The sequence below is a fragment of the Ipomoea nil genome, unplaced genomic scaffold (genome assembly GCF_001879475.1).
Source record: "Ipomoea nil cultivar Tokyo-kokei standard unplaced genomic scaffold, Asagao_1.1 scaffold3314, whole genome shotgun sequence".
Classification (NCBI taxonomy): domain Eukaryota; kingdom Viridiplantae; phylum Streptophyta; class Magnoliopsida; order Solanales; family Convolvulaceae; genus Ipomoea; species Ipomoea nil.
The window spans coordinates 1,148,721-1,220,809 of NW_017619742.1; the positions used below are offsets into that span (position 1 = coordinate 1,148,721).

At 39.4% G+C, this 72,089-nt stretch overlaps 3 protein-coding genes across 8 annotated transcripts; 2 read left to right on the top strand and 1 right to left on the bottom strand.

Annotated features, from left to right (window-relative positions):
• Window positions 1-21,508: 21,508 nt before the first annotated feature.
• Window positions 21,509-22,558, bottom strand: LOC109169370. Its single transcript, XM_019318252.1, has one exon. It carries the CDS (start codon window positions 22,556-22,558, stop codon window positions 21,509-21,511), a length of 1,050 nt encoding a protein of 349 aa, XP_019173797.1.
• Window positions 22,559-45,943: 23,385 nt separating this feature from the next.
• Window positions 45,944-51,454, top strand: LOC109169336 (two-component response regulator ORR24-like). Of its 6 annotated transcripts, none has more exons than XM_019318215.1 (9): window positions 47,308-47,601; window positions 47,651-47,717; window positions 47,812-47,956; window positions 48,515-48,667; window positions 48,754-49,131; window positions 49,242-49,318; window positions 49,400-50,295; window positions 50,394-50,510; window positions 51,065-51,454. In XM_019318215.1, exons 2-8 carry the CDS (start codon window positions 47,712-47,714, stop codon window positions 50,467-50,469), a joined length of 1,731 nt encoding a protein of 576 aa, XP_019173760.1. In that variant the 5' UTR covers window positions 47,308-47,601; window positions 47,651-47,711; the 3' UTR covers window positions 50,470-50,510; window positions 51,065-51,454. The 6 variants fall into 6 exon arrangements, with proteins under 6 accessions (XP_019173764.1, XP_019173760.1, XP_019173759.1 ...); XM_019318214.1 differs by having other exon boundaries at window positions 51,068-51,454; XM_019318216.1 differs by having other exon boundaries at window positions 47,310-47,601; window positions 49,400-50,296; window positions 50,401-50,510; window positions 51,068-51,454.
• Window positions 51,455-59,003: 7,549 nt separating this feature from the next.
• On the top strand, window positions 59,004-62,846 carry LOC109169337 (Golgi SNAP receptor complex member 1-1-like). The gene is made up of 5 exons (XM_019318221.1): window positions 59,004-59,237; window positions 61,016-61,246; window positions 61,356-61,523; window positions 62,114-62,227; window positions 62,473-62,846. The coding sequence occupies exons 1-5, from the start codon at window positions 59,196-59,198 to the stop codon at window positions 62,584-62,586; spliced, it is 669 nt and encodes a 222-aa protein (XP_019173766.1). The 5' UTR covers window positions 59,004-59,195; the 3' UTR covers window positions 62,587-62,846.
• Window positions 62,847-72,089: the final 9,243 nt, after the last annotated feature.

Here is a 72,089-nt window from a genome sequence, read left to right on the forward strand (position 1 = left end):
TCGCCCGACAAGTCTCGAATCATCGACCCCCCACGTTTTCAGGAGAAGAAGATCCCGTAATCCTTGAGGAATGGATCCGGACCCTCGACAAAATTCTAGGGCTAGTAGAATGCCCAGAAGAACGTCGCGTGGAGATAGCGTCGTTCTACTTCGGACACGAGGCAGACCTTTGGTGGATCCACGAGGGACCCGCTTACCGACAAGAACCGGGGTTCGACTGGGAAAACCTCAAAACACGACTACGAGAGCGATTCTATCCAACACACGTAAAAGCGTCTATGCACGAAGAGTTCCTCCATTTGAAACAAGGAACGACTACCGTCATGGAATACCATAAACGATTCCTCGAACTAGCACGCTTCGCACCAGAACTAGTCCCCACTGAGGTAACCAAGATAGAGAGGTTCGTATCGGGCCTCAACTTCGAAGCCCGAAAGGCACTAGTGGTAAGCAGACCTCGGACCCTCAACGAGGCTTACTCTAGTGCCGCAAATCTCTATCGAATCCAACTGCTACAACGTGGGGTTCAAGAACAGATACGGAAAAGAAACACCGGAGGTGGAACACCACCCGTAAAAAGGACAAGAAACGACACCAACACAAGACCGAGCAACCTGGCCAACCAAAGGCCACCCCTAGGGAGCAATGAAGCTAACCCAAGAAGCTTCCCTTGCCCAAAATGAAACAAAAGCCATAGAGGCAAAGATTGCATGGGCAATCCCTGGCGATGCTTCAACTGCGGAGAAGAGGGGCACAAGGCCTTCCAGTGCACTCAACGCCAGAGACCGCGCCCTACCACCATGGGTCAACACGGGGGCACCAATCACCAAGGAAACTACGGCGCTCCCGGAAAGATATTCGTCATGAGCCACACCCAGGCCGAACTCAAGAACGAAAACAACCCAGCGGAATAAAACCAAGAAGACGAGTTCTGTCTAGGATAAACTGGCAAATTGCTTGTAACCACCTTCGTAGTGGAACTACTTACTTAGCTTAATTACTTCGGAATTATTATAAATAAAAGACTAGATCAAAATTCAAATCCTGCTCACGGGGGAGGGACTAAATTATACATAAGGAGAAACAAACCAAGCCTCCCACCACTAGAAGACAAAATAAAGAAAAAGACAAGGACCACATCATCAAAAAGACTAGTGTTACCAATGGGAATTGAACCCTTAACCTCCCAATACAAAACCAAGGTCCTAACCACTAGGCTAAGGGTGCTTCTTAAAACCTCAAGGGAACACTCCCTTCTTAAAACTCCTACAATCCCTAAGATCCACAAAATCCCCAAATAAAAAACCCTTATTCTTCTTCTTCTTCCTCACTTCCTCTCCCTCTCTCTCTCCTCCTCTCTCCCACTTACCTCACCGCCCCCCAAACACCGGACCCACAAACCCACCGCCGCCAGCAGCCGAGCCGCCGCCGACCGCCCAGGCGACTCCCCGCCGCACGCCGCCATCACCACCGGAAGGAACCCGCGACACCACCACCGCCTGTCACTCGCCTGAACGCCACCCGCTGCCACGCACTGCCCAGCTCCATCCCAACGTTGCCGCCTCCCCTCGCCAAGGCCGAGCACGCCGCCGCCCTCTCTGCCGTCAGGAGAAACTCGCCGCCGGAAGCCCGCCGGAGTCACACCGGAACCTCGCCGGAAAATTTTCCACCTACCCAAAAATGCCGAAAAAGCCCCTCGGGACCCGTACCCCGGAATGGAGCAACGCCGACTACACCGTAATCGGAGGTAAAGCCCTCGAACCCGGCCAATTTTCTCCGGAATTGGTCGATATGCTTAATCACCAAGGGCTTTTGGATACGTACCTCACCATCAAAGGGGATACGTACCCCGAATTGGTGAAAGAATTCTATCAACATCTGGTAGCCACCAAACGAGGTGATAAACTAGAAATCATCACCAAGGTCCGAGGCAAGGAAATCATGCTCTCCGAAGGCCGCTTGGCCAAACTCTTGAAATTGACCACCACGGGTGTGTCAAACTACGACCGAAAGGGGTGGATTGATACCCAAAATATGGGGTACAAAGACTACCTCGGGTACCTACTCGGAAAAGAGGAAGGGTTCACCTCGGCCACGCGACCAAATAGGAAGTGGCTAACGGCGGAGCAAAAGATATTGGTTATGATTGTAACTGACAGCCTCTTGCCCACAAATAATAAGAGCAAAGACGTGGGGAGTTTAGAGTGCACTTTTGCCTACCTCTTGAAACACAAAATCAAGTTCAACCTACCGGCCCTCATGCTGAAACACATGGAATTTTGCAAGATAAGCAACCGACTTAGCCTGCCCTACGGGATGATCCTAAGTTGGATCATGGAGAAAAAAGGGGTGGATCTAAGCCACACTGAGGTCAAAACTGTAAACGGCATGATCTTTAACGCTTAGAACCTCCGCCGCAATGATATCTACTACACCGAAGGGGGACAGTACATCACCCTCGAAGAGATCTGCCTAAAACCCGAGGAGGAGCGAAGAGAATTGGTCGACCAATTAGACATCTCCAACAAAAAGCTTAAACGAGCAATGCAAGATTGTGGGGGTCTAGAGAGAAATGGGGATCAGGAAGAGGACAGCGAGTCTGACCCACCGGCACCCACACGATCAGGAGGAAACCCAAGGGGACAAAACAAGGACTCGGTCAATGAGCGCATCCTAGCACAGCTCACCCGAAAAAACCAAATCATGGAGGAAGGGTTCTCGTCCTTAATCCACACGACACGCGCTTTAGATCAGAGGGTGGCAGCAATCAAGGCCACCTTGGGTACACGCAGGGCATCCAGCTCCGGGACAGGAAACCAAGGTAGACCCGAACTTTCCTATCACCACAGCACCAGAAATCCAGTCTATCCCAGCAAAGACAGCACGTGGGGCCGCGTTCCTAACCAGGAGGCCAAAATACGGGATGTCCAGGTGTGAAAGAATGGATTAACACACCGGGCTTCGGGGACGAAGCCCCTTGTAAGGGGAGGGGGGGAGTGTAACACCCCGTGTTACGACCCCTAAAACCAATTGTGGGGGTCTAGAGAGAAATGGGGATCAGGAAGAGGACAGCGAGTCTGACCCACCGGCACCCACACGATCAGGAGGAAACCCAAGGGGACAAAACAAGGACTCGGTCAATGAGCGCATCCTAGCACAGCTCACCCGAAAAAACCAAATCATGGAGGAAGGGTTCTCGTCCTTAATCCACACGACACGCGCTTTAGATCAGAGGGTGGCAGCAATCAAGGCCACCTTGGGTACACGCAGGGCATCCAGCTCCGGGACAGGAAACCAAGGTAGACCCGAACTTTCCTATCACCACAGCACCAGAAATCCAGTCTATCCCAGCAAAGACAGCACGTGGGGCCGCGTTCCTAACCAGGAGGCCAAAATACGGGATGTCCAGGTGTGAAAGAATGGATTAACACACCGGGCTTCGGGGACGAAGCCCCTTGTAAGGGGGGGGGGGGGGAGTGTAACACCCCGTGTTACGACCCCTAAAACCAATTAATCATTTAATCAATTACCCAAAGAAAGAATTAAATTACAATAATTAATTAGGAAAAGGCCCACCATAGTCTGTGGGCCCCCACCTCTAAAACCCAGCCCCTAGTCCTAAAAGGAATAGAGTTAGTAAGCCTATAGTGTTTGGACCCTAATTACGACTCTTAGGTATATAAATAGGGGACATAAGAGGCACCTAGAACCCACACCACAATAATCTCTCACCACACAAGGAGTTCCAAGAATTCCCCTAGAACAAATCAAGAAAGAAGAAAGACTTAGAGAAAGACCCTTCATAGCCAAGGAAATTAATTAAGGCTAAGAGGTAAACCATGTCTCAACAAAACCTATTTTCTTAGCTATGATCTCCCCCTTAGGCCTCCCTCTATATTCTTGTGTCTTGATGAATCGTTTATGATATTGATAATGTGATCTTGATAATTGGTGACATGATTTTATGTGTGATCTTGGTAATCTTGATGATGATGAGGATTCTTGATGATTGTGTAATGTTCTTGATGAATCTTGATGTTTCTTGCTATTAAAAGATTAGTTATGTTCTTGATGATTTAAATATGATTAGAGCCCTAGGATGTATCGTGAAACTCATATGGCGTTACTCTTAATGTATTGGGTGGGAATTCGCATGTTTGGGTGTTAATTATGTTTAGGAAGCATGATAGGATACGTGCTGTATGTTTCTTGGTTTTGATCCGTTAATTGTCTACGTGGTGTCATCGATTGCGTTTAAAAGTGTCTAAGCATGGCTTCGGGTTCCACAACGGATCCCGGGGCGTTTATTGTGAAAAGGAGTCAGTGGGGGGTAGGGGACCCGCCACCTACCCGCGGCCGGAATTAGCGTCGTCGGCAGCGGGCAGCCGGCGGGAGACTCTTCACCCACCGGCTACCCGCTGGAAATTTCCCCACCTCGGAATTTCGGCTTCCCCGTTTGATGTTCCCCCAACCCCCGTGGCGTCCTAAAGGACTCCGTCTATCGTGCCTATGTCTAGTTTGATATTTCGGGTACCATTCGTAGGTTGAATAAGTCTTATATATTACATGCTAGATGAATTGGTACCCCGTTGGCCTAGGTGCAAGAAGTATAAACCCCTTAGGATTATTCTTAGTATGTGGATGATCACGCATAGGTTTTGTTATACGATTTCTCCCCCTTCCCAATGTGTCAATGTGGGTTGCATGTGCTTGCTATGTGTTATGTGTGCATGATACCCCAATTTGGTTGCGATCAAATTGGTTATTCCTGAGCTGCGGTTCAGAAGCTGGCTGCGGTCAGATTTACACTCTCGGGCTGCGGTCCACCGTTTGGTTGAGATCAAACGTTTTACATGAGCTGCGGTTCATATTCCTGGTTGCGGTCAGATGACTACTCTTGGGCTGCGGTCCACTGTTTGGTTGCGATCAAACATTATGATGAGCTGCGGTTCATCGGTCGGTTGCGATCAACCCCCTCGTGTTGCGATACGAGGCAGGGTGCTGCGGGGCCGTGTCAGAGCTATATGCGCTGACCCTCATGTATGGGCATGTGATTGGTCCTGTGGCGCCATCAAAGTGTGCTTGTGTGATGAAATACGAATTGATTGATGTTATGGATGTTATGAAGTGAAATCGTGACCATAGGATATATGCTAGTAACTGTATGTGCTTGGTGATAACTGTTGGTTGTGCTTATCCCTACCTATTGAGTCCATTCCCTGTTTTAAAAGCTAGAGTCTCTTAGGATATATCTTCATGCTTCGAAATGGTTTTCCGTATATCCATGTATATATCTATATGTATTATATTTCAACGTATTGGAGTGAGTTACCAGCATCTCTCGCTGAACAGATATATTTGGCTTGCAGGCACGCATGAGTAGACACTGGAGCGCGCTAGAGATCTGGAGCGTAGAGTAGATAGTTTCTCCTTTCGGCCTGCGTGCCATACTTATGTATTGACATTATTAAGGATTTTAGTTAGCAAGCCTGTGCACCTGGGTTCTCTAGCCCAGGTGTGGCATAGCACCCCGTACTCTTATGTTATGTTTTGGGATTTAAATGAAAACTTACCTTTATTATATAAGTTTCAAAAATTTTAAAATTTCAGGGTGTTACAGATGCCGCTGGCGCCACCCGTTATCACTCCAACTTTGGGAAATGCGGCTATCGTATGATATACGACAACCGCATATCCCAAATGCGGCTTTGTGTATATGACAATCGCATTTGGGAAATGCGGCTGTCGGATATTATACGACAGCCGCATTTCCCAAATGCGGTTGTCATGACCGTATATTCGCAAACCAACCGAGTTTGGGAAATGTGGTTTTGACCCCAACCGCGTTTCCCAAACTCATTTTTCATATTCCTGTCCAAAAAAAGAAAAAGGCTTCCCGTTATTGTCCAAAACCATTTGTCCCTTCCCATTTCAGTCAAAAACCCCGTAAAAAATCCCTCCCCAAGCTAGTGGCCGGAATTGGGTTTCGATCTATGTTGTCCCTCGATCAAGTGATCCCGAGCTCATCCTCCGCTTTAGTTCCGGTCGAGCTAACCATCAGAGCTGTTGAATAAGTCACTAAGACATCCAGGCATGCAAAAGAATTAGTGTTGGAAATGCAAACCGAAAAGTGACAAAGAAGAAAATAACCAAAGCATAAACCGTCGTGAGCCACCACCGACCGGTATAATTCTACCGATCATAATAATTAAACAGACCTCCAAAAAATCGTTCAGGGCAGTCATGGTCAAACCAACCGCAGTAGCTGAACAAGATTCCGACCTGAGTTGGCGAGCAACAAGTTCCCGACCTTACCCTTCAATGGTGCTGATCGGCTACACTACTCGTTGTTGACATCTTCATGCATCTCTACTCATCATCGCCACGTAGATATCAAGAATGACCCCGGTCAAGCCGATCGCAACAGATTCCCAAGTCAGAGCCAGATCCGACCATTAGTTTTGCAATCCGTGTAATTACCCGATCAAGTGCTTCCCGAGCAAGTGGTCCAGTGTTCTCTACTTCGAATAAAAATATGAATTTCTGACCTCACCATGTTGCAAGTTATAAACCGGGAACGATACGCTTCCTGACCTCCGTCGAGTGTCATAAATTTACCGTTCCCGAGCACAATCAGAATGCATTCGACCGAAGTCACTCAGAACCATTGCCGATCATTGTAACTTTGCCGATCGCAGTGTCAACATATTTTCGGCCTCTGTTGACGAACTCGAGGTCTCCGATCTCTTCCTTTAGTAAGTGTTGATCGACTACACTACTCATTGCTGAAATCTACATCTGGTTATCTTTCTGGTTGCCCGAGCACAGGTCTTCCCGATCGCCAGTCCCCCATTATTGTTCAAAGTTTCCCAGGCGGTGGAGAGTTTCATTGCATGCGTTAGCAGTTAAGTAGCAACTACAACAAATGTTTTATTATTCGATCTTCCGAGGCTTTTCAATCGGCTGAAATATCGCCGCTTGATCTCACCAAGCTCGACCCCGATCGTATCAACTATAACAACCGCGATCATCTCTCTATGAGTACCCCTTACACTTAAAGCCGTTGATTATTGCCCGGTCTAAACTGTGCGCGGCAGCCTGAGCTGGTTTTCTAGGAGATTTTCCGAGCAACTATCGTGGATTTTTCATGGCTGATGTTCCCGAACAGCCAGTTCTCTGTTAGATCGGTCACCTTCTTGATCGGTCTCCTGACCTTCCAAGTGAGAAATCCAAGTCTATCATGTCGCTTCCCAAACACTCAAGCGCAACTCCTGGTCTTCCCCGAACTACCAACAAAAACTCCCGGCAGTGGTTGACCTTCGCCGCGCATCACGACTACAATCAACCGATCAGGTGATCACTGCCTTTACTCGTCCGGTCAGATCAACATTTGATGTTGCGTTAGTTCCCGAGCCAGTATCCTTGGCTTGCTCTGCTTTGCGCGCATGCCTGACCTGTGACTGTCCATGAAGTCGGTCGGGAAGCAGTTCCATGCTACGAACGATTCTTGCCAAAAACCCAGGTCGGGGAGGTTCAGGACCACCGAGAGTTCGTCGGGGAGGTTCAAGACCACCGAGAGTTCATTAGTTGTTTTGACAGTACAATTCAAGCTGGGTGGTTCGGTTAAACTATGGTCTGGCCTGCTTGGAATCTTGCCGACTTTGCCCGAATCTCCAAAACCGATCACCAACTACAGCAAGCTCCGAAGGACGGATAAACCACTGGAAAAAGATGGGAATCCGATAAAAAGCCAAGGTAATTCAAATAGCAGAATTGGGCAGCTCAACTCGGTTACACAAACTGGTGGTGTTGCTGTCCGTTTTCGATCGAACTGAATGGATCCATGTCTACCGACCGTGATAATTCCAGAAAATTGCCGTGCATGTATGCGATCGCCGATCATAAAGGTTGAGGGCTCGCTGACGGACAATTGCACCGCCGATCATAAAGGCTGCCCCATCGGTCTATCCAGATTTTCCAGAACCGTGTCCCGACCACTAATGTTTGATGTCTACTGTGTAGCGAGGATATAAATGTGTATATATACGCAATGCATGCATGGAGGGGGCCGGAGATACGTATTAAATTTCAGCTTGAGCCGCGGATTCACGGCCAATCAGTTTTCCGTCCTCGAGTGCACGATTTCCCGATTGCGTACCAAATAACACTTTTTTGTTGAAGCAATGGTGGTCGGTGGTGTTGTAGGCAATTTATTCTGCACATGATTATGTGTACGGCGAGAGGCACGACAGACCTTTTCCTAAATTTTTTAGACTTTATAAATTATTTATCAATCTTAGATTGTAAAATGTATAGGCTAGACTATAATTTATAAAAATTATATAGGTCGTAGCTTTGTACTTAGAAAATTGTAACAACATAATTTAATGTAATAAGTCCAGTCGGGTTGATATTTTCACCACCGGCATTTTAAGCCCGGTCAGGTCGGTCACGCCACCACCGGCACTGTTAAGCCCGGGAAAAATCTCGACACCAAGCCCTACTAAGTAGGCAATTATGACCCGAGAGGATAAAAGACTGACTGCAAAGTCGCTTAAACTTGTACCGATCGCAAAGTCGCTTAACTTGTACCGACCGCAAAGTCGCTTAAACTTGTACCGACCGCAAAGTCGCTTAAACTTGTACCGACCGCAAAGTCGCTTAAACTTGTACCGACCGCAAAGTCGCTTAAACTTGTACCGACCGTAAAGTCGCTTAAACTTCTGGCCTTGTTGCCCAAACGACCACAATGTCGCTTAAACTTACGGCCTTGTTGCCCAAATGACCAAAATGCCGCTTAAACTTACGGCTTTGTTGCCCGAACGACCACAATGTCGCTTAAACTTACGCGTTTCTCCTCAGAGACCCCTAATCGACCGATCGTCTTAGCGCTCGGCCTCGGGGGGCTAGACACGCGTTTTCTTTTCAGAAATCAGTGTCGAATCTAGTCCGACCCCTAATCGACCGATCGTCTTAGTGCTCGGCCTCGGGGGGCTAGACACGCGTTTTCTTTTCAGAAATCAGCGTCGAATCTTGTCCAACCCCTAATCGACCGATCGTCTTAGCGCTCGGCCTCGGGGGGCTAGAAACGCGTTTTCTTTTCAGAAATCAGCGTCGAATCTAGTCCGACCCCTAATCGACCGATCGTCTTAGCGCTTGGCCTCAGGGGGGCTAGACACGCGTTTTCTTTTCAGAAATCAGCTTCGAATCTAGCCTGACCCCTAATCGATGGATCGTCTTAGCGCTCGGCCTCGCGGGGCTAGACACGCATTTTCTTTTCAGAAATCAGCGTCAAATCTAGTCCGACCCCTAATCGACCGATCGTCTTAGCGCTCGGCCTCGGGGGGCTAGATACGCGTTTTCTTTTCAGAAATTAGCGTCGAATCTAGTCCGACACCTAATCGACCGATCGTCTTAGCGCTCGGCCGCGAGGGGCTAGACACGCGTTTTCTTTTCAAAAATCAGCGTCGAATCTAGTCCGACCCCTAATCGACCGATCGTCTTAGCGCTAGGCATCGGGGGATTACACACGCGTTTTCTTTTCTGAAATCAGCGTCGAATCTAGTCCGACCCCTAATCGACCGATCATCATGCACCAAATATTCAGCAGATGCTCTGCTTGACCGGGAGTCGGAATTTCGCACCAAACGGCTAGAATGGCCCGACCCTTTCCCCGACCGACTATCGTCGGGCCTGGGCTAGGGGGGCTAGGAATAACACTCAACCAAACCAAGCATCAAAACTTAATCAAACTATCGATAGACGCTCAACCAAACTAAGCGTTGAAACCCAAATGAACTCTTGATACTAAAAGGCGGGCAGATCGGCCCCTCAGGCCCGACTGAACCGCCGCCGTCGTCAAAATAGCCGGACCCCCTACCTCGACAGGCCATCATCGGGCTAGGTGGGCTTGGGGAGCACCCACTCTTGATGTATCGCAAACGATCAATTAAACTGAGTGGTTGAACTTAAGCAAAAACAAAAGCCTAAGTGATCTCAGCGTCGAAACTCATAAAAAAAAACTAAACCAACCGGCCCTCTACGCCCGATTAGGTCGGCATAGCCACCACCAGCGCTCTACGCCCGGTTAGGTAGGCCTAGCCACCACCGAAGCTCGACGCCCGGCGCTCTAAGTCCGGTCTGGTTGGCATAATTGCCACCGTCGGCGCTCTACGCCCGGTTAGGTTGGCATAGCCACCACTGGCGCTTTAAGTCTGGTTCGGTCAGCATCTTTGCCTCTGCCGGCGCTCTACACCCGGTTAGGTTGGCATAGCCACCACCGGCGCTCTACGCTCGGTCGACATCATTGCCACCGCCGGCGCTCTACGCCCGGTTAGGTCGGCAAAGCCACCACCGGCGCTTTAAGACTGGTCGGGTCGGCATCTTTGCCACCGCCGGCGCTCTATGCCCGGTTAGGTTGGCATAGCCACCACCGGCGCTCTACGCCCGGTCAGCATCATTGCCACCGCCGGCGCTCTACGCCGGGTTAGGTCGGCATAGCCACCACCAGCGCTTTAAGTCTGGTCCGGTCGGCATCTTTACCTCCACCGGCGCTATACGCCCGGTTAGGTTAGCATAGCCACCACCGGCGCCCTACGCCCGGTCGGCATCATTGCCACTGCCGGCGCTCTATGCCCGGTTAGGTCGGCATAGCCACCACCGGCGCTTTAAGACCGGTCCGGTCAGCATCATTTCCACCGTCGGCGCTCTATGCCCGGTTAGGTCGACATAGCCACCACCGGCGTTTTAAGTCCGGTCGGGTCGGCATCTTTCCCTCCGCCGGCGCTCTACTCCCGGTTAGGTTGGCATAGCCACCATCGGCTCTCTATGCCCGGTTGGCATCATTGCCACCGCCGGCGCTCTACGCCCGGTTAGGTCGGCATAGCCACCACCGACGCTTTAAATCCAGTCCGGTCGGCATCTTTGCCTCCGCCGGCAGTCTACGCCCGATTAGGTTGGCATAACCACCACCAGCGCTCTATGCCCGGTCGGCATCTTTGCCACCGCCGGCGCTCTACGCCCAGTTAGGTCGGCATAGCCACCACTGGCGATTTAAGTCCGGTCCGGTCGACATCTTTGCCACCGCCGGCGCTCTACGCCCGGTTAGGTTGCCATAGACACCACCGGCGCTCTACGCCCGGTCGGCATAAGTATAGTTTGATGCGTTGGCATCATGAAAATCAGTCGGGTCATTTCTCGATCGCAACATAAGTTGCAAAAAACTTGAGAAACTATCGTATATACTCCCTTAGGCTGATGATTCTCGCAACTAAGGGAGTGGGGGGCTACACTCATGAGGTTGTAGAGCATGCTCCCTCAGCTTGTGGAGCTTCCCGAGCGTACATCGCTGCACGCGTAGATCGACCTTCCTGGTCTGGTAGATCGCTTCACGCGTAAATCGACCTTCTCGATCAAAATGCGTAGATCGACCTCCCTAGTCTCGTTATCGAGTCCCGATCAAAGTAACCTTCCTGGTCTCGTCTCCGTTAGACCTTCGAGTCTTCCAGTGCCTAGCGCTTCCCGATCAAAATAACCTTCCCGGTCTCGCTATCGATAGACCTTCGGGTCTCCTAGTGTTAGATCGTAGAAAGTTCGATCCCTAAATCGCAAGTTAACCCAACCTCCCGATTGCAGCTCGCAATCCGATCGCTAGATCGGTAGAAATCCGGTCTCTTAGGTCGTGCCGTAAATCCAATCCCATGATTGGTAAAGTTAGATCTCCAGGTCACATTTAGCCCGACCTCTCGGTCGTACCCAGCAACCCGGTCGGTAGACCGGCGAAGTAGACCTCCAGTTCGTAGCTAACCCGATCTCCTGATCGTAGCTAGCTTCCCGGCCGCTCGATTTTTAAAGGTTCGACCACTCGAATCGTGTTGCAAAACCGACCCCTAGGTCAGGCGACTCCCTTTTTAGTCCACCAGACTGCGTTTAGCATTGTGCTCTTTTTTTCCTTAGCTGAAATTTTTTCCCACGGCGTTTTTTATTAGCTTAAGGTTTTTAACGAGGCAACTGGCGTAAGTCACGGACCGTAGTCAAGTTTTACAGCCCGAACCCTTCCTCACTAACTCATCGTCAGGGCACGGACTGGGGGGGGGCACCTTGATGGGGAATATACCCGGGTTTAGGCTCCCCGTACGCTCCGTGCTCCTATTTGGGTCGGTCAAATGGTTCGGGTCAGGGTCAACGGGCCAAGGTCAACCCGCCAACCCTTGACCCTATAAATAGGGTCTTAGCCCTCAAAGTTGGGGGTCCTTCTCTTCACTTCCACCATGCCCTCCCTCTCTTCCACGACCCACTCTCTCTACACATAATTCACTCTCAACTCTCCCTGGCTCCTTGATGGGGAATATACCCCGGGTTTAGGCTTTCCGTACGCTCCGTGCTCCTATTTGGGTCGGTCAAACAGTTCGGGTCAGGGTCAACGGGTCAAGGTCAACCCGCCAACCCTTGACCCTATAAATAGGGTCTTAGCCCTCAAAGTTTGGGGTCCTTCTCTTCACTTCCACCATGCCCTCCCTCTCCTCCACGACCCTCTCTCCCTACACACAATTCACTCTCAACTCTCTCTAGAAATAGGGAAGAACACAATTATGAATAAAACACCCCTTGTTCATACATATTACATACAGTACATATATTCTACGGGTACAACCGGGAATTAGTACTATCAATTGCAAAATCCAAATCAAGAACTGAATGCAATAAGGGGATTCCCTGGTCAACCCAACCGAAATTATGATCCCTTTTCAAACCAGTATAATCCCGGATGGAGAGATCATCCAAACTTGAGCTATGGGAATCAAGGGGTGAAACCCAGGTTTCAGAGTCAGAATTTCAGACAATACCAAGCACCTCAGCAATCTCAATCCCAAGCTTCAAATTCTGGTATGTCTTTAGATGAAATTGTTAAAGCACTTGCTAATAACACTCAACAGTTTCAATAAGAAACAAGAGCATGTATTCAACAATTGGGCAATCAAATTTCCCAATTAGCAACATCTGTTAGCAAGTTGTAAGCTCAAGCTTCGAGGAAACTACCATCAGAAACGAAGGTGAACCCAAAAGAAAATGTGAATGCAATCACATTGAGAAGTGGTAAGAAACTTTAACCTGAATCTCCATTACCCGTGGAAAAGGAAAAAGAAGAAAAATCAAAGAAGGAAAGTGAGTCTATGGCCAATGAAAAATCAAAAGTAAGTTCTGAATCCTCTTTTGGTCAATATGATTCGTCTCTACCCCCTTTTCCTTCAAGGTTAGCAAAATCAAAAGAAGAAGAACATGAAAATAAAATTCTGGAAACCTTTAGAAAGGTGGAAATCAACATCCCTTTGCTAGAAGCAATAAAGCAAATTCCCAAGTATGCAAAGTTTCTAAAGGAACTTTGTACCAATAAGAGGAAGTTGAAGAGCAAGGAGACAATCATATTGGGTAAGAATGTTTCAGCCATGATAAGTAATGATCTACCTAGAAAGTGCAAAGATCCAGGTATGTTCACCCTACCCTGTATAATTGGTGATAAAAAGATTAAGCGTGCCATGTTAGATTTAGGTGCATCAATAAATGTCATGCAATTTTCCATTTATCAAGCTTTAAACATTAATTCTTTGCAAGAAACTAGAATAATTGTTCAATTAGCCGATCATTCTTGTGTGCATCCAATTGGAGTCGTAGAGGATGTTTTAGTGCATGTTAATGGACTGTTTTTTCCTGTTGATTTCTATGTTTTGAAAATGAATGATGATGCAATAGATCAATCAACTCCAATTTTGTTAGGTAGACCATTTATGAAAACTGCTAAAACAAAGATAGATGTTTATAAGGGTATTATTTCTATTGAGTTTAATAGAGAAATTGCTAAATTTAATATTTCTGATGCAATGAAGTACCATAATGATTATCATTCTCTTTATCATGTGGATGTAGTTGATTCACGACTGCAAGATGTTTTTGTGAGCCATTCAGGGTTGCGTCAGGCATAACGACGTTAAACAAATGCGCTATATTGGGAGGCAACCCAATTCAATAATCAATCTTTTTCTTTATTTGTTTACTCATTTTAATTTTCAATAAGTTTTTTTAGAATATGCTCAATTTCTTTGTGAATATGTAAAGTTTTTATGTGTTTATACATTGAGGACAATGCATCAATTAAGTGTGGGGAAGACTGTTGCACACTGATGATGGGTAAATCATGGGAGTATTGTACTTGATAACTTGTTTTGATTACTTTCTTGTTATTTAGGGATATGTCTTAAGTTAGGATATATTTTTGGTTTAGAGTTTTAACACATGAGAGAAGCAAGTATGATTTTTTATTTATTTTTATTTTTCTTTTATACAAAAAACCTATATTTTAAACATCCTTGTTAGTTTTATTGAATGAAAATGTGCGAGACTTGATGCAATTTGACCCTTTTGGTGAGCTTTTGAGCCTAAAGAGCAACACTTTGCTCAATTTTCTTTGTTGTGTGATATCAAGCATGACCTGTGTATGCTAGAACTTGCTCTTAAATGCATTTTAAGACCACATTCAAGTGAGTTAGAACATGAAGATGAAAAGGGCACTTAGGTTGAGTCACTTTGAGCTTCCACAATATATTCCATTTATCAAAACCAGCTGGAGACACATTCATCTCACCCATAATGCTCCTGTATCCACTCTTTACAGAATAACAACCATTCAAATCCCTATGCCAATACCACGAATCTTCATATGATGGGCGCACATGCACACGCATAATACGACTCACATCGTTAGGGGAGAAAATATCCCTAAGAATATCTTGATCCCAATTATGAGAGTCCTGATCAATTAAGCCTGAAACTTTGGCTCCTTTGAAAAATTGGGGCATATCCGTATGTATCATAGGGTCAAGATCATCCAAAAGCCAGGGGTGCTCCCAGATCACAGTTGACTCACCATCCCTTATCCTGCGCCTCACTCCCCCACAAACCAAACAATGGGCAGCCATAATACTCCTCCAACAAAATCTTGGATTATTACCAACAGTAGCATCAAAGAAAAAAGATTTGGGATAGTACCTTGCATTGTAAACACGAGCCGCTAAAGAATGGGGCTTCGTTAGAAAGCGCCAGGTCTGCTTTCCCAACATAGCTAAATTAAATGCACGAAGATCTTTAAAGCCCTGGCCCCCACAGGAGTTTGGTTTACACAACCGGTCCCAAGCCATCCAACGAATACCTCTCCCAGCTGCATCCCCCTTATTCCACCAATACCGGTTCATGGTTCTTTCAATACTCTAAATCAAAGAATCTGTAAGCAAAAACACACTCATAGACAAAGTGGGCATTGCCTGTGCCACACTTTTTAGGAGGATCTCCTTACCTGCCTGAGATAACAACATTTTATTCCACGAACCAATTCTCTATTTTATTTTATCCTCAATATAGAAGAAAACCAACTTTTTGTTTCTACCAACGAAAGAAGGTAAACCCAAATATTTATCGAAATTAGCTGCCTGTTCCACACCTAAAATCGCCACCACCACTTCTCTGTCCTCTTCCCTGGTATTTTTACTAAAGCAAACAGTTGACTTATGAAAGTTGACAGACTGACCTGATAATAGTTCATATGTTTGCAAGCACTACTTAACAACCCTTGCTTCCTCCGCATTGGCTTTAAAGAATAATAGACTATCATCTGCAAAAAAAAAAGGTGAGAAATAGCAGGAGCACCTCTAGCTACCCTGCAGCCATGAATCAGGCCTGAGACTGAGCCCTTTGCAACAGAAGTGACAGCCCCTCTGCACAGATAAGAAACAAATACGGAGAGAGGGGGTCCCCCTACTTTAGGCTACTAGAGGGTATTACCTTGCCTCCAGTAGAACCGTTAACAAGGAAATTATAAGATACAGACGTAACACATAACATAATCAGCTCCACCCATATGTCATTAAAGCCCAGAGCCCGTAACATGCTACGGAGAAAGGACCACTCCATCTTATCATATGTCTTTGCCATGTCCAATTTCAACGCACCCCAACCCACCAAACCACACTGTTTCCTATTCAAGAAATGACCCACCTCTGCAGTTATAAGAATGTTATCAGTAATTAATCTGTCAAGGATGAAAGCACTTTGTGACTCAAAGATCACATCTTCAAGCAAGGGTTTCATGCGATTTGCAATCATCTTAGCCATAATTTTGTAGACCACATTACAAAGGGCAATTGGTCTAAGATCAGACATAAATTTCGGCTAGTACTTCTTCGGGATTAGGACAACATTAGTGTCATTCAAGCCAATAGGGAAGGTGTCAGAATGTAAGCAATTAAGCACAAAGGAGGTAACATCTACACCAATAATATCCCAAAAATGCTGGAAAAAAAAACTCGGATTCATCCCATCCGGGCCCTGGGCTTTGTCAGGAAACATAGAGAACATGGCAGCTTTTACTTCCTCGGGCACAAAGGGCTAGATGAGAGCCTCATTATGGTGCTGTGTAATCCGAGGTGTTACCATAGAAAAGAAAGAATCATCACTCGTGGGTAAGCTACTAGACTTAAAGATTTGTTCAAAGTATTGTAAAACCACAGAATTCATAGATGTATCCCCTACCCAATTCCCAGTAAAACTTTTATACGAGTAAGGGTATTTTTGCGTTTTCGGTTAGAGGCATACCTATGATAGAATTTTGTGTTGGCATCAACTCCCCTTGGCCAATGCTGCTTTGCTCGTTGCCTCCAGTAAACGTCCTCCTGCGCCTCCAACTGGCACAACTGAGACTCCAACAATTGATACTCGGCTAGTGAACTCGGATCAGTCCAGCCTCTCAAAGCCGTGAGCTTTGAACGCAAGAGCTTGATTTGCTTGCCAAATAAGTGGAAGCGATCACCACCCCACTTCTGAAGGCGATTCCTGCACAGTCTAAAGTTGCCCAACACATCACCACCCCATCCGTCACCCCAAGCTTGCTCCACAACCCCTCTGCAACCCTCATCTAGAAGCCATGCCATCTCAAACCAGAACCCACGTGCGCCTCCACTCCCTACCCTATCATCGGTTAGAGCAAGGAAGAGAGCCGAGTGATCCGATGTACGAGTTAATAAATTCACCACCTTGGCTCGTTCAAGTAAATCGCGCCAACCTGCAGAGGCTACCACCTTGCCCAATTTCTCCTCCACCCAAGCCTTAGTGCCAACACCTCTTTCCCAGGTAAACGGATAGCCTTCCATAGGTAACTGCAGTAACCCACAGTCATCTAAAACCTCCCCAAAGCCGCGTAGGAGATTCTCCGGGTGAGGTATCCTGCCCCGTATTTCTGACTGATAAAGAAGATCATTAAAATCACCAACAACCACCCACGGAAGAGAAGACCAGGGGGCCAAGGTGTGCAATAAGTCCCAAGTTTCCCTTCTTCTACCACGCTCCGGAAGCCATAGTAGCAAGTCATGCGCCAGGGAGCTAAACCAACCATGTTTACCACGACATCTACATGGTTCCGTGAGTAGCTAAGTAAACTTGCAGTGCTATTCTTCCTCCAAAACAATGCTAAACCTCCGCTCAAACCAATACTCTCCACATAGAATAAACCTTCAAAACCTAACTTGACACGCAACCTCTCAGCATGGTCACGTCCCACTTTAGTCTCCATCAAAAACACAAAGTCAGGCTTCTTACAGGACCCATGTCCATAATTTCTCGAACTGTGCGTGGATTGCCCAAGCCACGACAGTTCCAGCTAAGTGTACTCATTGGGATGGGCGGGTCTAGTGACTAGAACCCGCCTACTGCAAGTTTTTTGAACTGTCAATCATAGCAACATCCAAACTCGACGACACTCCAGCTCTACCACCGCTGCCTCCATTCTGCCTACGACGTTTAGACAACGCCGTAATTCCAACTTCCGGACCAGTGCTGCACTGACCGACGCTCACTGCCTCCCCTTCACTACATACACTGTCTGGCCTAGCCAAGTCACCTGCCACCTCGCTGGCACCGTTAGCCGACTGTACAGGACCAGACGACGGTAGCAACCATGGATCTCCTATTGGTCTTAGACTCTTCGCCTAGCCTGCCCGTATCCAGGTGCCAAATGGGTAGTGCTCTAGCGGTAAAACAGAATCGCGAGCTTTCAGATAAAACTTCTCAGAATGCCCCATCAAACCGCAGAAGAAGCAAAATGTATGCAGACGCTCGTATTTAAAATTCACCCAGCCCCATGATTTATCTCGTCTTATTAGCTTCGTACGTCTTTTCAAAGGTCGCGTAACCGGGAGAGACACACGAACACGGTAGAAGGCTTTCAATGGTCCCCCTAGCTACCTCTCGTCCACCTTGATGAAGGTTCCCAGGAAATTCCCAACCTGTTCCAGCATCACGTCTGTTGTATAACCAATCGGCAGGTAATAAACTTGGACCTACAGATCAACCGAGTCCAGCACTACATCACCTGGCAGTTGACCGTCTCCAAGTTCCTTGCAGACCAAGGTATTGTTATCAAAAGACTAAGGACCCTCCTCCAAGACTCGCAGCATATCCGTTTTATGATAATATTCGAATAGAAACAAGTTTGGTTGAATTTCAGAGATTACCACGCCTCTCACCGGCTTCCAGACCGCCGCCATGACTTGTCTCATGAAACAACTTTAATGATGCGTGAGTGAGGAAACGACCTACCACTGTAACACCCCCCCCCCCCCCCCCCCTTTTCTTAAAAACTTAATTAACAGGCTAAACCTTTAAAGATAATCTAAAACAGCAGAATAAACTTTACTAATCAACTTAGAAGAGGTGTCACCGCCACAATCACCTTTCACGGTGATTGCACAGGCTAAAGATAAATCAAACTAAACATTAAAGTCTACTAACATCCATCAAACTAGGGGATGAGACCCCGGTGTCCAGCACCATAAAAACACGGGTAGTCAACTACAAATCTCAAAAAGTAATAATCAACAAGAGTTTAGACTACAAATAGCTATCTATGCTAATCTAGTCTAACTCGTACTCTCTCATGAACTGGGTCCACCTGAAAGGGGTTAACAAACAACAAGTAGAAAACAAACCCGTTAGCACGAGGCTAAGTATAACGCCACTCAACCCTGTAAAGTACAACAATATATACTTTTGGAAAACAGTTTTCTCATACTTAAATCAAGTATTCTCAAACACTTAAGCAACATATTATATGCTCATCAGGGTTTCTATATACTTGCAACCTAATTATTCAGATAGGCATGCTTTAACAAATACTTAACTTATCAACAAACTCGTAACATCATATATCTCAGTAAGCAATCTCATGCTAACCCATAACTCAATAAGCGATTGTGTGTTATCATATAATCTCAAATCAATCTCATGCTATCATATCCTCATCATGCAATCTCATGCAATCATAAAATCTCTAAGCAATCTCATGTTATCAACTACTAGTCATGCAATTCCGTGCAAGCATATATCTCATAAGCAATCTCATGCCTTCAACTACTAATCATGCAATCTCGTGCGAGCATATATCTCATAAGCAATCTCATGCTCAAAATGCCATCTCGTGCACTTAACTTAATCTTGCTATAAAATAAACATGATGCTTTAGTATAAGTATAGATAGATATACATATACACACATTTGCCAAAAATAATACTTTTTCTGTGGAGGTTTCTAAGAGCCACAATGACTCGCTTTGCTCTTCTTTTCTTAGAGTCGCAATGACTCGCTTTCTTAGAGTCGTAATGACTCGCTTTCTTTACTCGTGGGCAAGGTAGGAACTTCACCGTAGCGTGAATGGACCTATCCGGGCTCGACGTCTAGCCGGCCTAATACTCATCTCGCCCACAGAACCACTCTCTTGGTTCTATTTCTCAAACTCTGTGGAACAGGTACGGAACTATCAGTGTGCACACCCCCTGACCAGGATTCCAAGCCTGGCGGGCAGTTTCCAACCTAATAACTCGAGAATATCGACCTCGTTACTTCATATCAGATCGCAATGTCCATTTCTTTCTCTTTTCTTCCGAAAGGACATGGTCCTAACGGTCCTCCAAAACAAGTTTTCCTCACAATAGATACATATAGATAAAACTCATGCAATGCAATCTTATGCAACAACTTTACTTATGCAATCTTGTGCACATAACTTCACAACAAATTCTCAGTACAACAAGGTAATGACTTTCTGAAATAGATATGAGTTTTTGGAAAATAATACTTAGGCTCACGTTGGCCACTTATGCACTTTTAAGAAATGGTATGCTCAAACATACACTTCACTGTACAATATACTTTCAAACTTCCTTCATTGTGAATGTAATTTTGCATTTCCCCAGTTTAAGATGATTATTAGAAATAAGCAACTGGTATATAGGACTGACTGATGTGAAGGCGTGAATTGTCAGTCAAACAGATAGATTGGAGATTAGTTTGTCAAGGAATAAACTAAAGCAGATAATAAAACACACATACAATGTTTACCCAGTTTGATACAGTGTGTATCTACATCTGGGGGACGATCACCGAGAAATAAGAATCTCACCCAAGTGCCCCACACAAGGTACATACCCAGTCTACAAAGGTTTAGTGGATTGTTGAAGGCGGAGAGCCACGCATGTAGAAGTCCAACGAAATCCCTTCGATTGGAGAGCTAAATCTAATGCAGTCCGCTTCAATGACGCATTCCCACGTTGTTCCCACAACTGAGTGATCTTCGCGTCCTTTCGTTTAAGCAACAATAGTTCTTCTCAAGTTCTTCATCATAATCACCAAGAACATATAATCTTGAGAAGAGGCATGATAATCAAAGATATGATCGTCTGTATAGCAGGGAGTGTTTCTATCTTCTTTAAAATGTAACCCTAATTCATGACCGAATGAGGGTACTTATACTTCCTTAGTAAGAACACTCTCCAAAGATATCTTTGATTGTAGATGGTAGGACGATTTGTGAAGAATGCAATCTTAAAGATTCGGTCCATACCTTCCAAAACAGATCCGCTGATTTTCTTTCTAAAAAAAGTCTTCTCAAATCGAGTTCAGCATTTTGGAAACATCTTCCTTTATCAGATCTTCAGTGTCAGTGCGTCTGTTGATGAACGTGATCAATCAGTCTTCTGTAATAACAAACCGACACCAAGCTAAACCATTTCTTAGTTTGCCATAATAATATTGCCAATTATATGTTGGGGTTTTTTGGAGAAAATAAAAACACTAACAAACTCCCCCTTTGGCTATTATTTGGCAAAACAACTCGAATAAGATAAAACAATAAACTAGGGAGAAAAGGAAGATAACTGTCGCATAAAGGACATAAGTCTGAATTACAACCCTTAAACAATAACAGCACACAAGTCGTGCTGGACAAAAGATAAGTAGAAACATTCTTCACAAAACATGAGGCCATCACATTCACATGCCCAAACAGGGCCAGAAGATACTGAGTCCAACAAAAACTCACAAACAACTCCCCCTGAGTTTAGGCACTCCCCCTTTTTGCAAAAGATAGACAAATGAAAATTTAAGCATTCGAGGGACCTTCACTGTCAGACTTCACATTCTCAGCAGCAGTAGACTCAGACGAAGCAGAACAGTCGCAATATCAGTACGGGCTGCAGTGAGTTGCTTCGTAATAATGCCATTAACAGTTTCAAGCTCAGACACCCGAGCCTTCAGACGGAGAGATAGCTGAACGTCCTTCGCATGTGGCGAGTTGTCAACAGGAGCGCCAACATCAAATGATGGAGGAGCATTAACAGGTGTAACATCTCGGATGTGCTTGCCAATCAAGAGGCGTGGATCAACAGTATAAAGCAGAGTTGGACTGATAATCTCACTTGGCATTGGTACTAGGCCCTGCGTCGTCAGAACTCCAAATATGAGATTAGGATAAGGCAATCTTACCTTCTGCTCCCTCGGATGAATCAAAGTGAGGAAATGATAGAAGATCCACTTCCCTAGATCAATGGACATTTTGGTGCCAATACGGAACAGGAGAGCAGCCAGTTGCTTGCCAACTGTATGAAAATGGGCAGAAGGTAGCCAATTGTGGAGGGCAATTCGGTGCAGAATAACATATTTGGAGGTTAGCTTCGAGTTAGACAGAGTGTCAATATCACCTGTAGGCCATACAGGAGTTTGACCACCAGTGAGAGTCCTTGCAACCAAATCCCAATCCGTAATCTCGTCTTCATCAACACCCTTCAAATCATAGTATTCATTAATCATGTTTGGACCGAAAATATACCACTTTCCTCTAATGAAAATCTGCATGCACCGGGTCCCCGTAAGATTGTCAATTTCTTCATTCAGATTGCAGTAGAAGTCGTAGGTCAGCAGCTTTGAGTAGAGGCAAATGGAGGTGACAGTCTTCATGAGGCCAACCTCACTCAGCAAGGGTAAAATGTCACATACAGAGTTCAACTGATTCTCATCAACCGATCGCTGAACTATAAGCTCTCGCCGAACCATCGTAGACCACTTTCCTTGAGCTGTAGCAGAAACAAACTGAGGTTTGTAAATTGTGGTGTCAGGTTTGTCCGAAGCAGCTTGGACATCAAGAGTGACACTCCTTCCTCTCGACCTTGTAGTGGGTTTCATCATTCTGGTAGAAGTGGTGGAAGCCGTAGCAGGAGCCTTGTTCTTGACAGACGATCTTAGAGTTTTGAACACCTATTGGACAGGTGGATCACTTTCTGCCTTTATGGATTCAGCAGATCGTTGTCTTTTCTCAGGTTGAATCGTATCAATACTATTATCACCGATTTCAACGGCTACTCTCTCAAGGACTCCTTTGCGTTTAGATTTTCTAGTCTCTTTGGATGGAGAATGATCAGTTGGGCTTGGTGAAACCGAGTGGCTTGTTTTTGACACAGGGGCAGATGAAGAGCCAAGAAGTTTGGAGACTTCTCGAATTTTGAAAGTAGATGAGTCTGGATGTGATGTTGCTTCCACTGTAAGAGGTCTAGACAACTGGGCTTGTGGACCATAAACTTCAGTCAGTATTCTCTCATCATCACTGTCTATCTGCACAGAGGGATCATCAGGATGAATAACTCTATATGGTTCCGGTACAGAAGTAGAAGGCAAACCCGCAAAATGTCGGACGTGGTCAAGCCTCTCAGCCAAGGTAGAGGATGTATAAACTGGAACTCCATCAACCGGGTCAGAGGGACGAGGGCTTGAATGTCTAGCAGCCTCAATTTCAGAAGGCAACTTAGGAGAAACATCAACCGGGCAAACCTCAACCGGTGACTCAGTAGCATCAGATAAAGACACAACAGGAATAGCAGATCTCGCAATATCAGCAGAGTACACAACCAGACATAAATTTTCTACCTTATCAGATTGGTTAACTTTTTCTTCAGAATCACTGTTAAGGGCAACTTTTGTATACTCAATTTTTTCAAAAGATAAACGATGAGGATCAGCAGACACAGAGGATTTCACAGACAGTAAAGCATTCTCATTATCAGATTGTGGAACAGGCAGAGCAGATTCAATATCATCATAAATTAAATCATCGGGCTTATCAGGAGAAATCTCAATAGGGGTTTCAGAAGTATTAGACCTGTTACGAAGAATCTCGATACGGTGTTTGGCTTCTTTCTGTGCAGCTTGAAGATAGAGAGGTTGAGCTACTATCCGTCGATGTGAGACTTCTTCGGATTCCAGAGCCCTTTGGGAGAAATATTGGAGGAAAGCCCCAGCACGATTACCATCTTCAGGCTCAGGAATGGACGCAGGACTAACATCATCACTCGCTTCGGAGGCCAACACCAAAAGATCACTCGTATCATCGTCGGACCAGTCCGCATAGAACTCCGGGTAGTCTGAGAGCACTGTGACTATGATTTCGTCGCGGAGAACAGAGTCTAGCTTCAACTTCTTTTTCATAGAGAGTTGAAGAAGAGTTTTTACATGCTTCATGGTTGTTTCTGGTGAATGGATTTTCCTTCCTAGCTTGATGATAATATTTCTCACTGCATCCGTCATTGTTGTGCGATTTGGGAAAAAGAAGAGAGAAATCCTAGGTGTAGAATCAGAAGCATATAACAGAGAGCTAAGTAGTATTTAGAACTCTTTCTCCAAAGTGAAAAGAGACCCGATCAAATATATAATCCCAAGGGTGATGAACACTATTTAATGCGGTTGTCAGAATGCATGCAGCTGATGTGATTGACGCAACGGTATAGCTTCTTTTTAGGGATAAAACGGATGATTTGAATTTTGAAAGAGGCGAATTAAATTTGGTAATCAAGGTTAAGATAATATCTTAACATAAACAGAAGAGAGATTAAAAAGGAAGTCAAATATGTAATTTTGACCCGTGATTGAGACTACCATACACTCTCATTCTGTGTTATCATTCTGCCTTATTGATCAATCCTGCAGATTCCCAGAGCAGATATGAGAATCTCAAACTGATTTGCGTCCAGAGGCTTAGTCAGTATGTCATCCAAATGCTTATCTGTTTGAATATATTCCAATTCTATCTCCTTTGATTCTACCAAGTCTCTGATATAGTGATGCCTTATATCAATATGCTTCATTCTGGAGTGTTGAACTGGGTTCTTTGAAATATTTATTGCACTGACATTGTCACAGTAGAGTGTCATAGTCCTTTGTGTGAGACCATAATCTAGAAGCATTTGCTTCATCCAAACCAACTGAGTGCAACATCCTCCAGCTGCTATATATTCTGCCTCTGCAGTACTTAAAGAGATTGAATTCTGCTTCTTGCTTAGCCATGAGACTAAATTCTTTCCAACAAAGAAGCATCCACCTGATGTACTCTTTCGGTCATCAATATTTCCTGCCCAATCAGCATCACAATATGCACTCAGGCTGAGTTCACTGTCCTTGGAATACCATAACCCATACTAAATTGTGCCCTTGATTTATTTCAAGATCCGTTTAGCAGCTATCAAATGTGACTCTTTGGGATCAGATTGATATCTTGCACACATCCCAACACTGAACATAATATCTGGTCGACTTGCGGTCAAATATAGCAGACTTCCAATTAGGCTTCGATAGACTGTGTTATCAACTGATGCTCCAGTATCATCTTTTGACACCTTTGTGGAAGTGGAGATAGGAGTTCTGGGAGTTTTACATGACTCCAGATCGAACTTTTTGACCAAATTCTTGGCATATTTTTCTTGTGAGATAAAGTAGCCTTCAGTACTCTGTTTAACTTGAAGTCCTAAGAAATAAGTCAGTTGACCCACCATGGACATTTCAAATTCTTCCTTCATAACCTTCACTAAGTCATCAGTATGTTTCTGTAGAGTAGATCCGAAGACAATATCATCTACGTAAATCTGAGCTATAGTAACATGACTTCCAGTGGTTTTAACAAACAAGGTCTTATCAACACTCCCTCGGTTATACCCATGATGTAACAGATACTGTGTCAGACATTCGTACCATGCCCTTGGAGCTTGTTTAAGCCCATAGAGAGCTTTTCTAAGCTTGTAGACATGTGTCGGATGAACTGGGTCTTCAAAACCTTTAGGTTGTGCCACATAGATATCTTCATGCAGATACCCATTCAAGAGCGCTGTCTTAACATCCATCTGGAACAGTGTGAATCCCAGAATACACGCGACTGCCAACAAAATTCTGATTGACTCCAGTCTTGCAACAGGGGCAAACGTTTCATCATAGTCAATTCCCTCTATTTGTGTATATCCTTGAGCAACCAACCGAGCTTTGTTTCTTGCAATATTTCCGGCTTCATCAGTCTTATTTTTGAAGATCCACTTTGTTCCGATTATGTTAACACGGTCAGGCCTTGGTACCAGATCCCACACATGATTGCGGTCAAACTGATGTTGCTCCTCTTGCATAGCCTTAATCCATAGATCATCCTGCAAGGCTTCCTTCACATTTTTTGGTTCTATTTTTGAGCTGTAGCAGGCAAACCCGGATATTTCTATCAGATTGCTCCTCATCCGACTTCTGGTGTTCATTCCATCTGATGTATTACCAATTATGTTGTCTGGTGGATGATTTTTCTGTGTTCTGGTGGGCTTATTTTTACCATCACCATCCGAGAGAGAGTTCTCCTGTTCTGGGCTTTCTTTGTCTTCTTCTGATGAATCATGTGTGTCAGGCAGTTTGGTTTTCTCAGCTGTCTTTAACGGCTCACTGTTAGGTAGATCTGTCACTGGATCAATCACAGATGTTTCATCTGATTCTCCTGGGTTATCATCGATAACAACATTCACTGATTCCATGACTGATTGAGTTCGTTTGTTGTAAACTCTATAAGCTCGACTGTTTAGAGAGTATCCAAGGAAGATGCCCTCATCACTCTTGGGTTCAAACTTTCCTCTTTGTTCCCTATCAATTAGAACATAGCATCTTGTGCCGAACACATGGAAGTACTTCAGATTCGGCTTCTTCCCTTTCCATATCTCATATGGTGTCTTAGTCGTACCTGGTCTAAGATAGACTCTATTCACTGTATGACATGCTGTGTGCACTGCTTCAGCCCAGAAACGCTGCGGTAGATGCGATGCGTGTAACATCACTCTGGCCATTTCTTGCAAGGTCCGATTCTTTCTTTCCACTACACCATTCTGTTGTGCTGTTCTGGGAGCCGAGAACTCATGAGCTATTCCATTTTCAGAGCAGAAATATGAGTATAAGGAGTTTTCAAACTCTTTCCCATGATCACTTCTCAGTCTTTGAACTTTTATGATAGGCTCGTCCTTTTCTTTTTGTACTCTTATGCATAGAGTCTTGAAAGCATTGAATGCCTCAGATTTTTCTCTCTGAAAGTATACCCAGCTGAACCGAGAGAAGTCATCTACACACACAAAGATATATTTCTTCCCGCCAATGCTTTCAGCCTGAGTTGGTCCCATGAGGTCTATATGGACCAGTTCTAGACATCTCTAAGTAGTGATCACTTTTACTGCTTTGTGAGGAGCCCTTATTTGCTTTCCAATGGTACATGCACCACAAACTCCTTCCTGTTCTATTTTGAGCTTAGGAATCCTACGAGCAGCATCTAATTTGATCATTTTATCCATATCTCTGAAGTTTATGTGACCCAATCGTCGATGCCACAGTTTTGATTCGTCTGTTTTAGATATTAGACATGTTGTTTCATTAGTCAGAACATAACAATTATCAGAGGATCGTACGTGTTCCTTCCATTACCACTTGGTCTGCTTTATCACGGACTCTGCAACAGTCATGATTGAAGCACATATTCTAATTTTGATCACACAGCTGACTGATGCTAATAAGATTTGTCTTCAAACCACTGACTAGGAGAACTTCGTGCAGATGAGGCAATCCTGGTACATTTAGAGTACCTTTTCCAACTATCTTTCCTTTTTGTCCGTCTCCATATGTTACTGACGCACTGCTAGGTTGAACAGCCATGAGACACTTGACATTTCCAGTCATATGTCTGGAACACCCACTGTCAAAATACCATCTTGCTTCAGTCATAGAGGCGGTCAGAACTACTGTGGGATAGCATATTACTTCTAATTTCCTGACCCAGACCTGTTTCGTGAAGGGGGTAATAGTCTTATTCTGATATTTCTCCTTCCTCTGATCTTTGTAAAAGAAGTAACATTCAGGTCGGGTGTGACCTTTTGTTTGACAGTAGTGACAGATGGGTACGTATTGTCTAACTTTTACAAATTTAGTCTTGAACTTTGAGTAATGAGATTGAAATTTGACTCTGCCAGTCTCAGTCTCAGCAATCCGAGTGTGCATAATTCCTTTCTGCTTCATCTGTACTGACCGTGATGTCTGACCTTGTTCATAACTGTGAACCGATTTACCAACTGATGTACCTTCTTTGATAAACACTGGCGCTGTCTTCGAGGACTCTCCTCGTTCAAAACCGAGTCCCTTTTTATCATTGGGGTTTCAACCAGAATCCAGAATTTTGTCTAAGGTAGAAGTGGTATCCATCATCTTGATGTTCTTCTTTAGATCCTCTAGTTCTTTTATCAATTTTTCCTCTCGTGATCTTATCTGAGTAATAAGATTTTCTTTTGTGACAAGTTCATTGTTTAGTTTCTTCAGGAGATCATCTCACTACTTCAGATCTTCATTCAGACTCTTGTTGATTTTCACCAGTTGTTCCCAACTTCCAACTAGTTTAGCAAATTCCAGTTCCAGTTGTGTATGTCTCTCCTCAAAGTTATCTGATGATATATATATGATTCTTCATCAGTATCATTCTCTTCTGATTGGTTTTCTGTTGCTGTGAAGAAGGCCACGAAGTTTCCCACATTTTCATCAGATTGGACATTTTCTGCTTCATCTTCATCATCACTTAGGGTCGCCACTAACATAGCTTTCTTTCTTTTGAGATAGGTTGCACATTCAGATTGTACATGTCTGAATCCTTCACACTCTCGACATTGCACGGATCGGTTTAGAGGTCTAACTGTGTCAGTTGGATTACTCCTGATTTGTCTTGTTCCGCCACTCTGAGACTGACAGTTCTGTGAGAAGGAGGGCGTTTCTGTTTTCTGATATGAGGACTGTCCACTTTTGTATTGTGTCCTGTTAGGTTGTCCTTGACTCTTGCGGTTGATGCTTTTCAATATTTTCTTAAAATTCTTTGTTAGCAAGGCCAAAGCTTCGTCATCTATTTCATCTGTGTCAGATTCTCGATCAGCTTCAGCAACAAAAGCAACTGACTTGCCTTTTCTGCTGGCTACAGGTTCATCATCAGCTAGCACTTCAAGTTCATAAGTATGTAAACTTCCCATAAGTTCTCCCACAATCTTCTTCTCCCAGCCTGAGTGTTCCTGAATTGCAGTCACCTTCATTCGGAAACGTTTGGGAAGAGATCGAAGGATCTTTTTGACCACTCTTTCATCAGTAAAAGGTTCACCAAGAACTGAAGCTCTGTTCATCAAATTCTGAACCCGACTGTGAAAGATTGAAATTGTTTCCTCTTCATCCATCCTGAGAGATTCAAACTCTGACAGTACCAACTGAAGCTTTGACTGCTTGACATCACTTGTACCTTCGTATCTGGTTTCAAGAGTGTCCCATACACGTTTTGCTTCTTTTATTCCGGTGACAAGACTAAAGACAGATTCATGAAGAGATCCTACAATAGAATTCAGCGCCTTATTGTTTAGATCAGAGGACGTCATCTCTTCTTCAGTCCATGTCTCTATAGGTTTGGCCCCAGCAGTTCCATCAGCATTCTAGACTATTGGTGAGCTGTCGTAGGCTTCCAAATTAAAACCTTACAAACGTAGTAGCGGGAGTAAGGATCGATCCCACGAGGAGTAACTAGTTTAACTTTTGTGCTCAAATTAAAGGTAGGGGGGTTTGGAATATATCGAGAGTAAAGATAAAACAAAAGAGGATTTAAATAAACAAGAAATTTAATTGAACGAATAAAGCAATGAAAATAATATATCGAAAACACTTATAATAGGAGACCTTGGTTAGTAAAGATCCACCACCGGAATTCAACACTGATCATTGATTAATAAAGAAATTAATATGCAATTGAATATTTGTCGTGAAATTATTTCATTTCTGTTTTCCCTTAGTTGTAGGTAAATAAAGCACAAGCGGTTTAATTACCCCTAACTACTAAATAATCTAAGACAAGCGCTATAGATTTAATTTAGTAACAGCAATAGGAACTAGGAAAACCGACAAACTAAATAACACAAGCACAAGCGGTTGCATTTAATTTAGGAAAATATTCTACCCGAGACCAATTATCACTAAGCCGTCAATAATTAACCTCATTTGCTACTGAATATTAGAATAATTTGTAGCACAACATTATCTAATATAGCAAATAATTATATCAAATAAATAACTAGTAGGCCTCCCTAGCAATTAAATGATACAACTATTCAAATAATTTAGAAGAATATTTAATACTCAAAATGCATAAAAACATATATATAATAAAGTTAAATAAATAACCTTACAGCGTTATGAACTCCGGGGCTTCAATTCACTAAACCAAATAGAAATTAGCCACAAATGGACATTGATAACAACTTCAACGAATACTATAGAGGAGGGAAGAATGAACGTTTTAGAATAGAAATCTTCCACTATTTATACACTTTCCAAAATGGACCTAGGCTATTTTCTACCACTTATTTTCCTAATTTCTCTCCGCACGTCCGAATGGCGCCACGAGAATCGCTCCTGTTGATTGCCTGTATGAAGGAAAAGAAAAGGAAACATTTACATGTTTGATTTGTGATGTGGACTAAACAAATATATGTGAAGTAATATTTAAAATATTAGGATTCATAATAAATATATATACTAGCATAGTACGTAATATATATATATATATAAATATATGTTAATATGTATTCTATATATTATATATTATATAAAAAGAACTAATTATTAAATAATATTGAATAACTAATGCAAAAATATTATAAAAATGTACCTAAAATATGAGTGTAAAATATGCACATCAAATTCCCCCACACTAAAACGTTTGCTTGTCCCCAAGCAAAAATATTATTTGCAAAGTAAATAAATAAAATCCCCAAAACTCTTAACATATCATGAACAACAATCTGAAGCATCCTGCAATTAATAAGATAGCACCCCTGTCTGGAAATGGAGAGAACTAAATAAGTAAGCCCTCACATGAATATCACTCATCACTCAAGTGTTTGATGGGTATAAATTTCACTCAAGTTCATTCCAAATTGCTCTACCATAGGCTTGCATATCTTCTCAATCACCACTACAAGAGTCATGCATGACACAAATCATAAGGACTTCCCACAGGTTATAATGGGGCTAGGGTTAAGGTAGGGAATATTTAGGAAAGTAGCTTAAACAAAAGCTTTCAAACTAGAGGAACAAATAAATACAAGTAATCCAACACCCTCAATTTCCAATCAAAAAACACATCCCATTGAGGTACAGAATGCTTCCTCAATATTACCAGAATTTCCCCTTACTTCATTTATTTAGAAGTAACTTCAACTCAAAATCAATTGCTGATTCTTTTTTCATTTTCTCATAAATTTTCAGCAATATTCTTCTTTTTCAAACGTATATTCTTCATTTTTCCATTTCATTTTTTTTCAATTTTTCATGCTTTTTTTTTTTTTTTGAATCGTGAACTGCTTCCTCTTTTCTTTTTTCATAGAAGACCAACGACATATTGGCAACGAAGATACAACTCACCTCACTCTCAATCATATTAATAAGAGTAAGTGATCTCCCCCACACTTATCCTTCCCAACCTCACGTAGATTACAAAAATAATCCAAAATTTGCTCCACTAGTTATTCAGCTGGGTGAAGGCATTATTTTAGATATAAAAGGCTTGTAATGTGGTCCAAAATAAAGAAAGGAATGGCCATAAAGCTCAAAGTGGTTAACAAAGGGAAATAAATCATAGGACGAACCGGTTATTTGGCTAGTGAGGCTCAAAGTCAAATAATGGCCTTAATCACATTTGAATCATGCATGGTCTAATTAGCTTTAAAAGAGAATCAAGACAAGTTCTAGAGAAACAAAATTATGGAAGAAATCACACAAAAGAAAGAAAATAAGACCGAAGTGTCAGTCAGTGGCTCAAAACACTCACAGGTTTATTGCTTACTTAATATAGCCACTACATATCAAACAAGAGATGCTAACAAACTAATCACAACTTGTCAAACTATTTATTCAATCATGTTATGCATTCCAAGAAAGAAAAAAAAATATTACTTTTCAAAATAATACTTATTTTGCATAAAATATTAATAAAATATTTTTTTTGAAAATTATGAAATAAGAAAACAAATAATAATAAAAATTTGTTTGACATAAGCAAACAAACAATAAAACTAAATTAAGTAAACAAATAATAAAACTAAATCTCCTCCCCCACACTTATTATCAACATTGTCCCCAATGTTGAATAAAAACATGCAGAAAAAAGGGTTATTGAATGAGAATAAGGAAAAAAATAAAATAAAATAAAATAAAAATGGAACAAACACACCTTAGGTTGCCTCCCAAGTAGCGCCTTTGTTTATCGTCGTTGGCTCGACTTATGATATATCTTTAAATTTCCATCGTCTTTTTGAGTACCTTCGATGATTATGAGTATTCAAAGAAACAGTCCCTTCATGCAGATTAGTACTCAAAGATGATTTCTTATTTCTTTCTTTTTCATTCGAAGCAATTTCATCAAATGTAACAAAGTTCACAAAATCAACAAAAATTGCAAGATTATCATCACTAGGAGATTTCATGGTATCATAAATATTAAAAGTCACAAGTTTACCATTAGACTCCATAGTAAGCATACCACTATGAATATCAATATTTGTTTTTGCAGTTTTTAAGAATGGCCTTCCTAACAAAATATGATTATTATTTTTCATATCAAGCACATAAAAATCAGTAGGGAAAACCAAGTTATCAACTTCAACAATCAAATCCTCAATCACACCCCTAGGATATGTAGTAGATCCATCAGCCAATTGAATTATTATACTAGATTTATTCAGGGGTCTAAGATTTAAAGAAGCATAAACAGAATATGGCATGACATTAATAGAAGCTCCTAAATCTAACATAGCATTTTCAAATTTCACCCCCCTTATCATGCATGGAATAGTAAACATACCTGGGTCTTTGCACTTTTCAGGAAGATTGCTTTGACTAGCCATAGGGACATTCTCTTGCACTTTCACTTCCTCAATTCTTTCATTATTTCGTTTCTTTTTCATAGTGCGTACCTCTTTTAGAAAATTTGCATAGCGAGGTACTTTTTCCATAGAATCTAAAAGTGGTTTATTAGCATCACATTCACGAAAGGTCTCATACAGATCATTATTTGAGTTTCCTCTTATTGGTTCTAAAAGAGCTTGAGGAAAAGGGGGTACTGGTTCATAATTAGAAAAAGAAGAAAGGTTACCTTGGGACTTCTCTTTATTGGCAATGTTACCTGCACTTATTTCCTTGTCTAAATCAACATTCTTTTCCAGCGACATACTTCCCACAGTAATTGCACTTACATTCTCTTTAGGATTAACGATCGTTTGAGATGGTAATTTGCCAGAGCTCTGTGCTTCCAACCGACTTACCGTAGTTGCTAGTTGGCCCACTTGCCTTTCTAAGTTTTGAATACTAACCTTTGTTTCTTGAATACTAGCTCTTGTCTCTTGTTGGAATAGTTGTGTTTCTTGTTGAAACTGCAAAGTGTTAGTAGCAAGAGTTTTAACAATATCTTCTAGATTCATACCTGAGCTAGAGCTTTGGGCTGGTTGTTGGCTGGAAGGAAATTGTTGTCTATACTGTTGAAAGTTGGAACGATTCTGAACAAACTGGTTCCCTTGTGAGTTCCCATAGCTAAGGTTCGGGTGATCCCTCCATCCAGGATTATATTTATTAGAAAATGGATCATACTTACCTTGAGGTTGTCCAGGAAAACCTCCAGCCATGTTGACTTGTTCAATAGGTTCTTCTTGAAGAGTTGGGCAGGCATCAGTTTGGTGCCCAACTACCGAGCAAATTCCACATGCTTTTACAGTTTGCATATTGCCTACAGCTAATTGACGAACAAGAGTAGTTAAACCAGAAATTTGTTGCTCAAGAGCAGAAATATTTACCCCATTCACATGCTTAGACGGTTGGACTATTCTATTGCCAAACTGTTGAGAATTTGCAGCCATGTTCGCAATTAGTGTTCTTGCAGCGTCTGGTGTCTTGTCAACTAAAGCACCACCGCTTGCAGCATCAATCATGTTTCTATCCATCGGAAAAAGTCCTTCATAAAAGTACTGGATGAGTAGTTGATCACTGATTTGATGATGTGGGCAGCTTGCACATAACTTTTTGAAACGCTCCCAATATTCATACAATGACTCTCCATTGATTTGCCGTATACCACATATTTCCTTTCTAATGTTGGCCGCCCTTGAAGCTGGGAAATATTTTTCAAGGAACATTGTCTTCAAGTTGTTCCATGTGGTGATGCTCCCAGAAGGTAAATAATATAGACAATCCTTCGCTGAATCTTTCAAAGAAAATGGGAAGGCTCTCAACTTGATTTGTTCTTCAGTAACCCCTGTGGGTTTCATACTTGAACACACCACATGGAATTTCTTCAAGTGCTTGTGAGGGTCTTCACCTGCAAGTCCATGAAAAGAAGGCAAAAGATGAATTAATCCAGATTTCAGTTCGAATTGTACATTAGCATCTAGAGCGGGAAAAGTGATGCATAAAGGTTGCTGATCCACATTTGGAGCTCCAAGCTCTTTTAAAGTACGATTTTGAGCCATGGGTTCCTCTTCTAAATCATAATTGTTGGAAGGTTGGGGATCGATATCGGTAGCCAGATCGCTAAATTCCACTTTCCTCAAAGCTTGTTTCTTCCACCTGCGTACAGTTCTTTCAATTTCTGGATTGTATGGCAAGACTTCTTTGTCAGTAGATCGAGTTATAGGCATAAACCGTTAAAGATAGTGAAGCAATTATGTAAAGGTAACGAAAGAAAGAAAAGATTTTTTTTTTAATTTTTTTTTTTTGGGAAAAATTAACGAGTAAAAACAAATTAAAAAAAAATTAAATAAACACAAAATAAACAAGAAAATCTCCCCGGCAACGGCGCCAAAATTTGGTGAGCTGTCGTAGGCTTCCAAATTAAAACCTTACAAACGTAGTAGCGGGAGTAAGGATCGATCCCACAAGGAGTAACTAGTTTAACTTTTGTGCTCAAATTAAAGGTAGGGGGGTTTGGAATATATCAAGAGTAAAGATAAAACAAAAGAGGATTTAAATAAACAAGAAATTTAATTGAACGAATAAAGCAATGAAAATAATATATCGAAAACACTTATAATAGGAGACCTTGGTTAGTAAAGATCCACCACCGGAATTCAACACTGATCATTGATTAATAAAGTAATTAATATGCAATTGAATATTTGTCGTGAAATTATTTCATTTCTGTTTTCCCTTAGTTGTAGGTAAATAAAGCACAAGCGGTTTAATTACCCCTAACTACTAAATAATCTAAGACAAGCGCTATAGATTTAATTTAGTAACAGCAATAGGAACTAGGAAAACCGACAAACTAAATAACACAAGCACAAGCGGTTGCATTTAATTTAGGAAAATATTCTACCCGAGACCAATTATCACTAAGCCGTCAATAATTAACCTCAGTTGCTACTGAATATTAGAATAATTTGTAGCACAACATTATCTAATATATCAAATAAATAAATAGTAGGCCTCCCTAGCAATTAAATGATACAACTATTCAAATAATTTAGAAGAATATTTAATACTCAAAATGCATAAAAACATATATATAATAAAGTTAAATAAATAACCTTACAGTGTTATGAACTCCGGGGCTTCAATTCACTAAACCAAATAGAAATTAGCCACAAATGGACATTGATAACAACTTCAACGAATACTATAGAGGAGGGAAGAATGAACGTTTTAGAATAGAAATCTTTCACTATTTATACACTTTCCAAAATGGACCTAGGCTATTTTCTACCACTCATTTTCCTAATTTCTCTCCGCACGTCCGAATGGCGCCACGAGAATCGCTCCTGTTGATTGCCTGTATGAAGGAAAAGAAAAGGAAGCATTTACCTGTTTGATTTGTGATGTGGACTAAACAAATATATGTGAAGTAATATTTAAAATATTAGGATTCATAATAAATATATATACTAGCATAGTACGTAATATATATATATATATATATATATATATATATATATATATATATATATATATATATGTTAATATGTATTCTATATATTATATATTATATATTATATAAAAAGAACTAATTATTAAATAATATTGAATAACTAATGCAAAAATATTATAAAAATGTACCTAAAATATGAGTGTAAAATATGCACATCAACTATTGGAGGACTCCATCCAGTGAGAACAGTGTGATATACTCTGGTACCTTGTGCCTGAAGATAAATCTCCATTCGAGCCTTCCAGAAAGAATAGTTGTGGCCATCCAATTCTGGTGGTTTCATACTTGCATCCATCCTGAATCAAAAGACACCCAGCCAAAACACACAAGCCGAAAGCAAACAAACGCCCAACAGACAACAAGAAAAACAGCTTCTTAAATAGAGAACAATGCAAAACAAAAACTTCCCGTAAGGATCAAGTCATTGTATAGACTTAAAAGCTCTGATACCACATGTAATTTTGCATTTCCCCAGTTTAAGATGATTATTAGAAATAAGCAACTGGTATATAGGACTGACTGATGTGAAGGCGTGAATTGTCAGTCAGACAGATAGATTGGAGATTAGTTTGTCGAGGAATAAACTAAAGTAGATAATAAAACACACATACGATGTTTACCCAGTTCGATACAGTGTGTATCCACATCTGGGGGACGATCACCGAGGCGTCCAATCCACTAACTCATAATCCAATGTACAAAGGTAGAGAAATAAGAATCTCACCCAAGTGCCCCGCATAAGGTATGTACCCAGTCTAAAAAGGTTTAGTGGAGTGTTGAAGGCGGAGAGCCACGCATGTAGAAGTCCAACGAAATCCCTTCGATTGGAGAGCTAACTCTGATGCAGTCCGCTTCAATGACGCAGTCCCACGTTGTTCCCACAACTGAGTGATCTTCGCGTCCTTTCGTTTAAGCAACGATAGTTCTTCTCAAGTTCTTCATCATAATCACCAAGAACATATAATCTTGAGAAGAGGCATGATAATCAAAGATATGATCGTCTGTATAGCAGGGAGTGTTTCTATCTTCTTTAAAACGTAACCCTAATTCATGACCGAATGAGGGTACTTATACTTCCTTAGTAAGAACACTCTCCAAAGATATCTTTGATTGTAGATGGTAGGAAGATTTGTGAATAATGCAATCTTAAAGATTCGGTCCATACCTTCCAAAATAGAACCGCTAATTTTCTTTCAAAAAAAAAAGTCTTCTCAAACCGCGTTCAGCATTTTGGAAACATCTTCCTTTATCAGATTTTGAGTGTCAGTGCGTCTGTTGATAAACCTGATCAATCAGTCTTCTGTAATAACAAACCGACACCAAGCTAAACCCTATCTTAGTTTGCCATAATAATATTGTCAATTATATGTTGGGGGTTTTTTGGAGAAAATAAAAACACTAACAGTGAACTTTCAACAATTATCTAAACATGCTTGTAAATCATAAATTAGCAAACCTTCTTTGACAAACACTTAGCAAGTATTCAACATGCACTTGAACTCAAAAATACTCAATGTAATCTCATTTACTGTAATCTAGCATTCAAGGAAAACATACTCTGTGCACTTCATCATTTAATAAGCTTGGCAAGATTCTCAATAAGTCACAATAGGCATTTTAGGCATGTTTTTCTAGCAAAACTTAACAAATAGAGTTCATGCTTCTCAATTTAGAAATCAAATAATAACATGCTCTTCAAACAAATAAACTAAGTCTGGTGTTTCTTATTTCCATTTAACGCACACAAACAACCTCTGTAACATATGTCTTCACAAAATCTAGTACAAATATCTCATTTCTACTCCAAATTCGATGAAATCAAATTCTAAACGTGCGTCATGACGGCCCCGAGTGTCCGAGCCACAAGGGCCTATGAGTCTCGGTCCGAAACAACATGTAGCTGAGCCACAAGGGCCCGGCCACTGCACCACTGCTGCTTGGCGGAGCACTCGACGGAACTTGATGTGTTCTGCCTCCTGGCTCTGCCTTCTCACGGCTCAGGGAAACGGCCCTCTCCAAGGGCCATTCCCTAGGGCCGCCCTTTCACGGGCTAGCCAGCGGCCCCCTCCCAAGGCCGTTGGCTAGGCCCGTGAACAATCTGGTGCACACTGCCTTGTGCACCAGATGATCTTCTTCCACCTGTAAAAATTATTTCAGACAATACAACACTTCCAAAACCTCAAAAACACATCATATATCAACAATAGATCACTTAATAGCTCAAACACATCAATAATCTAGCATCTCTACTCATTTCTACCACAAAATAGACTTCATAGAGTCTAAGAAATAGCTTTGGGAGTCCATGGGTTATACCTTTGCAAATTTCTTCTCTTGGCTGGGATTCCACATTCTTCTCAAGCTAGCTACACCCTCCTTCACCTCCTAAACATCTCAAACAAACCATACAACAACTTACTACTAAGTTCTCAGAGAAAGAAGCTAGAAGGAATAAGATTAGAAGGGGGAAAGATGAATGGATGGAAAAGGATGGTGGAAACCTTACTGTGATTCTTCTTTGTTTGCAGAGTTGAAGGTTGGGAAGCCAAGAATGGAATCAGGAGAGGATGAAAGAGTCTACTATTCTTTATATATGGGTTCAAAATCCTAGGAGGATCTCCCATGATTGGTGAATGGCAAAAGGGTAAAATGACTTGGCTAAAAGATGGAATCAGACAAGTGTTTTTGGATGGCTTGTGGTCCACCATGCTTCATGAACCAAGGGCTAGAATTGATATATAAAGTAGTTTGGGTCTGAAAAGGAATTTTCCAAAAATGTTTTCTAGATAAACACTTAATTTAGGCTTCTCAGTTTTCTCCCGGTTTCACTCAGATAGGTTTCTCAGTTCAAAACTTGGTATGCGAATTACCCGAAAATTTAGGATTTAGGAATTAAAACTTCTCGGTGTTGAATTTATTTAAAAAGTCACTTAAAATAATTTATTCAAACACCGTTCTTGTCGCAAAAAATTTTGTAGGAGTGAAAATTGGCTATTTTGAATTTCTTTAAAACGAAATTTATAAATTTAAAATTTGGGTTGTCACAACCACAGTCCATGTTGTCTTCGGCACGTCCGCAGCGCCTACAACAACCACACCAGCCTCCACACCAATCTCTTTGCCCTCAAGGACCATGTCTGCCCATTTGTCCGACAAACCAGACACATCCATTCGGAAACGGGAGCCCATGCAGTCGGGAAAACCAAACCCTAACACCAAATTGACGTCAAGAACCTCAACGACCACAGCTACGCACAGCCGAGAAGCAAGGCCGATGCTACGAGTAGAATAAAGCCGGAAAACGATGGGGAACCACCAAGAAAGAAGCAAGGAAAACCCTAGCAAGAGGGAGGTATAGAGAGAAGCCCTAGCAAGAGGGAGGGATTTACTTTGTTAGAATAACAAATTATTATTATTAGTATTATTATTATCTAAAATCTAAAAAAACTTATACAGGGCGTTTGGTTGAAGGGAATTTAAATTCCCTTCCCACTTAATTCCCACCTAATTCCAAAGGCCACAAAATTCCCTTGTTTGGTTGAAAGGAATTGCAATTCCCCCATTTTCATGGAATTAAAATCCCATGTCCCCCTCTTGGGATTTTAATTTCTGTGAAAAAAAGATAGTGATGAGTCAAAATTACCCCTTCCCTTTTTAACCTAAAATTAATGTCTAACAACAATAATGGACATTTTTTACTTTATACTACTTATTGGATTGAAATTCCCTTCCCAGTAATCTAAAATTAATGTCTAACAACAACAATGGACATTTTTGACTTTATTGGTTTAAAATTCCTTTATTTCAATAGATATACGCTACATATATTATACTATTATTTTTAACTACCTAACGTCTCTACTGAGGCTCAAACTCACAACCTCCTATATGGAAATCCAACCCGAGGTGCCATCTGAACACAAGGAGCTTGGCATACCTTATTGATATTTAATCATTTACCATATCTAAATTCGTACTTTAATCATACCATAATTATTAACCAAATTATCAACTATACTTTTTATATAATATGAATTCTACAACTATAAATTTTATAAAATTTTTAAAAAATTATTGTAACACCCCGAAATTTTGAAACTTTTAAGACTTATATAATAAATAAAGGTAAATTCTCATTAAATCCCAAAACATAATATAATAGAGTACAGGGTGCTATGCCACACCTGAGCTAGAGAACTCAGGTGCACAGGCTAACTAACTAATATCCTCAATAATGTAAATACATGAGCATGGCACGCAGGCCGAAAGGGAAACTATCTACTCTACGCTCCAAGTCTCTAGCGCGCTCCAGTGTCTACTCCTCTGTGCCTGAAAGCCAAATATATCTGTTCAGCGAGAGATGCTGGTAACCCACTCCAACGCGTTGAAATATAGTATAGATATATATATATATATATATATATATATATATATATATATATATATACAAAAATCATTTCGAAGCAGGAAGATATATACTTAAGAGACACTAGTTTTAAAACGAGGAATAGACTCAGCAAATAGGGATAAGCACATCAGACAACAATAATAACATCATAAGGAATACGCATTTATGGTCACAAGCCACTTCTCAATTCCAATCCACATTATCATCCAATCATCATTCATATCACATAATCATCGATGGCGCCACGGGACCAAGCGCATGCCCCGAACATGAGGGTTAATGCCTATAGCATTAACACGGCCCCGCAGCACCCTACCTCAGTACCGCAGTACGAGGGGAGTTGATCGCAACCAACCCTTGGAGAACCGCTGACGAACTCAACGTCGGACCACGATCCGACACACCGCTGACGCGCCCAGTCGGTGGACCGTGATCCCCTTTACAAGGGGGGACTTACGACCCTACACACCGTTGGTGCGCACAATCGGCGGGCCATAGCGGATCAAGCCCGACACACCGCTGAGCTAAACTCAGTCGGTGGGCAAAGATCCTCAGAGACTACGGTCCTGCATACCGATGTCCCACCACTCGGTGGATCGTAGCCAGTCGTAGCCCTACACACCGCCTGATTACTCAGGTCGGTGGGCTACAACCTTCCTCGGCTTGTTGGCCCCATACCGCCTGGCGCATCCCGGTCGGTGGGTCATATCACCGAGGCCCATGTGGACCTTCAGTCCTATACATAATTCTTATATACCTGACCGGTCTCTACCAGCCTGGTTAACAGTTGGGATGGTTCTCAACCCATTCAACTGCCCGTATAGTGGACCTCAGTCCTATATCACATTAATATCCCTGACCGATCTTAACCGGCCTGGTTAACAGTTGGGATGGTTCTCAGCCCATTCAACTGCCTGTATAGCCCAATTAGTCTTAACCAAGTTGGGGTCATGCATCACGTAACACACAATAGCACATAATGACACATTATTCACATAGGGAAGGGGGAACATATAATTAAGCTTACATGTGATCATTCACACACTAAGAATAGTTCCTAAGGGCTCATATAACTTCCACCTAGGTCCACGGGTTACCAATTCAACTAGCATGCAATTCCTAAGACTCGTTTAACCTACGAATAGTACCCGAAATTCCAAGCTAGACTCAGGCACGACAAACGGGTCCGTTGGGACACCATGGGGGACGAGGAACATCAAACGAGGAAGCCGGGGACTCGGGGTGGGGTGTGGACCAGTGGGTAGCCGGTGGGTGGGGGTCACCCGCCGGCTGCCCGCCGGTGGGCACTGTTCTGGGCAGCGGGTAGCCGGCGGGTAGCCGGCTTACCCGCTGCCGGGCAGCGCCCTTCTGGGCAGCGGGTAGGTGGTGGGTTCCCCCACCCCCACCTACCCCCCACTGACTCTTTTCTCAAATATTCGTCCCGGGGACCTTTGTGGAACCCGAAACCATGCTTAGACACTTTTAAACGCAAATAGCGACATCACGTAAGCAATTAACGGATCAAAAGCAAGAATCATGTAGGACTTATCCTATTATGACTCCTAAATGTAAACAACACCCGAACATGCGAATTCCCTGCCAAATACAAATCGAGAACATCATAATACAAATTCCCAATCCAACCTAGGGCTCTAATCCCACCCAAATCATCAAGAACATATTTAATCTTTAACATCAAGAAAAATATCAAGATTTGTCAAGAATCATCACATCATAATCAAGAACTTCTTCTCAACATTAAGATTATCAAGAAAGCATATAAATCATCTTATCAATCATCAAGAACATAACATAATTATCATAGAAGAGTTCAATCAAGACACAAGAATATAGAGGGAGGCCAAGGAAGGAGATTATAGCGAAGAAAATAGGTTTTGTTGAGACATGGGTTACCTCTTAGCCTTAATTAATTTCCTTGGCTATGAAGGGTCTTTCTTTAAGATTTCTCCTTTCTTGATTTCTCCTAGGGGAATTCTTGGAACTTCTTGTGTGGTGAGAGATTATTTGTGGTGTGACTTCTAGGTGCCTCCTATGTCCTTTTATATATATATATATATATATATATATATATATATATATATATATATATATATATATATATATATATATTTAGGAGTCCTAATTAGGGTCTGAATGGTATGGGTTTACTAATTCTATTCCTTATAGGACTAAAGACTTGTTTTAGGGATGAGGGTCCATGGTCCATGGTCCATGGTGGACCATATTAAGTAATTAAAGAGAATCCTAACCATAATCTGAATAGTAAAGGTATACTTTCTTTATTCCTAATAGATGTGTAGGCCTAGGATTCCTAATTAGGATCTGATTAGTAAAATGTTGACTTTCTTTATTTCTAATAGGCTTATGACTCTAGTTTAGGCAAGGGTCCACGATCCGTGGTGGACCATATTAATTAATTAAAGGGATTTCTAATCAAATTAAATCCTTTTTAATTATTATTAATGGAATTTAATTAAATAATTAATTCGGGTTTAAAGGCCGTAACACGGGGTGTTACAATTATAAAATATGTAAAAAAAATGATAACTATGATTTTAACATTGATAAGTATCTCTTGGACCCATCTACATAATTAAACCAAAAAAAAAAAAAAAAAAAAACATATTCGAATACCACTCATCTACATTATCTCTTGAAATGGATAGATTGTAATTAATTTTCATGCAAATACTTCGTCAAATGTTAAGGTTCATAAGCTCACATCCAAAAAAAAATAAAAATAAAAATAAAATAAAATAAAAAAAAAAAACTTCATAAAAATAAAAGTTCACCACCTAATTAAACATAATAAAATGTTACGTTTTTAAAAAGCTACGTCCAAAAAACATAATAGAAAGGATTCATCACGCTATTACAGAAAGGGAGAGGTCAGATATCAATTTTAGATTAAAAATAAAAGAGATGGGTAATTCTGTTTCGAGGTTTTTTTTTTTTTTTTTTTTTTCTTCCTAAAAATCATGAAATTAAAATAACAAGAGGAGACATGGGATTCTAATTCCATGAAAATGAGGAAATTGAAATTTTGTGGAATTGAAATTCCTCTAACTAAATGAAAAAATTTACTTGCCTTAGCTTCGGAATTAGGTGTGAATGAAATTGTAATAGTTGAAAAATTCATAAATATATAGAAATATGCCTAAATACATACATACAGTACCAGTGGCTTGTGGTCCACTGGTATCGGATTGCTCCCCTATGTGGGAGGTCTAGGTTTCGAGCCTCAGTGTAGGCATAGATTGTATGGGTATCCCCCTTCCTTTGTAATAAAAATACATACATACAGTTAGGGACTATATTAACCACCCATGCAAAATTTTAAAATTAAATTCTTTTTATTTCTAAATGTGATTCCTTAATTATAATTAAATCAATATGAAATATAATTAAGAAAATAAAATTATAAATTAATAAATATCTTTTTATAAATATTTAAAAATCTACTTAAATACATACGTATAATTATTTATTATACAAAATTGAAATTTTGTTTTTTAATTTCTAAATATAATTATCTTATTTATAAGTCTAGCAATATAAATTATAAATAAAAAAATTATATTATAATTTTTTTAGAAATACATATCAATAAATATTATGTACGCATACAATACATTATGCGATTATAAAAGGAAATACGTTCGATTAAAATTTAAATATAGTTATACAAAATTTAAAATCTACATTTTTTATATCTAAATATAATTCCCTTAATTATTATTCATATAGTTGGAATTATAATATATATGAAATACAATTAGGAGTAATCAATTTAATTATGTAAATTTATCTAAATAGGTATATAATTACGGACTATATATATATATATATATATATATATATATATATATATATATATATATATATATATATATAATTAGGTTCTGGTGCAATTAGAGTGCCCATGTGCGGTTGTGCGGTTTAATCTGAACCATTCATCTCGCTTAAATCAACGTCCAGAATTGTCAAAATTTAAAAAAAAAATGCGGTGGCAATTTTGTAATTTTTGCATGTAGGTCAAAATTAAGGTGAGCGGATCTGTGATTAATGTGCGTGGGGTTTGTGCTTAATGTGCGTGAGGTTGTGCTTAATGTGTGTGGGGTTTGTACTTAATGTGCGTGAGGTTGTGCTTAATGTCAATAGTTGTTGAAACTTAAAATCTGTGAGTTAATATATTAAAGTGCGTGGGGTTTGTGCTTAATGTGAGTGAGGTTGTGCTTAATGTGTGTGGGATTTGTACTTAATGTGCGTGAGGTTGTGCTTAATGTCAATAGTTGTTGAAACTTAAAATCTGTGAGTTAATATTTAAAGTGCGTGGGGTTTGTGCTTAATGTGCGTGAGGCTGTGCTTAATGTGTGTGGGGTTTGTACTTAATGTGCGTGAGGTTGTGCAGACGCTATCATTTGTGTAGACGCTAATCATTTGTGTAGACGCTAACATTTGTGTAGACGCTATCATTTGTGTAGGCGCTATCTTCTTCCCGACACGCATTTTTTTTAAATTTTTATTGATTTGAGCCGTTGATCTAAATTTGATCAACAGCTCAGATTTAACTGCACAACCGCACGGGAAGCTATACCCGCACATGAACCCTTCTATATATATATATATATATATATATATATATATATATATATATATATATATATATATATATAATATATAGTGAAAGGTTCGCGTGCGGTGAATGCTTCCCGTGCGGATGTGCGGTGGATTAATGTGCGTGAGATTTGTACTCAATGTGTGTGAGTGTTGTGCTTAATGTGCCTGAGATTTGTACTTAATGTGCGTGAATCTGTAAAATGCAGCAGAAAATATTGATGTCAGCTTCTTCCCCATCCCCAGTAGCCATTTGCCCCCTCCCTGATGATAATGATGCGGAGGCGAGCTATGGTGGTTAAAAATTATGGGAATAATACAACAGAAATCCACACTTAGCTGCTGTGCAAATTTTACTGTGCGTGCGTCATTTATATAAACATTCAACTGCACTGAAGGTAGCTGATAATCTAGAATCCATGGCCAAATTGAAGGAAGAAGTAACAAGAAGCTTGGGCGTTAATGTGCGTGAGTTTCTCTTTCTGCTTCCTTCTGAACTCGTAATTCTGAAATACGCACGCACAATAAGCACAAATCTCACGCACATTAAACACAATACTCAGGCACATTAAGTACAACACCCACGCATATTAACATGACGCACATTAAGTACAAATCTCAGGCACATTGAGTACAAATCTCACGCACATTAAGTATAAACCTCACGCACATTAATCCACCGCACGTCCGCACGGGAAGCAACAAATGCACCTGATCCCTTCCCTATATATATATATATATATATATATATATATATATATATATATATATATATATATATATATATATTTGATATACTCATAATTTCTTTACAAGATAGTATCTATTCTCTACTTTCTCAATCATTCTCGGGGTTCGATCTTGTGACCACCCATTTGGACGGGTAACAGATGTGTTATCACACTAGGCAAATTAGGTACTAAATTAATCATACAAAAATTTAATTTTGATTTTGTATATTAAAAAAATACATATCTGACCAAATATATGTGAAATCTAACTATATTATTATATTGTATATTTTAATATCTTTTAATTTTTTATTTAAATTCATGATAATATAATTTCTTTCGCGTAGGGTAAAACAGTGGTATATTAATATTATAATACTAATTACTCATATTAAATGTAATAAATTTATTATAATAATGCATCATGGTTATGGTTCACCACACTTTTATAAGTTTTATGCTTGAGATGTTTGAAGAGTATATTGCAATAAAGTGTAGCCAAGGAATCGGAGCAGCTGAGATTCCACACTTTTACAGAATCACAAGTGAATTTACAAGTTCTCAAAAAAAAAAAAAAAAAAAAAAAAAAAAAAAAAAAAGTGAATTTACAAAAAAAAAAAAAGTTAATTTCAGCAAAGGTCCTCTGAGTATGCTGATTTTCCACAATTGGTCATCGTCTTTTAATTTAGACAAATTTGACACTTGACTATCAAAATCTTTCCAATGTTGCTCCTTCCGGTAAATAGCTGTTATTTAGACATCAAAATGAGGGGTAAAACTGTCCTTTCATCTGTTGAGTGTCTTCTTCTTCTTCGTTAGCCTCTCTTATACGCCATGTATATGCTGTGATAAATCTCTCCATGCCCTACTCTCAGCTTCTCACACCGAGCTCACCTCCTTCTCTCGCGTTCGTGGCACTTCGACAACCTTCTATCTCAAGAATGTAGGTCCATCTTCGAATCGGCGGTCGAAGATTTGCGTGGCCTCATCAAGCCGCCGACTTCGTTGCCATCGGCTTGGAAATGACCGGAGTTACCAGCGCCTCTGGAGAGATTACGTCCTTCGAGCTTGACTGCTATGACATTTGGTACTTCAAAGTCAAGGACTCCGCCAAGAAGTTTGCCGTCGTTCAGTTTGGAGTTTGCCCCTTCTGATGGGACTCTGTCAAAAACTTCTTTGTTGCTCATCCGTATGTCACTGTGATTTCTACTGCTACCATTCGATTTCTTTTCTTATTCATTGCAGTACATAATGAGTTCATTTGTATTATTCCCTTTTTTTCGTAACCAAAACAAAAGTAAAAACGAAAAATTATTACAATAGAAAAGTAGTAAGTTTTAAAATTAAAATGCTAAGAGTTTATTTTTTTGGTGTAATTTTAATGTATTATTTCACGTCATTTTGATAGGAAGCTAACTGGCAATTTAAACAACATGAATTTTCAAAGAAAGGGGTAATCTTTTCTTTTTAAATTAAGAAAGGATTGGAAAACTTTGCATCATCTCATAAAACCTGAAGGATAGAATATAAAAACATCCTCTATCTAGCAAGATGTGTTAATATAAAGAACTGCAGAATTGGAATGAGTTTTATCAGTATGAGGCTAACGAAGAAGAAGAACACACTCAGTTGAAAGGACAGTTTTACCCCTCACTTTGACGTCTAAATAACAGCCATTTAACGGAAGGATCAACAATGGAAAGATTTTGATAGTCAAGTGTCAAATTTGTCTAAATTAAAAGACGAGAACCAATTGTGAAAAATCACTATAGTCAGAGGACCTTTGCTGGAATTAACTAAAAAAAAAATAAGGTGTGAGAGTGAGAGACGTGCAAGGGCTCTACTACTAGCCTAAGAGGGCTATGGGTTCTAAGACCCTTTTCCCTCTCCTTTTATTTTGTTTTATTTTTTTTTCCAATTTCATTTCATATTGAGTGTACCGTCATAGTTTACACTTTACACCACTGCCTATTTCTCTTCATCCTGATTTTCAGATTCTTTTTAAAGCTCTCTCTGCATTTACTCTTTTGATTCCTTCTTCGCCAATCGCCGCTTCTTGATTGCCGCCTCTCCCAATTATCTTTGTCTCTTTCCTTTTAACATTTCTATATTTCTCTCCTTTTATAGGATATATATATATATATATATATATATATATATATATATATATATATATATATATATATATGATGTAGCATTACGCCATTACCCTTTAGCCTTTCTCCTCTCTCTCTTCTCTCATTTATGTATGTGGGTACCGAAAATTTATTGAAATAAACTCTGTTTTGAAGATTATATTTAACTGGGTTTCTTGAAATTAAGCCACAAAATACTGTGTATATAGGTTACGGGGCCAAAAATGACTGTAGAGCAGAGGAATGATAAGCAAAATGATGAGTTTCCAGTGGGGATGAGAGTGTTGGCTGTGGATGACAACCCAACTTGCCTGATGGTGTTGGAAAATCTGCTTCGGAAATGCCAGTACCATGGTCTGTGTTCTTTCTTCTGTCCCATTTCTTCTGCCACCAATACACATAGATAGATGCTTGTGTCTATATTGATATTAATAATAATTTTTGAAAAGTGTTTAGTCAGACTTTAATTTGTGCGTGTTTGAGTGAATATCTGATTTGTTTTGTTTTTGTTTTTCTTCTTTTCAGATTTGAGTTGTTTTGTTTGGGTTTTCCTTTCTCTATTTATGCATGTAGGAGAGAAACTGTACCTCCAATCAGTGAGTGCCTGTTTTGTTAAAACTATTTAATCACATTGTTGGTTTTATGATTCAGATTATTGATTCAATAGTTTGCTTTAAGTGTTTGAGAAAAAATATAGATTATAGATTGCTCAATGGTAGCCAATAAGCCATTGATTATTCACAATCTTCAATAATAAGCATTACCCCTTTACCAAATGGGATGGGACCTATATTTTATTAGTTTTGGTATAAAGTTTGGATTTTTGTTCTCATCTTGTGACTAGATATATTCACACATCATATGTGGTGACTGCTTCTGTATTGGTCATTAATTCTCTGTTCCTATTTGCAGTCACGGCAACAAACCAGGCCATCCGGGCATTGGAACTATTACGAGAGAACAAAAATGAGTTTGATTTGGTCATTAGTGATGTTGATATGCCAGATATGGATGGTTTCAAGCTGCTAGAGCTTGTAGGGCTGGAGATGGATTTACCTGTCATAAGTGAGTGATAGAACCCTAATTCATGGTGACATTATTATTGAGCATTTTAGTATTTGATTAATTGTTTTCAATTTCTGTGATTCTAGTGCTATCAGCATATGGTGATACCAACCTTGTGATGAAGGGTATCACCCATGGAGCTTGTGATTATTTGCTGAAGCCTGTCCGCATTGAAGAGCTAAAGAACATATGGCAACATGTACTAAGGAGAAAGAAGTTTGAGCAGAAAATTTCTAACAAACCTGATGGTGAACTAGGCAGAGGGTTCAGAGGGATGGGAAAAACTGATCGGAATGGTAAGCCTACCAGGAAAAGGAAGGACCAGAGTGATGACGAAGATGAGGAGCTGGATGAAAACAGTGGGCGAAGTGAGGACCCATCAGCTCAGAAAAAACCCCGTGTTGTTTGGTCTGTAGAATTGCACCAAAAATTTGTTGCTGCAGTTAATTACCTGGGAATTGATAGTAAGTTTTCATCTTTCATCGAAAAATTTGGCAGTTCTTTCAGAGGGATCCTCTGTAATTTCACTTTATTAGTTAGCTTATCATTATTTATGTTCTTATTTGCATTATAGAGGCTGTGCCTAAAAGAATTTTAGAGTTGATGAACGTGGAGAAGCTGACCCGAGAAAATGTGGCAAGTCATCTCCAGGCAAATTCTGTGCCCTCGGAACTTTTTTGATGGACGGCTTTCACTTTTACTAGGCTTACTGTTGCTTTTATATGATTGCAGAAATACAGAATTTTCCTCAAAAGACTTGATTCTGTTGCGTCGCAGCATGCCAACATGGTTTCAGTTTTAGGAAGTGCAGATCCTAGCTACTTAAGAATGGGTTCTCTGAATAATATTGGAAATATCCCTTTTAACCCGCTCAGATCCATCTCATCTGGTTCAGTGCTTACGAGACTGAACAGTCCTTCTGGACTTGGGATGTGTGGGTTTGCCCCTTCTAGCATGATTCAGCTCGCCAATGCACCTAATTCTAGCAGTTCAATCACTAGCGAAATTAACTTTCAGCAGTCCATACAGCCTGGAAACCGAGATATGGATATTCTTGAAGGGATGCCATTGCCATTAGGAACTGATAATCTCGGAGTTACTCATCTTTATCCTTTTTCAAATGGTACGCGAATGCCAGAAAGAAAAATAGATGGAGATGGCAGAAGGAACTTGAATATTGGTGTTTCAGATAACTCTATAATTTTGAGGTCCCGAGGTCAATGCGTTCAAAGGAAAGATTTTCTTGACAATCACTTCCCCGTTATAGCATCTCCCATGAATACTGAGAGATGTAACGACAATTGGCCAACAGCTACTCAATCATCTCTTCTCGAAGCAAATTCTTTTGGTACCGGTGTCTACTCACACCACGCTATGCCCGGGGATTTGGGAAACAACGCTATGTCTTCTAATTTACATAACCCTTTAAACTCGGTGTGTCCTCAAGTACCTGACACTAGAACCGAGATGCAATGCCTGACAACGATAATTGACAATGTTTCTGGAGTGAAGATGAATTTTAGCCCTCGACAAGATTGGGACGACTTTGAACCGGATTCAGCTCATGTTCCAAGCCTCGTATGCAGCTCCTCCGCTAACACATTTCTTCCTCCAGATGGTGGCCAGAGGTTCGATTTCGAGAAACTCCATATATATATAATAATAATAATAATGATGATCTTAGTTCTATGGTGTAAATGAATAGTGTTGTTGGTTCTTTCTCCAGGCAGCAGCAGCAGCAGCATGATGAATTTGAAAACGCGGCTGTAGATATGAAACAAGAATATTTAGAGGAGCAATAGAAGCTGGAATTGCTGGAGAATTGAGTTTCATGTTTGGAAAGGTATGGAAACTATGAAATTTTCTGCTTTCTTTTCTTCACCTATTTACGTGTTGTGGCTCTGAAGTCTTCTTTGATAATAGATTATGGCCCTATTTGGTAAATGACTGTTAGCTGATAACGGTTAGCTGATTGGATTAATTAGAGGGTATAAACCATATAACTAGTTGATGTATAAAAGTATTTCGTAAATTAGCTGTTAGCTGATAGTTGTTTGGTATAATTTCTTTTCTTAAAAAGTTAATTGAAAAAGTTGTTTTGAGCAGCTTTTTGAATTTTAACTTTTTTGAGTTGATTTTTTAACCAAGTCAAATAATTAATAGTGATTAAATAAGTCAAAATTGGCTGATAAGCTAATATTTTACCAAACAGGACCTATATATTTAGAATGTTCATGTAGAGAGGTCTTTTTTGGTTAGACAATAAAGGTGTTCTGAGCAGATTCTAATTGTAAGAGATACTTTTAAGCTTGTACTATACTCCGACGTTTATGTATTACTCCGATCCATATTATAGAAGCATCAGATTAGTTTAAGTTGGATCTGTGATTGATGCAGGAGGATAACATGAGATCCTAAGTTACGTTGGAGTTGAGGAAAGCTAGGGGATATGATCGCGGGATTTTCAGTCAAATAGATGACGGGCAAACTTGTTGGATGGGAGTATGGAGGGCGAACCGGTTAATAAACAATACAAACGTTCCAACTATGAGCTGAATTCTTTAATATATTGAGCCAGTAAAGACTTGTTTAAGGCAGTGATTTAGGAACACTGAGATGAGAAGTTTCTAGTGCGTTCATATGTTAATGCAATAACCAAATGCCTTTGAGTTATTATCTTAAACAACTTGAGAACAAGATTGTCTGTGATATGTGTCTTTTTTTTTTCTTTCTTGCAAATGTCCGGATACTGCAATATATCTGAGATTATATCACCTGGGTTCCCTTGACTATTGTGATTTATTTGTAAAAGTTTCTTCATTAATTTTTTTTGTTTGATTTAGTCCCTTAACTATGAAAACGTTATCTAAAGTAATTCTCGATTAGATTTTATGTTAAATTTTTGTTAGACACATTCTCTTATCCTTTCAGTCCGAGAACTCTGAATTAGTTATTTTATGTTTTATTTTATCTTAAGATTGAAAGAAGTTAAAATCCCCAAATTCATAGGAGGTTCTCTTTGTCCTTCTTCGCACAGGTAATTGAAGGCCTGATAAGTTTCTATTAGCTTTTCCTTTCCCTTCGTTAGTTATATACTCGCGAATAGAGTTGCTTTTTACATTGAAATGTATAGTTTTTGTTTGGTATGGTTAGTTGATGCTTGTGAAATTTATGGTTTATGTTTGGTTGTTATTGGGCGGGCATTTTTATTATTATTATTTTATTTTATTTTGGTATTAAAGAAATGCATATAGTTTGAACACTATGAGTTGGGTCCTACTTGTTTCGTTTTAAATAAAGTATATGTTTTTTTTTTGTTTATGGGTTTAAGTTGTCTCCTGAATGGTAGGTAAACCAGTACAATTTGAGCACTAAATAATGAAGTTTGCATATTGTATATGCCTGGGACCAATTGTGGATTTATAAATATGTCAGGACCACTTGTGAATTTTTGTCTAGGAACACTTGTGATTACCTTTATAAACTGTCCATAATGTATGTCTGGGGCCACTTGTGATACTGTCCACATATTGTTAACAAAAGATGATGTGGCAGAACAAATATGGTGGCTGAAGTTGATGGATATCCTGTGGTAGAAGAGATTACTGATGCCTTTGCACATCCCATCATACGCAATGCAAACAATGTTATTGCCGAAAGGGGTGTGTGACTCGATTGATAAAACAACAAGAAATTTCCTATGGGGGAGTGATGGGACCAAAAGGAAAATAAGCCTTGTAAATTGGGATACGGTTACCCTGCCAAAAGAAGAAGGCGGCCTTGGAATCAAAACTATGAGAAGTATGAACTTATCGCTACTAGCAAAGTTGGGGTGGAGAGTGCTCAAAGAAGACAAGAGCATATGGTCTAGGGTTATTACTTGCAAATATATGAAAGCGGAGAAAAGTATTAGCAGAATGACTCAGAAAAGAAGTGAATCTAATATCTGGAAAGGTATTTGTTAGAAGTTAGGGTTGGTTGAGAGGATTACTCTCAACCCTTGAGTTTGAATTTTGAAATAAGTGGTATAGGCCTTTCATTAGCTTGTATATATATATCTTTCCTCTGTACAGTGAACATATGTGATATACAACAGAGAATAGATAGTATTTCCTACTAGCACCGTCACTTGTCTAACATGGTATCAGAGCACCTGTGACGGTGAGAGAGTGGGTGTTGCTTGGAGGAGGACGGCGACCCTTCGTCGACGATTCGCGACGCCATCGGAGTCGTAACGCGCCACGCGCCACGCGCCATAGTTGGTCGTCGACTCACGCGCCGGAGCGTGAGGGTGATTCCGGCGACCTTTTTTGATGGCGAACACACCGGAGGACTCGCCGTGAGGAGGACGGCCGTTCTGGGTGGTCTGCGAGAGGGTGTGTTGAAGTTGCTAGAGGGTTTGCGAGAGGGTGCGAAGCTGCCGAGTCTGCGAGCGTACGTTGTTTTGCGTTGGCGTTTGCATACAAGTAATATTTCATCTGTCCCTTCCTTTTTTGCGTTTTTTTTTTTAATGGGGGAGGCAACAAGAAATATTACTTGTAATGTTATATCTACCCCATTTAAATTAGTTGATATAGTGCTTGCACCGGATGAGTTTAATTTTGGTGAGGGGAGGTTTTTGGTTGAAATTAATTTAGGGGGTATGGGCAAAGACAAACATTTGACTGGGACATGTCCAACTGAGCAAACTGATGCTTAGGAGTGGAATAGGGATGATAAAGCTTTGTTGTCCCGCATAATAAATTGTATTGATAGGAAAATAATTCTATCTATGCAACACTGCAAAATCGTGAAGGAGGTTTGAGACTTGGTGAATAAATGGTTTAGTGGGACAAACAACCTGAGGAAATTGTATCAATTGTCTCAAGATGTTCATCGTCCCTCCCAAAGTGGATGAGACATCCGAGATTATTTTTATGATTTCAAGAGTGCGAGTGAGGCGTTGTGTACTGCTATGCCAGTCTTGGATTTGGAGACAGTGAAAAAGCAACGTGATCAGTTGCATGTGTTTAGCTGGATTTCAGGGTTAGATAAAGAATATGATGTCCTGAAGTCTCAGTTGCTAGGGCATAAAGAGTTAGAATCAATAGAGCAAGTTTTTACTATGGTCCAAAATGCCTCAAGTACAGGTAGCGGAGTCTCGGAGAAACATGTTTTCGTGGCGCAAGGGGATAGTGGAGGTGTAGGTTCTGGTAATCGCGGGGGTCGATTCCCATGATGTGGTGGATTTGGTAGAGGACGTGGTCGAAGAGGTCCGAGGGTTTGCTATAATTGTGGAGAACCTGGCCATCTACGCAACCAGTGTCCGAAACCTCTACGACTACAGAGTTTTGCTATCTCTATCTCCAAACTGGAAGGGAATGTTGTTGTGATGACAGATGAGGAGTTGGCTCTGTTCAAGCAGTTGAAAGTGTCTACCTCACAACCTCTAAACAGTCAGGAAACATTACCGTCTTCCTCAGCCACGTTTTTCCAAACAGGTAATCCTACTGCTTGTGTCTCCTCCTCGTCCCGACAGTGGGTCATTGATTCTGGAGCCAGTGATCATATGTCAAGTAATCTAAATGTCTTTTCTAAATATTCTCCCTTTCCGCCTGGTACTACAGTTACCCTGGCGGATAGTTCGTCCGCTTCAGTTTCGGGTAGAGATAGTACCAGTGTAATCCCGTCATTACCTCTCTCTCGCGTGTTATACCTTCCGAAATTTTTGTTCAACTTGCTGTCGATAAGTTAAATCACTCGAAATCTAAATTGTTGTGTCGTGTTCTTTCCTGGTTATTGCTTGTTTCAGGATCTTTTGACGAAGGCGATTATTGGTAGAGGAAAAGAAGCTGGTGGGCTATATGTGCTGGAACAGTTCTCTCATAATCGTGAAAGTGCTCCGGTTAGTCTGTTGAGTAGTACGTCTCCTTTCCAATTACATTGTCGGTATGGTCACCCGTCTGTATCTATTTTAAAGAAGTTATGTTCGAACTTAGAGTCTTTGTCTATTTTGCAATGTGAATCTTGCGAGTTTGGGAAGCATCGTCGGGTTCCATATCCGCCTAGAGTCAATAAAAGGGAGAGGAACCCGACAATGCTTCGCAAACTCGCAAGATTCACATTGCAAAACAGACAAAGACTCTAAGTTCGAACATAACTTCTTTAAAATAGATAAAGGCGGGTGACCATACCGACAATGTAATTGGAACGGAGACGTACTACTCAACAGACTAACCGGAGTACCTTTAGGATTAGGAGAGAACTGTTCCAAGCACATATAGCCCACCAGCTTCATTTCCTCTACCAATAATCGCCTTTGTCAAAATATCTTGAAACAAGCAATAACCAGGAAAGAACACGACACAACAATTTAGATTCTGAGTGATTTGACTTATCAACAGCAAGTTGAACGTAAATTTCGGAAGGTATAACACGCGAGAGAGAGGAAATGATGGGGTTACACTGGTACCTCTACTCGAAAGGCCGAAACTGAAGCGGACGAACCATCCGCCAAGGTAACTGTAGTACCAGGCGGAAAGGAAGAATATTTAGAAAAGACATTTAGATTACCTGACATATGATCACTAGCTCCAGAATCAATGACCCACTGTCGGGACGAGGAGGAGACACAAGCAATAGGGTTACTTGTTTGGACAAACGTGGCTGAGGATGACGGTAATGTTCGGATTGTTTAGAGGCTGTGAGGTAGACACTTTCAATTGCTTGAACATAGCCAACTCCTCATCTGTCATCACAACAACATTACCTTCCGGTTTGGAAACAGAGTTAGCAAAGCTCTATGGTCGGAGAGGTTTCGAACATTGGTTGCGTAGATGGATGGGTTCTCCACAATTATAGCAAACCCTCGGTCCTCCTCGACCACGTCCTCTACCAAAGACACGACGTCCTGGGAATCGACCCCCGCGATTATGAGAACCTACACCTCCACTATCCCCTTGCGCCACGAAAACATGTTTCTCCGAGACTCCGCTATCTGTACTTGAGGCATTCTGGACCATAGTGAAAACTTGGTCTATTGATTCTAACTCTTTATGCCCTAGCAACTGAGACTTCAGGACATCATATTCTTTATCTAACCCTGAAATCCAGCTAAACATATGCAAATGATCACGTTGTTTTTTCACTGTCTCCAAATTCGTGACTGGCATAACAGTACACAAAGCCTCACTCGCACTCTTGAAATCATAAAATAATCTCGGATGTCTCGTCCATTTTGGGAAGGACGATGAACATCTTGAGACAATTGATACAACTTTCTCATGTTGTTTGTCCCACTAAACCATTTATTCACCAAGTCCCAAACTTCCTTCACGGTTTTGCAGTGTTACATAGATAGAATTATTTTTCTTTCAATACAATTTATTATGCTGGATAACGAAGCTTTATCTTCCCAATTCCACTCTTGAGCCTCAGTTTGCTCGGTTGAACATGTCCCAGTCAAATGTTTATCTTTGTCCATACTCCCTAAATTAATTTCAACCAAAAATCTCCCCTCACCAAAATTAGACCCATCCGGTACAAGTATTACATCAACTAATTTAGATGGGGTAGATATAACATTACAAGTAATAATTCTTGCTTCCGCCATAATAAAAACCACAAAATAAAACTCCAACCAACCGACGCAACTCGTCACTCTTGGAGAACACTTCAACCAACCTTCGATAAAACTCTAAAAACAACCTACCCAGATCGACTGTACTCCCCCGGGCGAGCTCATCGGTGTGATTGTAGTCGCAGAAGGTCACCGGAAAAACACTCACGCGCCGGCGCATGGATCGGCCGGCAGTGTTGCGGTGGCGCGTGGCAGCCCTAATGGCGTCGCCGTCGTCTTCCGGTCGCAACCCACCCTCACCGTCGTCGCTCTAATACCATGTAATGTAAAGTTTGTAAAGTGTGTATTTATGTTATCTGTGTATCTATTCACTATACAGAAGAAGCTATATATACAAGCTAATGAAAGACCTACACCACTTATTTCAAAATTCAAACTCAAGGGTTGAGAGTAATCCTCTCAACCAACCCTGAATTCTAACAAACACTATGAGTTAGGTTTTACTTGTTTCGTTTTAAATAAAGTACATGTTTTTTTCTGTTTATGGGTTTAAGTTGTATCCTGAATGAGAGGCAAACCAGTACAATTTGAGCACTAAATAATGAAGTTTGCATATTGTATATGCCTGAGACCAATTGTGGATTTATAAATATGTCGCGACCACTTGTAAATTTTTGTCTAGGAACACTTGTGATTACCTTTATAAACTCTCCATAATGTATGTCTGGGGCCACTTGTGATACTGTCCACATATTGTTGGCAGAACAAATATGGTGGCAGAAGCTGATGGATATCCTGTGGTAGAAGAGATTACTGTTAACACTCAACTGCCTCCATTGGAATGATAAAGCTGCATTCAGTGCAAGTGGTGAGAAACTGAGAATGATAAAGCTCCAATCAACCTTTTGACTACTAAGAATAATAACGTACTGCCTGGAGATCTTCTTGGTTTTGAATGGAAAATTAGAGATTTGGTTCTCCATTTTAGCTCTGAAAGGTATACAAAGGCGCCAATGGACTGAAAGGACGTGGATACCCTTGTGTCAAACAAAGATTTATTGTGAAATCTAACAGAGGATTACTTTAGGTAACATTTTCGTAGTTAAGGGACTAAATCAAGCAAAAAATTAATAAGGGACTTTTACAAGTAAATCGCAATAGTCAAGAAATCAGAATTGGTATAATCTCAATACCTTTGCAATATGCTTAGCATTAGTTATCACTTTTATAACAATTTTGATAGTTGCTAGGATTGATTGTATTTAGACTTAGATTTTGATGATGTCTTTGAAGTGTCTTAGAAGTTTGAAGCAGGACTATAGACTCCCCCATCTCTCTCTATTGAAAAAGTTGAAGCAGCAGACCAGCCAAAGTGAATACCAACCGAGGTGAAGATGCAGATAAGGAAGAAGTTCTAGTTGAAGAGCATAAATCAGTTGCAATTGTTGATCAACTGATTAATTAAAGTTGACTTATATCTAAGCTAATCAACAAAAGGGCGTAGCAACAGATCAGCAGATGAAGTAGCAAGCTAAGAAGTAGTGGACAATTTAAGTGGACCACTTAGCAACAATTTAAGTGGACCAGCTAAAGAAAGAAGATTAGCTGACATTGAAGTAGTGAAGGAAGAAGATCAGATGACTCTGAAATAGTAAAGGAAGATTCCAGATGAAGAAAAGACAAAAGAGGTTGAGATTTTGAGAACCCCTAGCACTTAAGTGCACATTTTTATGCCTTCAAGTGCACAATTATGTGCCAATGTTTATTATATCTTTTGCATTCTTTTCGATAACGTATAACAAAATTTTTAATGAAATTTGTGAGATTTACAAACGATTTGAAAGGGTAATTGCTTCAATAACACTTAAGTTGAATAACTTTCCTTTTTTGTACCATAAATTGCTTTGATTGCACATCTTTGTGCCTCTGAATGTAGAATTTTAGCATTCAAGTGCACAATTATGGACCAATATTTATTATATCTTTTGCATTCTTTTCAATAATGTATAACTAAATTTATAATGAAATTTGTGAGATTTACAAACAATTTGTAATGGTAATTGGTTCAATAACACTTAAGTTGAATAGCTTCTCTTTTTGGTACCATAAATTGCTTTGATTGCACGTCTTTGTGCCTTTAATTGCATAATTTAGCATTTGAGTTCACATTTATGCCTTCAAGTTCACAATTTTGGACTTTGAATGCATATTTTTGTACCTTCCAGTGCACATGTTTTTATTTTATTTTATTTTATTTTATAGAAATTCTATTTTAAGAGCCACTAATCACATTTATCCGCACTTTCACATGGGAACTCCCCTTCGCACCTGATCTTAAGTGTGTGTGTGAGTTTCCTTCTTAAGGTGCTTGATTTTTGTGCTTAAGGTGCGTGAGTTTTGTGCTTAAGGTGCGTGAGTTTTGTACTTAATGTGAGTAGTTATTGAAACTTGATGTATGACTATTGTAGATTGATCCCGCTAGGTTGAGCTAAAGAAGTTCAAATTTACAACAAAATTGATAATTTCACATAAGTTCAAATATCACAATTAAATAATTTCAAAATAGATGATTAATTTTGAATACATTATTAAAAAAATTTAAAAATAAACCTTTAAACTTTTTTTACAATACCTAAAATAAATTTTACCAAATATAACCCATGTATATTTCAGTTTACCTGAAACTTTGTAATTGGTGCATTCCAGGTGAAATAGACATTAGCTAACAATTGATATAACTATACAAATTATACTATATACCTTGAATCATTGACTCTACTAGTTTGTTAAGAGATTTTATTCCTTGGTTTGAACGTCTCCCTCAACTCCAACTTCCACCCACCAAAATATCAATATTACGCTTCCCAAATTTGGTTTCTACTCACCTTAATCTCTTCGACGTACTAAGCAAACCGCAGGTTGTTTGTCTGCTTGTCTGCCTCTCTCGACCACTCCGTTGCTGGGTTTCACATGGATCCGCCGCCTAGCTCTTGGGATTCCTTGCGAAAACAGGTAACCCGCTACTTTTATCTCCCTGCGACTTCCCCTCGCATCGATCATGAATTGAAAGTTGTGTTGTTGAAATTGAATCCATTTCTTTGAAGTTTGATTGGTTCATCTATGGAGGAAAGTTTATAACTCTAGGTTTTGCTCCATCTATTGTGTCATATGTCTATATCACGTCAAAAAAGTACATTTCTTGATGTTAAGTTGAGGAATTGATGGCTGCTACACTTTATTCTGATCTAATGGAATCTCATGCTTTAGTAGAAAGGAGAATTGGTTGTGTTTTGTAGTATAAGCTGTGCTTTGATCAGGTTAGAGTGTGTGATTAATGGAAATAATGCATTCTGAAAACTCAGCTGCGAAAAGAAAAATCCTGTTTGAGGAGGTTAAGAATCCACTTGCCTTGGATATTGAGGCTTTCAGAATTGTTGATCTGTTGGCAAATAACTAGGTGTGAACTAAGGAAGCCATTAGAACTGCAACAGTGCAGAATCACAATCACTTGATCTCTTACAAGTTGATGTGATTATGTGAGTATAGACTTTGAACTTTGGCTACTGTAGATTATAGCCTTGATGCTTCAGATCTAAGCCACGCAACTTTGAACCTTAAATATAGAGCAAATACCAATTTTGGTCCCACGAGTATTAGCAAAATGACAGTTTTGGTCCACATGTTTAATTCGTACCAATTTTCATCCACGACTATTGTTTTAGTACCAATTTTCATCCACGACTATTGTTTTAATTAGTGCCAAAATTCATTACGCCGGTCACTCATTCATTTAAGACATGACGGAATCTAAAATTTTTAAGGGTATTTTCGTCATTTTCAACCTAAGATCCCAATTTGAGCCTGAATAATGAGATTTAAGCCCTAAGATCGATCCCAATTTGCAATTCTCCTCTTCGTCCTACCTTAATTTGAGGATGAGAACTGTGAATTGGAATTGATCTTAACGCTTAAATCCCTTTATTCATGCTCAAATTGGGATCTTAATTTGAAAATGATGAAAATACCCTTAATAATTTCATATTTTGGCATATCTTAAACGGAAGGGTGACCGGTGATGAATTTTGGTACTAAAGCAATAGTCGTGGATGAAAATTGGTACTAAAGCAATAGTCGTGGATGAAAATTGATAGGAATTAAACATGTTGACCAAAACTGTCATTTTGCTAATACTCGTGGAACCAAAATTGGTATTTGCTCCATATATATATATATACTAGTTTTTTACGCGCATTGCGCGATTAGGATAATGCCCAATGTTTTTTTTTTTTAAATAAGTACTTTAAAGTATATTAAGGCAAGATTATATTGAAATTGTTCATGCATATATATATACCTCTCAAACCGGTTGGGAGTTGGGACTCACTAATCTTTCTTAGTTGAGCTAGGTTGACTTTAAGGGAAGAATTATAAAACTTGTTATTGAAGATGATATGGTTGGTATTACTTGAAAAGGATTGATCTTTTGTTTTTGAAGAGATAAGAGGATAGAGAGTAGAGAATTCTTACCGCATGGGCAAGGAACCTAGAATACAGAGTTGAGGTGACAAAGCTTCTTAGTTCTTACTATGGGAAGGATAGTGTTACAACTGAATACAATCATCACAAGAACAAAGGGCGGGATTTTATGAGCTGCCCGTATCTGCTGCTTATGACAACTTAGCTTTTAATTTGAACTTTAGTGCTTGCTTCTTGGGATCCTAGTACTCATGTGCATTTTCCTTCAGAATCTCTTTATTCTCTGCTAATGGTTCTTTCTGTTATCTGACTAGGCAAGGAAGCTTGAAGCTCAGCTCGATGAGCAGATGCAGTTATATCGTAAATTGGTGAACACAAAAGTTGACAATGCCACAGATAATGACCTTGAAATCAGGATAGATCAGCTACTTAAACAGCTGCAACAAGTGAACTCTCAAATGCAAACGTGGGTCTCATCTGGGGGATCTGAAATATTTTCGCATACATTGACTCGCCATCAAGAAATCCTTCAGGATCTTACTCAGGTATTTGGTACAGCGGTTTACTTTATTATCGCTCTTTTTGGTGAAACTTTGTATTTTTTTTTTTCTCCTAGTAATATGATTAAAACAAAAAATGTTCATTGATTTGTAGGAATTTAATCGCCTCCGTTCTAGTCATAGAGCTAAAAAAGAGCATGCCTCATTGCTTGATGATTTTAGGGAATTTGATCGCACTAGATTAGATCTGGAAGATGATGGTGGCTCTTATGATCAAGCGCTTCTTAATGAGCGTGCTTCCCTACACAGGAGCACAGGACAGGTAACTATAAAATGGTTGTTTTTTTATACATTCCCCTTCCCAAAACTAGATTCTTTGTTAAACAACTTTTTGCATTTTGTTCATTAAAATATTACATCATACATGAGCATTATCAAACATTCGTTGGTCAAAAACAGATAGAGTAGCATGCCCAGATATTGATATTAGTCATATTACTACTTTATTTCGCTTGCAATTGTTGTAACAAGTGGAAATGTAGAATCACACTTTGCTATCAAGTGATGCTCGCAGTTGGTTTTTTGGGTGAATAGATCTGATATTTCCCTATTTTCCTTCGAATTTTTAACCTTTTCGTACTTTTAGGCATCACCACAGAAAATTTGAATGCTCATGATCTTAACTTCAAGTTAATTGGCCAAGACCTTGTGGTCTAATGGCACTCGGGTTGCACTCCCATATAGAAAGTAGTTTATGAACAGATACTACATTGTAATAGAGTCAGTAGCATTCAAAAAAAAAAAAAAAAAAAACTTCAAGTTAATTGATGTATATCTGTTAAGATGTGATAATGTGAATGTAATGACATCTTGTTACTTCAATGACCAACTTTAAGAGTTATATTGCTTCAGATGGATGGCGTGATTTCTCAAGCTCAAGAAACTATAAAGGCACTTGTGTACCAACGATCAACATTCGGTGGCATTAATTCCAAGCTTAGCAATGTCAGCAGTCGGCTTCCAACTGTAAGGATCTCTCTCTCTCTCTCTCTCTCTCTCTTCATGATGTTTCGACTTTATCATTCTTTGAATATCAAAGATTACTTCATTTAACTGGTTAGAACAAAATTTAAATTTAAGCCGTATTGAATTAACATACTCAAATGCTAAACTTAAACCAAATCGAACCTCTCCTAACACATTCTTTCGTCGATAAAGAGTATCCTTGCGCTTGCCAATTGGTATGTAAGCGACTTGATTTTGCTCTGCAGGTTAATCACATTCTTTCGTCGATAAAGAAGAGAAAGTCCATGGACACGATCGTTCTCTCGTTAGTTGCCTCAGCCTGCATGTTTCTTATCTTGATTTACTGGTTCACAAAATGAGAAGGTACCATTGTGCATCTCCAAGGCTTCAGCATGTTTGAGTGCTCCATTTTATTCTTTTGTATATTACCTAGTGTAATTTTTATTTTATTTTATTTTTTTGGTTGTATTTTTAACATGGGAGAAATCTTGAATTGTTCTTTTATGCATTCTGTTGTTCATATACAAACACAAAGTTATTGTTAAAAAGTCAGTATCAGAGCTTCATGATTCACTGACACCAGTTTGTAGAGTAGGAGAAAAACATCAATTTGGGGAAATATAGCATTGTTTTGTGAAAAATAAGCAAAAATTTAAATTTCATTTGACATTTTTGTAAATTTGGGTAAATTATACCATGGACTAGGGTCTACCTTGCATTGTAGATCGTGGTCCAAAAATAACTTTCAGATTCTGTATCTGTAGTTGACAGTTTTTGTACTTGTAGTTGGCAGTTTTTGTACCCGTAGTTATCATATTATGTGTTAGCAATTATCAAGTTATTTGTATCAGAGTTGCAATATGAATCTGGTTCATGGTATAACAATTGGTAAATATGTGCTCCATACAAATTTTTTCCCAAAAAATCTGCATCATTTTTGAGAAAATATGTATCGTTTGGCCTAATTATGTCTGGGGAAAGTTAAAATCACATCATTTTGTGGTCTAATGGTACCCGGGTTGAACTTTCATTTGTAAGTTTGAGCCTCAGTATAGGTGTTATTGGTTCTTTGTGTTTTAGCAGGTTGAGAAAGTAAATGTATAATTTTCCACACGCATTATTTTAGGTTAAATACATTCGATCTAAAACTGCATTGGTTTAATCATGAAGTTTAAATACACATCATTTTGGGATAGTTATATATATTTTTATTCAAATTTTTATTTATTTAAAGAAATGTCACCATCTTAAAAATAAAAAAAAAATAAAAAAAAAACAAAAAAAAAAAACTAACATAATGTGCCATTCTTACAGGATCTCAGGCCATTTAGAAGATGTGACTATGATTTTATGGTTTTTATTTTGTTTTTAAGGGAATAAGGTTCAAATTAACCACTGAATGTAACCTGAAAATACAATTAGGTCATTGAAGAATAAAAATGTGTAATTAGGCTACTAAACACTTCAAAAACGTGCAATTATGTCACTGAACACTCTAAATGTATACAATTTCACCGGATAATAGGTTACCATCAATTTTAGCAGGTTATCTGCTTACGTGGCAGCTGAGTTGGCATTTTAAATAATTTTTAATAATAAATTTTAAAAAAAAATAAATAAAAAAATTTTAAAAATAAAACGACCCCATCGTTTTTTTTTTTTATAAATTTATTATTAAAATTTATTTAAAAATTATTAAAAATGTCAACTCAACTGCCATGTAAGCATGTAACCTATTAAAATTGATGGTAACCTGCTATCAGGTGAAATTGCATACATTTGGAGCGTTCAATGACTTAATTATACTTTTTTTTTTTTTTTTCGTTTAGTGGTCTAATTGCATTTTCAAGTTACGTTCAGTGGTCAATTTGAACCTTATTTCATTTTTAAATTTTGGTAATTTTTAGAGGAATAATTGGGGTATTTACACTTGTTTATTATATGAACATAATTCTAAGTTCAAATAAAATAGAGTATGGCTCCAAGATAGCTCTCAATGCAAGAATAGAGATGGATCAAAATATCATAGACTTCACGTGAAACCCTTTAGGGGTCGTTTACTAACTGGAAATTTCCGGAAACACTGAAAATAATTTCTGGAAATTTATGAAAAACTGGAACACATTTAAAAACTGTTTTCGAAATGGAAAACAGAATCATCTATCATCTATTTAGTTATATATCACTATAGCCACATTACTATGACTACATTCATTATCATCTTATTTTAATTATCACTATCTTTTATCTTTTCTACTTACTTTACTTATTTAAACATAATTTATTTGCTTACTCTTTAAAGTTAGACATTATTTACATTATCAAAATTAAGAATTAAACTCTATATAATGTTTTAAATTTTGATTGAACTCAATAGGTTTTTTTTTTTTTTTTTTTTTTTTTTTTTTTTTGAAAGGAAACTCAGTAGATTATTAGTTCAAATATTTTTAATTATGTTACATCATAATACAAGTTCGGTCCAGATATCGGATATTGAAATCTCATATACATTAGAATTCAAAGTAAAAGTTATATATTCATATACATGTCATTCAAATGAATATATTCAAAAAAAAAAATCTTTTAAATATTAGCTCAAAAAATATTATTATTATCTAAACTAAATTTTAGGTGAAAACTGAAAAATTAAAAAACATAAAACAGAGAATAGTTTTTTATTAGTAAACAAGTTTTGTAAACAGAAAACAGAGAATGGAAAATAGAGAATGAAAACTGAAAATTAGAAAACAGAGAACATTTTTCTGTTGGTAAACGGACCCATAGTCTCGAATCCTTAAAGACTTAAGAAAAATCCCGTTGTAACTTCAAGTACCTTGATGATGCAATTTTCAATCAACTAGAGTTGGATCTAGTTTCCTGCCATTCAAGAATGAGTACACGAATCTAAATCTAAGGTTGAAGATAGAGAATGATTCGAGTCCACGAATCAATTGCTAGCCAAGTTCACGAGCTAGCCACTCATTGAGTCCACAATTAGCAATAAGATTTTTTACACAAGTGTAAAGAAAGACTTTAGAGTTTTATTGAAAGAAAAGCTATTCCAAAGCTGCTATGGTCGTGCCCTAATCATAGGCAGAGGTGCGACATTGTAGTTACAATGGGAAAAAGAGTCTTAAACCTAATGTAAAAAACCAATAAAGATAATCCTATTTACAAAGAGATTTAAAGAACGACAAACAATAACAGAAGCAGAAAATCCAAGCACTCACAACAGGGCTCCTTTCATTACCACTTAGACAAAACCACAACAAGGTTAGTTAAAGATGAATGTTGATGAATGAGTCATAAGCTCAAACTGGATTTAGTTGGATTCTCAAGAACGAATATGGAATGTTCCAAGTAGCAAAGTGCGTGATCAGAAGGGGTTTGTTTTCGGCTCATGAAGCGGAGGCATAGACGATATGTGATGCTCTCAGCTGGTTAAAGGATCAAAATATGAACGGTGTTCAAGTAAAAACGGATGCACTCCAAATAGTAAATGGTCTCGTCTTCTCTAATTTTGATTTGGTTTTATTAGATGTAAAAGACTTTTGTAATCATTTTTCTGAAGTGTTTGTCTTGTGTGCTAAGCGATACGCGAACTAGGTTGCCCACTTGTTAGCTAGGGATCGGAATCTGTGTCAATGGCTGATTGCATGGAGTGATTTTATAACCCTCCTAATTTCATTTGTAATGCTTCGACACTAGATGTCATTTAATGAAATTTATATATTTACTTTCAAAAAGTAAACAAATATTCACAATAATTTTTTATTTAAATTGGAAGTATTTAATAATATAGAAATTTCTATTTTGCCTTAGAATAAAGTTTAAAATTTTATTTGGACAAATTTGCCCCTTAATTAATATTTATGGGGGTTTGGATTATTGATTATGAATATGAGTTAAGATGTTGACTTTAATTACATACACGCACGTACGCGCGCACATATATATTCCAACATTTGGAAATCAAACATACTCGGTATATTTGTGACGTATTTATCAAGTTTTCATTTGAGCAATGTTACATCTTCTTACAAAAACCAATTAGTAATATTCAGTATATAATATGTTATTATTATATTATATTGTATTTATTGTTATTGACGTTTTTAAAAATTTTGCTATTGTGTAATAACCTACAAATTATACATGAGAGGTAAACTACACTTGAAAGACTCGGTGTGACGGGCTCGACTGAATAGTGTTGACAAGAATTGAATTCGTGACCTTTTGTCTTTCTGATATGAGAATCATGTTCCACCCACTCAGTCATCCTTTTTGAGATAACTTTTTTTATTATTATTTTTTTATTTTTATTAAACCTTGAATAAGTCTATAAATTCATGTGTAATTAAAAAAAAAAATTCTTTTTAAGATTTATAAATATTAATATATTATCATGCTGAAAAGATTTTTATTTTATTTTTGCTTTGTAAATTTGTTTTGGTGATGAGAAAAACCTTCAACTATTACTTGAATGTGTGCAATGGATAACCTCCGATCCGTTCTTGTATAATAGCTCACAAACCACATAAGAGAGGTAACACATATTAAGAAGATCTTGTGCAACATTTTCAACCGCGAGGGTGTTGATAATTAACTCCTATATAGCCTGTAATTCTCTAAACTATACATGAAAGATAAACTATAGTAGAAACACTATGCAACAAACTCAATCAAAAGTGAGACCTTTTGATACAAAAATCATATTCCAATCACTCAATCATTTAGGGTTGGTTTTCATCTTTTGATGTATGGAATTGTAGTAAACATAATTGGTTGTGATAACATACTCCGTAATAAAAGAAATAATGCAGTACGAGACAACGTGATTAAACATCAGGGAAAACGTGGTAACATTTATTAATGTGATCGAAAATTACGTTGTCGAATTTGAATGTTTCGTGGATTAATAAATGAAAAGTGATGCCTCCTAAATTTAAAAAAAAAAAATGTGTAGTATATAGAACATATATTACATCGTAAAAAATTGAGTATTTCAAAAAAATTAAATAAAAATTGGTAATGGTACTTTTTTATTTGATGTAATTAAATTATAATGTAATTGGTTATTCACTAATATATATATATATATATATATATATATATATATATATATATATATATAGAGGGAAAATCATAGATTTGGTCCCTCAGTTGTAGGCGAAATATTAATGTAGCCCCTCAATTCAATATTCATCGATTTAGTCTTCGAAAATAATTGTTTTTAGTCGATTTACCCCCTCCGACCGTCTTCTGTCAACCAGCTGGTGAAAACTCCGATTAACCATGGACAATTTGGTCTTTTCACTTCTATTTGGAACAAAACCACCCCAGCCTGCATCCAATCTTCTCTCGCCGCTCGCCTTGTCTTCCCCCTCCATTGTCTTCGTCGGTCTAAGATGTCAAGTGCCAAGTTCTCATTCTTCGTATAGTATAGGGCTTTGCAGATTCCGAGAAAATGCTTTTGAATGTTTGCCAGCCAAGAATTTTCTTCTCTGAGTTTCAGTTTAATTTATTTGGTCCTGGGAAATATATGAAGTTGTTCATTGCTTCTGTGCACTTTTCCTGTCCACACCCTCGAATTGATGGGGGTATTGGAAGCAACGTTTTTGCTTCTTAATTGACAAGGATAATTGCCAATGGGACTGAAATTTTTGCTCGAATTGATGGAGGTAATGGAAGCAAAGTTTTTCATTTTGTGTGTTTTAACTGAGAAAAGTTATACTTTATTTGCAGTGGTAGAATTTGGAGAGGTTCTGGTTGAATTGAATTGCAATTGAAAATGGAAGATGAAATATTTTCTAGCATTGCCAATGAGACTCAAATTGGATTCCAAAACCCAAAACGATTAGAAAACAAATTGATTTTGTTTTTGCCCTCTCCACTTTGTTCAAAATTGTTCTGCTCATACTGCTTCCAAAACTCAAATTGGATTCACGTTTTTCCTTCTTTCCAAATCCACTGCTCCTCTCCTCTCCTTGCTCTCATCTCCATTAACAATCTTTCTATTTCTCTTCGCCACTACGACCCCGGCTCCACCTCCCTGCTCCTCTCTCCTGTTTCTTCTATGTATCAGTCTCGCCGGAACTACTCTGTGTCGATTTCGGCGAGATCAATTTCTCTTTCCGGGTCTCGGGCTCTTCCTGCTCCCGCTTATCGGTCCTCCGCCCTTGCTGGACCGCTAGCCTCCCAACTGTTTTCCATTTGCTTTATGAGGAGCGAGAGAGAACAAGAATGTTGTGATTTTCCATTTGTTTTCTGATCGTTTTCTCCATCGGAGCTGTGATTTTCCGGTCAAGAAACAAAGCCCTGGACTCCTCCGGTCAAGAAGATGGATGAAGATTGAAAATGACCCAATTGTCTATGGTTAATCGGAGTTTTCACCGGCTGGTTGACGGAAGACGGCCGGAGGGGGTAAATCGACTAAAAATAATTATTTTCGGGGACTAAATCGATGAATATGGAATTGAGGGGGTACATTTATATTTCACCAACAACTGAGGGACCAAATCGTTGATTTTCCCTATATATATATATATATATATATATATATATATATATATATATATATATATATATATATATATATATATATATATATATATATATATATATATATATATATATATATATAGTGAACGGTTCCCGTGCGGATGAATGCTTCTCGTGCAAATGTGCGGTGGATTAATGTGCGTGTGATTTGTACTTAATGTGCGTGAGTGTTGTGCTTAATGTGCCTGAGAGTTGTACTTAATGTGCGTGAATGTGTAAAATGCAGCAGAAAATATTGATGTCAGCTTCTTCCCCTTCCCTAGTAGCCATTTGCCCCCTCCCTGATGATGATGATGCGGAGGCGGGCTATGGTGGTTAAGAATTATGGGAATAATACAACAGAAATCCACACTTAGCTGCTGTGCAAATTTTATTGTGCGTGCGTCATTTATATAAACATTCAACTGCACTAAAGGTAGCTGATAATCCAGAATCCATGGCCAAATTGAAGGAAGAAGTAACAAGAAGCTCGGGCGTTAATGTGCGTGAGTTTCTGTTCTGCTTCCTTCTAAGCTCATAATTATGAAATACTCACGCACATTAAGCACAAATCTCACGCACATTAAGCACAAATCTCACGCACATTAAACATAATACTCAGGCACATTAAGTACAAAACTCACGCATATTAACATGACGCACATTAAGTACAAATCTCAGGCACATTGAGTACAAATCTCACGCACATTAAGTATAAACCTCACGCACATTAATCCACCGCACATCCGCACGGGAAACCACAAATGCACCTGATCCCTTCCATATATATATATATATATATATATATATATATATATATATATATATATATATATATATATATTGGATCAAATGAGAACAAGTTTTTAAGAAAAAAAATAAGAATTAATCTCAATCTTAATTTTCGTAATTATCATCAACTTTACTATGCAAACTTGAATACTAAAATTTTCAATTCTCAGACTTTTCCATGTTTGCACATTTAGTATTAAGATCAGATTTTACACATTTAGTATTAACATTTTGCATATTTAGTATTAAAAGATTGCACTTGTAAAAATGCGAAAGTGCATTGCACTTAGGGTTTCGATTTTAAAGTTTATGACTAAGTTTTTGGTTTTATTTGGTTTAGTGGTTCACTTTTTACTACTTAATGTCTAGCATATGGTTTAGATTTAAAATTTAGTTTTTCATTAATTTTATAAAATTTACCAGGTTTTCATATTTACTTGTTACAGATTGCATATTTAAGTGTTCAAGTTTGCATAGTGAAGTTGATAATAATTATGAAAATGCCATCTGTCGAATTTTTACAAATGTAAAACTGAAATTGGTTCTTATTTCTCTCCTATGGTAATGTTCTCATAGGATCTTTAGCCTATATATATATATATATATATATATATATATATATATATATATATATATATATATATATATATATATATATATATATATATATATATATAGAGAGAGAGAGAGAGAGAGAGAGAGAGAGAGGCTCCGGATCCCATGAGGTCACTTAGATGGATGAGATGATGAGGCATCATCTCATCCATTAAATCATTGCATATCAAAGGGTGAGATTGAAAGAGATTTATTATCCATTTAAGGTAGTAGACTATGCATAAGGGTGAATATGTAATTGTAATATTAGAGCTATATATGGTTAGGAATAAATTGGATTATATTCCATGCAAAGGATCAACTAATTATGTGATTGAATAATATATTAATGGCAACAAATTAGAATTGATAGTGTGTGAGATGTATTTAAGCATGTGTAAACGGAAACAAAGTTGACGCGCTGGTTTCTCTCCTAAACAATGATGCCGTATGTATGCGGAAGGAGGTATGTGCAAGTGTTTTTTGGTTTTCTGTATGTCTGTGCATCTATTTTGTTAAGTTTGTGCGCTAAGTGTCCGAAGTGTGTGCAAATCACATTACACTGTGCGTTTAGTATGAAATGTCTTGAGTTTTTAAAAGTCGAATGGGCAATCAGAAATTGTGTTTTGATATGATATGTGGTTAGCTAAAAAAGACATTGGGTTAACAAACATGGTAGACGTTTGTATTATAATATGCTAGTTCGGTTGACACCCGTGCAAGTGAGAGGGATAGTCTTTGCGAGTTAATTCCTGAACCTGGGCATGTAAGACACAGGATAATATCGTTATATTCTCAGCCTGTGCATGCTATTGTGTTCCCATGTGCAAGTTAGGACTTTATATGCATGTTATGTTGTTCCCATGCATGCAAAATATTTAAGCTTGTGCATGTTATATTCGTAGCCTGTGCATGATACGTTGAGCAACTATGTTTGTGAGTATGTGCATATGACGTCTAAGCATTTAGTACCGACTGACTAAATAATTGGTACAGATTATTTATGAAATCTAAAGTTGATAAAAGCAACAACATGCATGCTGGGTTTTTTCCATGCGAAAGTTTGGACTTTATCCTGTTTTACTGAGTTTGTGAGCACGTGCATGTTACGACCAAGCAATTAGTAACGAGTGAATTTATAATTGCTACAAATTATTTATGCAAATTAAAGTTGATGAAAGTAACAACATGTTGATTGTCTGGATACGAAACATATGTTACAGGTGAGTGCAGTGCACAGCGAACCGGTGAAAAGGAACCAGAAAAGGATTGCAGAATGGATATCCTTCTCTGTGACAGGTATTTCTGCACCATTCTCCAAGCGCACACACATGCTTGAAGGATCAAAATGAGCCAACAGCCACCTACTCAACCGCTTTGAAAAATCTTCAACCTCAAGATTCAACAATTCCCCCAAGCCAATCTGAACCACTGCTTTACGTTGGCAGGCATTGAAGTGTTTAAACCGAGACACCAAATGCTTGGGCAACCCACGAGTATTGAGAGACGGGATTACAACCCACGCATCCTCCCCAGACCCAAGTCGCACCCCATCCAAAGGCGCCTGTACCTGCGCGGGAGGAGACACCACGACCGGAGGACCTGGGGGGGGGGGGGGGGGGGCAATATGCACCCCCCACAAGGTGGGGGAACTTGAGCAGGTTGCGAAACCACAATGGGGGGAACTTGTTGACCTACTTGCACAACAGTTGAACCAGAACCAGGCGGGGTTACAAACACATCAGAATCGTCCACTACAATGAAAACAACAAAACAAAGTTAATGCAACATACATAAAAATAAAACAGAAACCAACGACACGAACAATAAGGAAAGGGAACACAAAATAAATTTGGGAGCACATGAAAAAAAAATAGCAAGTAACTAAAACCCATCTGCACAGACCAAAAGACCAAACTGCACAAAAGGAAAAAAC

Bases quoted from the DNA above. Each gene is read 5' to 3' on its own strand.
- LOC109169370 (XM_019318252.1), bottom strand. From the start codon at position 22,558: ATGATGAAACCCACTACAAGGTCGAGAGGAAGGAGTGTCACTCTTGAT.
- LOC109169336 (XM_019318215.1), top strand. The intron at 49,132-49,241 runs GTAAGTTTTCAT...TTTGCATTATAG, and splicing joins TAATTACCTGGGAATTGATA to AGGCTGTGCCTAAAAGAATT. The intron at 50,296-50,393 runs GTTCGATTTCGA...TTCTTTCTCCAG, and splicing joins CCTCCAGATGGTGGCCAGAG to GCAGCAGCAGCAGCAGCATG.
- LOC109169337 (XM_019318221.1), top strand. From the start codon at position 59,196: ATGGATCCGCCGCCTAGCTCTTGGGATTCCTTGCGAAAACAG. The intron at 61,524-62,113 runs GTAACTATAAAA...ATATTGCTTCAG, and splicing joins TACACAGGAGCACAGGACAG to ATGGATGGCGTGATTTCTCA. The intron at 62,228-62,472 runs GTAAGGATCTCT...TTTGCTCTGCAG, and splicing joins TCAGCAGTCGGCTTCCAACT to GTTAATCACATTCTTTCGTC.